Consider the following 72089-nt stretch of genomic DNA (forward strand, 5'->3'; position numbering starts at 1 on the left):
GGTTTGCTAGTCATGTAAGTGTTTCTCACTGCATAACATTCAAGGTTTGGTTTGCTAGTCATGTAAGTGTTTCTTTCTCACTGCTTGACATTAAAGGTTTGGTTTGCTAGTCATGTAAGTGTTTCTTTCTCACTGCATGACATTAAAGGTTTGGTGTGCTAGTCATGTTTGCCTTTGATTTATATGACGTTCATGTTTGCTGCACTTTGGAAGGGTCAGCAATAAGTTCCGAAGTTGTCGAAATGCATTACATTATTTTCCTCTTTTCTTCCGAAGTGTTTCTTTTTTTTACAGTAGATCAATCAGTTTACTTCTGAACACACCATTGAATAGTTTAATCAGATCTCTATATACATATATTTTGGTTTATAATGAAGATGTAATTTTCCGACCACGTGAGTTTTCAGAGTTGTGACTGAACGTTGACCTTGGTGAATCGCACGTGTTAGTTCCCAGGCCCTGTATAGAGCAGATATATATAAACTGTCGATAGTGTAGGTTGTCATTCTGCCGGACTTTAAACTAACGTAAGTATGATACTCCGCCTAGCCACGTATACTGAAACTTATATTTCAAATCATTGGTGTAAAGTGCCAAAAATTCATTACTTTTTGAAATATTTTTTTTCTGAAATGTAAATATACTTCTTGAGTTTCGAAAAATGTATATTAAAGAATCGGAACAGCCCAAACTGAACAAACGACTTTCTATTGTTCACTAGGAGACAAGCTCTCGAATAAGTATGTCACAGTAATGATAGGAAAACACTAGTGATTGACAGTATTTTACCGTTTTAGTCTTTCTTACAATGACTGCGAATTTTGTTTTTTTTGCTTCACAAAAGGACAATATTCCTGAAATTTTACGGGAGGACGCAGTTACTACCTTATAGGGGTAACATTTGCCAAATTGTGACACCGGAAAATAGCTTCGACTTTTTCTGTGCCGATAAAAGGTTGTAATGTGGGTTATTTGGTGGCCAAAGGCCCAAATCAATGTTATCAGAAATATTATATAAGGTTAGTCCAGCAAAATAAAAGATACAGGGCGAGAATAGGGCATGTTTCGCACATTATATTTTCGTTACAGTGCCACACACGTCTCCATGCATGAGACATTCACAATCATAGTCACTTACGGCTACGTATCATCCTAGCTGCTACAATTGTTGTCGTTAACATCACCGAATACACTACCATTTCATTTGCACCATCTTAAGTCGCTGAGTTTCACCAACATTCGTTTTCCAGTATGCAGTGTAAATAGAATGTAAACGGAATCATAAACCATTCCGGTGTCACTCGAAAACTCCTCATAGATCGTCTATTTTACGTTCAATTGATGTTATACAGTGTACGACATCGTGACGTCATACACTTATGACGAAATAATGCCACAGGGAAGACAATAGAGAAGCAATATATATATAGCCTTTGACATGATAGAGATTTTTTGTTTTGAAAAAAAAATCAATAATTACCAGAATTCTTTTTTTGATAACGCAATTAAAAAGAGTCGTTTTCATATTATAGGAGGGTTAATATGAGAAGCTCTTATTCCTAGACTCGTCTCAATAATTTCTTATAGAAATTATGTAAGGTCTTGTAAATAGTTCATGAACTTTGAATCTACTGGAGAGTTAGTGAAATAAACGCGACGGGGAGCATTTTAATCATGCAATTGATTTGATATTATGATAAATAATAGACACTTTTTATGAAAGAATCAAAATTAATAGATCTTCGAATATCAAGAAATTGATATTATGATATAAAATGTGTTTGATGTTTTTAAAATATGCAGACATGAACGAGAAAAATTGAGTCCGTTAATTTGCAATATCACTATTAGCCTGTTTTAATGATATTATCAATTTGAATTGATGACGTCATTAGATTGTATCATATCACCAACTGTTATTGTGAAATCATGATAGTAAGAATTAACCGGATTTTACGATATCAGTGACCGAAATCGTGATATAATAAAGGAATTTAATAACATCACTAAATCAAATCAGTGTTACAGAAATTAAATAATGATATCATAGAAAATATTTGATAGTAATTTATTGTAAATACCAAAACGGCTCCACAAAGGCACTTGTGTAATATAAAGTGTTTGTAATGATTCCGTGTTGAACGCCTCAAGAAAGACAACTCTAAGTACAACATTGTATGTGTTCTTTTGGCGATGGCAACTTCAGCATAAGGCATGCTAAAGAGTTGTCTTTAATTTGCTGGCACGTGATCATATCTGTATAATTACTAATATAGGTGCGTGGCATGCGTTGTTACAACCTCGATACTCCAGGGGCTACGCTCACTTTTGCTAACTACATCCTATATGTCATAACGAAATCGTAAGAGGCGAGAAAACCAGTTTGACCCTTGATGTACATCAAAATAATATGTCGGTCATGTAACGGTGAAATTGACAGGATTTGAAGTCGGGTGTGGCTCCTCTGTAAGACAGATATTAGCCTTAGCGATTGGTCAGACCAGTCGAATAGTTAGTATCATGCCTTCAGTTTGCTATGACATATTTCAGGGATGCAGGGAGGGAAAGTGAGCGTAACCCCTGGAGTATCGAGGCTAGCTTTATAGAGCTTTATATAGCATGGCCGTGGATTATATACGAACACTATCAAGGCTAAATATCTAAACTATTATTTTTTTCAAATTTAACATACAGTGTACCTCAAATGTATATTTGATACATCATATTGTTGATAGCGTACATCTCATACGATTATTTCCCGCCATAGCCGTAAGCTCTTCAAAGCGTCCCCTCGATAATTAGTAGACGTATATAAGAAATCTTCACCTTTTCCGTGAAGGCAAAATGTTACACCTCGGATAAGCTCCGCATTAATGATTAAACGTATTCATTCTAGTAAACCGGAAAAAATATGGGAGTTTTAAAGTATCAGGTATGTTATTATACATTTAGATCTAATGAATGTTTCGGTTTCACTGTGGTTCCCTTTCTTAACCAATAAGCGATTGCACAGATGTTAAACAAAAACGTTTTGATTTCATCTGTGTATATCTGTGAGCGGTGGACATTTTCCCTGTCAAAATGCTTTCTATTTACAGACCATGAAAGTTTTTATTCTTGCTGTCCTATTGGCCGGGGCCAGTGCCGGATTCCTAGACTCTTTAACGGGCGCCCTGAACAGTGTCAAGGATGGGCTCACATCGGCAGCTTCCTCCACCCTCAGTACGCTCACGAGTGGTAACGTGGGCGACATCGTGTCACACATAGTACTTCCAGGTAATAGTTCCCACGTAAGGCTCCGCCATAACTCCTAGAGATCTAAATCCTGCAGGAAAATTACGTACATCTTACAGTTGTTAGTTAAACAATCAAATACGTCTACTATCTATAATGAATATCTCCATCAACTCAACAATAGATATATTCAAATTTTATCAAGTCTGACATCCATTTAGACAATAATTTGAACTTTCAACTGAACGTTCACTCAGAGCAGATATGGAGTTTCTTTGCTGAATATAAAGAGAAACCGTTACTTCATTGATGAAAGCTTTTTTAATGGTAAGCTTACTTCATAATAGGTCATTTTTGCTATGAATTCGAATAAAAATGGTACGGGACTAATGCTAAATATGAACTACGCTTCATTAATCATTGTGGTCGGTAAATAGTCATTGAATCTCGCTTCCTGATCGGTCATTGCTTTTTTCTCGGTGGTTGGTCAACGTAATCCTCAATGTGATTGGTTAATGCATACCTTTTCACGATTTGTCAGCTTCTAACGGCGATAACACCTCACTGTATTGTGGACAACATGGGCAGCCTAATACCGTAGTTCCAAGTGTGCCGATCTATCGACCGCATGCTTTATGTTGCGGTTCTGCTGATTGCAGAATGTAATTTTGTCCTTGCAGACGACACTATGCGTCGATGCTCAAGCCAATCTGCGTAGAATGAATCATAGTATAACTTGTGTTAAACTGCCCTTTCTCTAGTGTAATATCCAAGTGGTATGGCAACATCGGTTGCCGACTTTAATGTGGTATCTCACTTAATACCATGCCAAAGGCACCATAATAATAATAATAATAATAATATACAACATTTGATATAGCGCCCTATCTAGCTAAGATAAGCCACTCCAAAGCGCTTTACAGTACATAGATATACAATTTTATACAGTCAATACAATAAGCATATATATATTAATCTATACAATATTGAGGAATTCGCAGGAGCTGTCTTATCAGGCGCCAACTACTAGTCCTATGTCACCTGGCTAATATCTCCATATGTGTGTATGTCTGTGTGTGTGCTGGAGATGTATTGTGTTACCATGCATAGCATTCAACCCTGTCACATTATACTGACAACGGGTGAGCCAGTTATTACCATTACCCTAAATTAAAGACGACTTTCAGTGATGTTATTAATATTAGACAAGAAGGTATACAAATGTTGTGTACTATGTATTAATCCTTGTGATTAGTAAATGTATTGGTTTTTGGTTTGATAATAAAAACGTCACTTATGTGACTGTCACATATATTGTACAAGGCGTGCCTGTAACTTATCAAGGATGGCCCATGTTATAGGTATGATGACCTCTGCTGGCATGGTCATGGTTAAGCAACAGCGATATATATCTGACAAATCCACGATATTGCGCCATTAGAATTGTTCGAAATAGACCAGACAACTGGCATCAAATGTTAATATAACACCACTGTTGGGTGGTTATAAGGATTCGCAAAGACAAATCATCGCGTTATGTAAGAAATATTCTTATAAAAGATTGTCGACTTCGATCTACATGTGAAATAGGATACGCACATTGGTTAATAACACCAGTATACGAAACTCCATGTTTTCTATGTTTATCATGAGAATAAATAAAAGGAAATTTAAAAAGTAACAAATTTGTAAAGCTAATACAGTAAACTACTTACTTCATAATTTAAAGGTTTATATATTTCAATTACAAGTTTGTTTTTAATAGAGTTTAACGTCCGCGTAACAGCCAGAGTGATATGTCAATTGCTACTCATTTATCAGGCATGATTATTTTGCTATTCTAAAGTAGACATCTTTCCTTTCAATTACACCCTTTGTTTCACAGTTGCTGAACATGCAGCTGTTGCCGCCCTATTGGGAAAACGAGAGCACGCGTGAGTCATAATATGTCTATCGGAATCAGAGTACTTGTTCTTGTGGCAACAATTGTACGCCAATGTATCATACAGATATGAACTGACAGTAATGCTTTGTTCGAATGCTCATATGCTCTTTAATCAATTACACGACAGACAAATTAACCTTGGACGACCTTTCCGGTAGATTGCCTTGAACATCGCTGGCAACAAATGTTTGTTGGTAAATCTTAGATAGGAAAAACGTCACAATTTTAAATGTTGTAATGGACACATCAGATTAGTTGTTACTTTAATGTCCCTGTGTTAAGGGATTTTAAGTGTTTAAAAAAATAACAAACTTACTGATTTCCATTATAAATATATACCAAGGCATGGCCCAACAGTCCAGGAGGTGCTCAGCCACGGCGCCCAAGCAGCAGAATACGTGCTCGACAAATACGCCACCGAATTGCAACACTTCCATGAGCAAATCGCCAGTCTGGATTATCTGAAGGGAGATGTCAACCAATTCTTTGCGGACATGGAGCACTCAAAACGTAAGCGATGTCCGTAACATTACAGGAGTAAACAACAGGTGCAGTTTTCCTAATGCATGTTGGTTTCGTAGACTCTGTGCCGAGGAATAAGTAACTTCCGTAGTATTCTGTCAGTATCTTATGCATGTCCAAAGCGATGCTCATCACATTTAAGTAATATTGCCATGGTATTCTAGCGATACGTGATGCCAATAGAATTCCAGGAATATTTTCCGTCTACAGTAATTGTAGTGTTTAAAGTTACTGTAATATTCCAAGCGTAATCAATATTTCATTTCGAAAGTACATACGGGCAAGTATCCATAAAACTACTTAAGAAATCCATTCGGAGTACTATTTTATCATAGGATGTGAAAAAAAAAGAAATCCATTCGGAACAAATCTTAACTTAAGTTGTTTTATGTATACCAGCCCTGTATAAACTAAATGTAAGCTCGGATATCAATATTCCAAGAATATGTTATGTCCGTATTCACAACATAAACAATGTTCTTGTATTTTCCAAGCATACACCATCCTTTTCTAGAAGAGTAATTTGTCAGTTATTTATTACAGTGGTACACAACCTGGCCCTGGACAACATTGTGAGCAGTGTACAACAGGCACTGGCAAGTCACAAGAGACAGGCTGCGGACAATGGGCTCCTCTCTGGACTGTCCGGCCTGTTTGGCTCCACCATTGACAAGTTGAAGGAGGTAACGTGACCAGCAGAACTTTTGGCTGACGTGCTTTCATTTTAAAAACTTTAAAAAAAAATCGAGTCTTCTGAGATAATAGACTATGACAAAGAATAATGTGTAATCTACATAAAACTTACAACAGGCTAACGATTTTCGAATGATTGTTTACTCCATGAAAAGGGCAGACTGGAATGCTACTGCTCATAAAAGGAGTGTTAACAATCGTGAACTTCGTCACGTTTGCCATAGGTAGCTATTATTATCACACGTAATTGGTCACTGAGTTGCCATTCTAGAGGACAATCGAAGTTTAGTTATTTCGGTTATTCTTTGCATTGGAGGACAGAACATTATTCCCATGTCGTACAAGGGTCTTCCACCGTATTAAGGCTTTGTGTAAATTCAGCTGCACAAAAACAACCATATCTTGCCCCGAAGTGGTACACAATTATTACTGTTCATTGGAACAAAATGTTAGCATTTGTTCTACACATTTCGCCATTAAATTGAGCATTTGTTTTATTTGTATTGCTATCTGTTTAACGTCAACAAAATAGGTGTCATTTTTATAACAAGACATCTTACCCGTGGTTGTGGACATCAACAAATTAAACGTGTATCCCAGGGTAGGTATCTACACGCGCGGAATGTGGTTAAGAATGTCATGAAGTCTATTATTTAACGGAAGATAATTAAGTTTATCTATATCAGTATGGGGGTAATGTTTAACTCTTCACTTGACTGATACGGTAATGTGATAAGCTGCTAAGGAATTTACTAACTAATTAACCTCAGCTCGCTCGATGGTTTATACAACAAAAATTAAGATCATTGTTTTTAAGAACAACTGTATGGACATCATTCTTAAGGACGCATTTCAGTGTGCATAATGCAGATCATTGTATGGGAATACATTTTCTGTTTTTTAGAATTGAACGAGCCCAAAATGGGTCTTCGTTTATCTATCTCTGTAACGTGAACGAGTATGATTTTATCGTAAGAGGCGACCAAATTGCATCACCCATCCCCTTTGCGTATTTTATCGGTGATTTCTGCTTCGGGGATATCAAAGCTCCCACAATTGATCTGCTGTTCCATGTTCCATACCTTTTCTTGTCTCATTGGCTTCTTTTCCTTTCGCTGGTGTCTCCCAAGACACCAGTCTTTGTTTGTCCTACGCAGTTGCGAGGACGTTAAACGTAAAACAGGACACATTACCGACCGAATTGAGGCGTCTACATGGCGTCATTTGGGTTCGTCTTAATCCATACACACCGCAGATATTTGACCTGCTAATTTGACATTTGGTCCTGGAGCAGGGAGTAGGTGTATTCCATATTCCAAGTATTGAAGAAAAATGTTGCATAAAAAAATCTATTTTTCTTAGCTTTTTCATAGAAGAATCGTCCTTCATTCACAGTGATGACAATATATTTTGAAATATTTAATTTTAAATACAAATCAAAGGAGGGGTGCTATTTTGGGCCTTCTGGTGGCTATATGTATACCTCCGGGTTTATGCCACCATGATATGACATGAAATTTAATTCAGCTTGGAGACCACTCGAGATATGAGGGGGGAAAGTGGGGGACCAAAATCACAAATGAACGCTTTTTTTTACAAAGCCACATGTTATGTTTTGAAAGTTTCTTCATCATTTTGGTGTATTGCGTATCACTAAAGCTGCAAATATTAAAAATGGCAAAAAAAGTAGCACATTAGTAATAAGTAGGTCACTTTGACTTGCTATATATTGGCTAATTATGTCAACAATTCTTCCTTTTTGTTGCCTAAATACATATTAGAACCATACAATATCGGGAGGATGGGGGAGGGGGAGGGTGGCTGTCGAAATAAGCGGAGGCGGGGGAGAGATTTTTCTTTTCCACCTTTTTGACACTTTTGTTCATAAGTACAGCGTTTTAGCACAAAGGTTTTATGTATTAAAAAGTAAGCATTTACATACATTTGTTGTCAATCTGGTCTTACTCTGGAAAGTCGGATGTACCAATAAATATTGTTATAACATATGAATAAAAGGGTTAAAAAATAATGAAGAATTTACGGAATTTACCCATCACTCCCTCCTATCCGCCCTTTATTCCGATGCATTTATACAACAAGCGTTTAATACTACATGTTAATGTGGAATACGGGCAGTGTCTGCAAATACACAGCTCTGATCGGGAAGCCTGGTCTGTGAAAACATGTGTCAAAAGATTGTACTTTCGTTTTCGTTTATAGTCCGTTTCGTAATTGTTGTACGTAATAGATATTTATTGGTTGCAAGTGTGTGTCTTAATATGTTGTAGGTTTTTTAACGAATTATTGTCGAACCCCAATTCGTGAGTTTTGGTTTAAATACTTATCAATACAATTTGGTAAGAATATTGTATGGTTCTAATATGTATTTAGGCCAAAAAAAAAGAAAGAAGTGTTGACATTGTTTAGCCAATCTATAACAAGGTCACGGTGACCTACTTATCAACAATAGGCTACTCTTTTCGGCCATTTTTGATGTTTGAAGCTTTAGTGTTACGAAATTCACCAAAATGATGAAGAAACTTTCAAAAATATAACATGTAGTTTGGTAAAAAGGCGTTCATTTGTGATTTTGGTCCCCCTCTTTACCCTTTCATATCTCGGAGTGGTATCCAAGCTGACCTTAATTTCATGTCATATCATCATGGCATAAACCCAAGGTATTATGTGTATACAAAAATAAAACTTATCGGTGAAAGCCACCAGAAGGGCCCAGTAGGCACCCCTCCTTTGATTCTTTAAAAAAAATACAATAAATAACCTAAAGCCGCAAAATAAATGAAACTTTAGTTGAAATTGAATTTCTTTTGATTTATTAGGTGTCAGACTTTGTATAAATGACTTGAGTTTTGTGTAAATGTGAAATGATCACTGATCAGTTGAAGGATGTATGTCCCAATCCAACATCGTTCAAGTGCTTCATCGATTAAAAAACAAGAGGATACAGAAATCGATGAGACGTCGAAATTTGTGAACACCGAAATAGATTTTACATAGATACGATTGTAACAGTACATGGAGAAAAAGACCTTCATGAAACACTGTCTTAGCATTACCGTGTTAATAAATTTAGTTGGCTCATTATCACGTGCATAGCAAAAGCATATCTGTATATAGTTATAGAACGAGGACATCATGAAGAGGTTAAATTCTGACATCAATGACATCATACGCTTTGATGACAACATTGACTGTCATAAATACCGATTTACCGGAGGTTCGTGATTTTCCGTACAAAGTGACATGAAGAGTCGAATGTGTACCACATCATGAATATTTTTTAAATCCAGAAAACAAGGTTCCATAGATCACGATGAACAGTTACAATAGGATCATATTGGAAGTGAACATAATGTAGATCGAACATAGAAGGTTAATTTTGTTCTTCTAAGTTCCCTAAAGGTCCTCTAAGGTATTATTATATTCTACTGGACAGTTTGTTGGAATCCTGGACTTTACAAATTTCGCTACAAAATATCTAAGGCCATAACATCCAAACACCGTACCAATGCCAAAAGGCCTATGTAGTGTTCCGCTAGTTTCTACAGTAACATCTACTAATTCTAGGGTCATTGGGAGAGTAAAGTACAGACACCCATAGAAGGAAAAAGCTGTTCTTGAAGGTTGACATTTTGATATAACATTGATTCTCTACAATTCAATATTAGTTAAGTTCAATCGCTGTCACAATGTCATTTATATTTACAGACGTTTAACGGTGTCCACGACACACTTTCACAAGGATCAACAGGTATCCTTGGGGCTTTGACTGGTCATATTGCATCTCTGACCGATGGCCTCAGTCATCTCAAGGACACTGGAGCAGCTCTGCTAGCTTCTGGTCAGGAGACTTTGGCCTCCCTCCATAACACTGCCGGCGTACTGATCAGTAAGTATACAGCCATTTAACACGGCCAGTTCAAGCTCAATTGTTAAGTGTCTCTGGCTCTGTATGAAGATGTTCCTACACTTCAGATTTTTGGATACTTGTTTCAGTATAACGTGACCGGGAGGAATGCTGTGCTGGGTATATTAGGCATGGTATTTCAGTGAGATTGCACTATAAAGTAGGCATCAGATCCGCGCTATCACAAGGAGGCAAATACACCAACATGCCTTGCCTCCGACACACATTCACACATGTACATTATACATGGAGACACGTCTAAATGAACATTGCTGTTGAAAAGGCTTCAAGTATTTAGAATGTCTTCTTTCCAGGAGTCAAATATGCTGTGTTCGATATCAGGTAATACACATATCAAATATCACTCAGTTATCGCTACATGTTTTGTTACCGGGTCATTTAACAAATCAGTTATTAACACATTTAATAACACTACTTAGTAAAGGCGACAACATAATTTAAAGGTAGAGTTGAAATTGTTCTAATGCTTTTTCGTGGAATATTGATATTATGGCATATTATGTATTCCAATACCTGAATATGGGGATGTAGTATGGGATAACTGTAGTAACCAAAATAAGAATATTCGTGAGTCAATCCAGCAAGAGGCATTAACAATTATTACAGGATTGCGTAGAGGGACCTCTCATTGTAAGCTTTATGCAGAAACTGGGCTTGAATCACTTTGTTGTAGACGACAATATCATAAATTAGTACTTATGTTCAAAATTTTAAATAATGAATCGCCTCAGTACCTAGAAGACATCATTGAACCATAACTTCACAGCAATATAAATGTAAGATAACCAATAAGAAAGCCTTAATTTCAATCCCCCTTTCTGTAGAACTGAGAATTATTTCAATAGTTAGTTTCCCTCAATGTGTAGAGAATTTAACCCTCTATCTGCAGTAACTTTAAATGCTACTTCTTTTCAACAATTTAAAAATCTCATCAAGTCTGATAATATGAACAACACTGAAGAAATTGCTAGCACATTTAAATGTTATGGGCCAAGAAAATTCAATATCATAATTTGTCACCTGAGTAATCATGATAGCAACCTAAATAGTGACCTATTTACGGATCATCTGAATGACACACCAGCATGTAGATGTGGACATGAAAATGAAAATGCTTTTCATTTTATATTTGAATGCCCACTCTATAACAACATGAGAATGCAATTAGTAATAAAAAATATCTCAATTTGGTATAACTGGTTATTGATTATTTTAATTTAAAAACTCTATTAAATGGATGCTTAATATGCAGCGCTGATATTAACATATCCATTTTACAAAGTATATCTGACTACATTTGTCAAACTAATAGGCTTGATATGTAATCTCACTCACAGCAAAACTTTACATTGAAAGTGATGTTATTATTTATAGTGGCATGATCACTCTGCTAATAAGTATTGATACTGGTGTATATCTATTTTCACAACATTTCTGGTATTCGGCTGGACTGGATGGAATTTATGAGTGTTCTATTATGTAACCTCTTCTAACTATTTCATAGTTACATGAATATTCTATAGTGCTTTGTTAAATAAATTTTCATGAGAATCAACTCTAATAATTTATAATAATATCTACAATTTCCTATATGAATCCATATCATATTCTGAAATTTTACAAAATCTTTATTTCTTGGTAACTTATCCTATATATCCAGTGGGTGGATGGCCATTGTGTAACATCTGTTGAATTGAAAAAAAAGGCATATTATGTAATGTTCTACAAATAAACTTCATACAATGTTTTGTTCTCTTCGTAGTAGCAAAATCGTGTACTTATGCTTACCTATGTGGTACATATCATGTACAGAGAATATCTAGTGAATTAGTGGGGTTTATATAGTACTATGTCTCGTGTTTTGTCGATTTATTTAACGTCTCTGTAAGATGGCCGTAAGTCTGACATCCTTAATATTATTTTATCGTGATTAAACGTGATGTCAAATATTGTATATATTTATAACTATTTGACAAAATGTAAGACGAGTCATTGACTCAACTTTGTCATCAAGTATATATTAATAATAACTAACAAAACAAGAAAATCACCTGTTACTACACCTCACGTCATCATGTTTGTTTACCGACTCCTGTGTGTTTGTCTACAGATCAGGCCCAGGCTGGAGTACAAGGACAGGCAGCTCAGGCCCTGGATACCCTGCTACACCCAGACCTCGGTTAAAGACTCGCTGCTATACATCTTCGTGTTTATATGTAATAAACGTGCTAAACATTCGTTACATGTGTATTTATATGTTTGCTTAAAGTCTTTTGGTCGCTATTAAGTGGAGACGTATTGAGAACAATGATAAACGCATGTTTCTCGACTTCTATAATGAATAGAATCTAACGCTCATGTCCATGCAATATTGATTTACTAAAAGGGTTTATACATTTCTTATGAGACTTATCGCTCCTGTTACAATCTCTATATACGTAATCCTTTGTCTACATTGACGCCTAATGCTAATCAATAAGATAACATTTGTCATTTCGTGAATACTCTATACTTAGTAGTTTGCCAATGTTGGTGTATTATATCTCGATTTAGAATAGCGTATAATGTTCAATTCTGTATGGTCTACAAATTGTATAAGAAATCTGTTTTTATACTGCTTTAAGCTGACATCATCACGGTTTTTCCTGATTAACCTATATATAGAATTATATCTACTGTAAATGTATTTTTCGTATCACGTGTGATTTGAGTTTCGTGTCTGAACGTTGACCTAAGCTGAGTTTGATCCAGGTCCCTGTTTAGTGTATGTCAACGGTAGCTCAATATATATACCAAAAACACGAACAAGTTGTGTATTCAATCATCTTTCTTTTACTGTCTCCGAGAAACATTCAATACAGGAGAATACAATTAATACATTCACCCTCACATATACATACTGTAATAGGGCTAGGAGCATTTACAAGAGGGTGTCGCCGCACATTCGCGTTGTGTTCTAATTTCAAAGGTTTCAGAAGTGGCGCCACCCGGTTGTATCAGCACCTACTACGCGGTGTGCCAATATCATAGAGTGAACAAACCGCAAAGAGCTGTATCTAAAGTTTAACAATTTAATATATTAACAAAATGATATTTACAATGAGATGATACAAGCTTTGTTCATTAGCCTTTGTCATAATAGTACTATAATGTAATACTGTACAAACACAAATGGGTTGAGGTAACCCTAACATGTACCAGATACTGGCTAGTGTATAAAGTGGCAAAATGGCTAATTATTACCAACGAATCTCAGCGTAAAGGAGAGATTACAAGTATAAAGTTGACAAATGAATGAGGTAGAGAATAAATATGAAACTGGTGTGCCCTAGGTATAACTACCCCCTGTAAAGATGTTCCGCTACATATACATAAGTGAAGGTCACGTGTATGCGTAATAACCACCCGTCCAACCAAATACAGTATAAGTTCAAATACTAAAACTGCATTATACTGACTACTTCCCAAAACTACACACTACATTATGTCAAATCCCCTACCCGGAAGCTATGGACTACAGAAACATTCTGCTGGCGAAACGAGTGATAAACACGCTACAGATCGAACCCCTATAATACTACACCCCGTTCACGGGACGAATTATAAGAGTAACGAAAGGATTATTAGAAAAGGGAGGCTTACCTCACATGAGAGTAGAGGAAAGAAGTATAGTCGGCAGCCGACCACAAGACAGAGACCCGACCACCTCGAACTATCCGGCTAGATACCCGAGAAAATAGTCTCTAACCACAAGACTCCATTAAACAAAATCCTACGAGACGAACGATTGGCTGAACCCGAGACGAACAGCCAATCACAAAGCGGCTAACAAAATATAACCACTTCCGCCAATATAGCAACGAAATAGGACAACACACAGATCACAAAGTGTTCTGTAACAAAATACCGGAATTAAAAGAATACAAATAACGTACGGTGTTACAAAATGGAACCTAGAGGTGACAAACTGTCTCTTCTAGCCAAATGACACAGTGTCACGATTTACAACTCTAAAAATCATAACGGCAAAAACCGCCTCTGCCACAAAACAATAAATACTAAACATCTTCCGCGCCGACCGAGGAACCGGACCTCTGAATACAGACCGATATAAATATTTTAATTAAATAACATTTTAATACAATCACACGACAGTTATTACATTAATACTGTTATACATACCGGGTATGATGTTCCTTGGGTAATTCGTTAATGAATGCTTGCGGCAATGTGTCCATGCGCCTCTAAACAACCAGCCGATCTAGAGCACATATCCTTCTCTTACGAGTTGGATTGTAAGAATGACCACTTGGCAGAAATCATTTACCCAGTAGCCGACTTTTTTGTTTTTCCTTTTGTAATTCGTTTTTTTTTATTTTCATTTTTATGTACATTATACATCTTCATCAAATTAGCAGATATCATAATCATCATTCATCAAGCATCTTCCATCATAAACAATAGCCTCATTACCAACACATCTCAACGACATGCATCATCCTTATCATCATTCTCATTATCTTTATTTATCATCACTTTTTTGTATAAAACAACATCGCATCATATAACATACAATGCATCATCATCATCAAAGCAATATCTTTCAATATACTTCCTTTCATTTTCGACTCATCATCATGTGATTGTATCGTCATAATCATACAGAGAAAAAATACAAATCAACACTGGTCATTACCATAAATACTCGCATCATGTGCATGTGATCATCTTCATTACTGTTATTATCAAGAAAACCAGAGCAAAAAAATATACAAGGCATGTTTTCATCACATTCTCATCAGCATCATTAATTACCGCGTGTCATCCATACTCTATTTCTCATCATTCCTACACATTCTATTTTGATCACCTTTCACATGTCACATTGACCAGTAGCCAAAATATAGTGGTGGGAATATAGGGTGCTTTATTTGTGTAAGGGGCAGATCCATAAGATGGCCGACAAGATGTGAAAATTTAATTATTTGTGTACAATGTAGAAGTGTACCATGGTACACACAAATATGAAAATTCAAATCATTTCGTACCATGCGTGGTACATAAAGATTATACAAAAAAAACTTTTTACTTTCACATGTATATGTACGAACAGCCGATATCAGCCGGCAAACTGATTTTGAATTTTCATATCTTTCTGTACCGCGGTACATTTTTGCCCGGTACAAAGAGATATGAAAGCTTCTCTCCTTTTTGTACTGCGTTACACTTTTTTCATTTCTTTTTGACCCAATTACGGTACAAATAGATATGGAAAAAGTGTACCATGAAAGCACGCGTTACGCTTTTTTCATTTCTTTTTGTACCTCCTAAGGTACAAATAGATCTGAAAAAGGGTACCACCAGAGCATAGGAATGTTGTTTTCGGACACTATGACCAGAACTGACCCCGAATAGTAAAGCCCTAATTACAACGTCAAAACAAGTCTTTAAGTTCATTAATCACTTCTGATGAAAATCAGAGTTAGTTGCAATTGTGTAAGTATTGGGGCCTTGACAGGGTCTCCAAAAGGGATAAAGGACATCTGTATATTTTTGTCATTTCCCTTGGTTTTTATAGACAACTAGCTCATCGTATTTCCCTTAAAAATAAATAAAAAGGTAGCCTATTTATCCTTCGATGTAATCAAATTGATTGACCCCTTTTGTTTCTTTCATTTAAGAAGTTGAAGCAGATAGAATACATTAGAAATGTAAGTATTAGAAAAAATATCCATAATGCCTCCCTTTTAACGTAAAACTTTTATAAAATTCGGTAAAGGATATTGAATAGTTGATTTCAATTGAAATGAGTAAGTAATAGTTTGGTAGCTCATTTGTTGTAATCAAAATAGCAGACATTCCGTGCGATAACATTTCATTGTATGCGATGACAGCCTTATCAGGGTGTAGTTTGTCATACTTGGTAACATTTTCGTCTGATGGTTCCACATGCTTCTATACAGTGGCTTTTTTGGCCGTTATTTTGGTACAGAAAGATACAAAAGCAACGGGTTGATTTTATTTCTGCTTTCATGTCTTTGTGTACCATGGTACACTTTTACATGGTACACAAAGAATTGAATTTTAATATCTTTGTGTACCATATAAAAGTGTACCATGGTACAAAAAGATATGAAAATTAATATCTTTTTGTCAGACTCTTGTAGGTCATCGTAGGTTCAAGGTCTACGTCGTAACAGAACATAACAACACAAGTACATACATTTCGAACGGATGACGTCACATACACTGTTAACCATACGGGACAGGACACGTGTATAAAGACAGTTGGCAGCACTCGTTGTAAACCCCGGTTACATGTATATATAAACTGTGATTGCCGAAAATTTCCACTTTGTGTTAGTAGGCCGTTACGACTCCAGTAACATAAACTTATTGTCGGACATCTACATTATCGTAAGTACATTTTATTTATGTTGCCTAGTGTTTATCTTCTTTCCACATCAATGATAAATAGTACACAACATCATGATTTATAAGTTTTTTCATATGGTTAAACGTTTTTAAAGGTATGGGATTTTATTTGTAATTGTTCGATTGTCGTAGCTGTAATATGTTTAAAGAAACAACAACACAAACGGGTACCTTGTAAAGGATCCTACAACAAACCCAAATTATAGTTAAACTCGGTGACACCAGCGATAGACCTGTCTGTGTGATTAGTGTGATTACAACTGTTCCTTTATAACGCTTCTGGACAATGTTCTAGACATTTATATCCCGCAAGGACAATATCTCTCGCCTGTTATTGGGTCGAAATTTACAACATTGAAAACGTGCTAGATCATCCTTACTTCTATTGGCGATTCCACTCTTCAATGAAATTAAATCAATAAGTATAAATAATCCAATTTTTTAAGGTCAACAAAATTCCATATATGGCATATGTAAACAAATACATGTACAAGTGTTGACCTCTGACCCGGTAAAAGTAGGTCGAGAGAGCATTTATAATTTAAATATAGATACACCTAGCACATAGTATATTTTAGGTGAACATGACAAATAAATTCTTAGTAAACAATGCATAAACAGAAATATCTCGATACAGATGACAACATCATACATATTCTTTTCATTTATTTATAAATACGACTAAGAAACACAAAGCCGAGATGCCCATGAATACTACGGGTATAGTTGATAAGTCACACAAATATATAGCTACTGGGACATCTTTAGTACATATATTTGCGATGACAATGTACTTACTTTTACCACGACCTACTGTGCTTCTGCTGGAGAGACACTATTCTTGCCACGTGCGTCAGCTGGGGCTGTACTTCCGGCAGTAACACGGTAATTACCTCCCTTTTTTGAGGTAGCGCAACACGAATAAATGGGACAGTCGTGCCAGAGTTAACAAATGAATGAAAGAGTGAGTGAATGAAATTATGTTTTGTATGTTGAAATTAATGTTTTATGTTCACATTTAAATTGCCATAACAGTATATTATGTTATGATACTTATGTTTGTATCCGATCTAAGCCACTTAGTGCTATAATGGACCTTTGGTAGCGAGGAGCTGGAGTGATGGTGAGCGAGGGGAGGATACAAATATAAGCAGGCCTGACATAAAATCAAAAACAAACACTTGTGAATAATATGAAAAAAGTTATAAACCGATAGTTTATGAAAGAGAGTGAGAGGTATAACGCCATGAAAGAGAGTGTGGTGTATGGAAGCCCTCCTACGAGAGGACACTATTTGTTAATTTCTAACATGCTGGGATTTGTTTAAATAAAAATGAAAATAAAACAAACCACCCAGATCGTTAGAATAGATAGCTTTATATGATTTTAATGGGTTATAACTATATAAAGTTTGACAATAAAAAGGAAAGAAAAAAGGAAGTTTAAAAAAATAAATAAAAAAACCGTGCTAGAATATCCACTTCAACAATCAGGTTTGCATGATAATGTAGACTTGGAGACTGTGCCGTTTTCTGCGACTTAAAACGCTAATAGTTACCTACCTAACTTGAGCAACATTATAAAATCGCCCAATACAATGTACCAGTGGTTAAAGCCAATACTTGCTACGGTCATATTAGATGTTGCATGAACAACCGCCTGTGTTACAATATATTGTGTTGATTATTTTCGGAGTCAGCTTCAGAAGGGCTGGACTTTAAGATATGTACACTGATGATGCCATGTGGATATACTAGGATATCACTGAACTGAATTTTAGATATCATCAGTTCCATTTTATGTATAATCCCATTTAGGTTACTTAAAGTAAACATATTTTAATACACCATTTAATTCGAGTCAAAACGAGCATGGATAATAATAATGTTAATTCGGTGTACCAATCTGCGATGTTACAAAATGGAATTCATGAAATGAAATATAGCCTGATTAATTTATATCATAACTTGAATTGTGATATCATAAAATCTCTTTAATGATATCATATTTTTTTATATTATATAGCTAAACGGTTTTCAACTGTGATACAAATATATCATGAATTGGATTTATGATATCACAAAATAATGAATTATATTACAAATCAGGTTTAATGATACATTCGTGTAACACTTTTTTTCAGATTTTTCAGAATAATACCAAAACGGCACCCAATACCTGTATAAAGTTAATTGAATTATTTCCAATAAGCGCCACAGGAAAGAAATGTCCAAGTACATCCGTTATAAGTATCATGATAGAATTATATACTTTAAGATTCTTTATTAGTTTAAAAGGTCGTTATCGATGCCCTTATTGGTCACATATGTCTCCTTTTATAATACAATTAAGCGTCTGGCACCTATGGCTAAGATTCATACTAAAGCGTACTAGTAAATTATCGTCAATTTAGACAACAATGAGCTGCCCTGTTGTCCTTCGAGTCCATGTATCATATTCATTTCAGGCAAGTCAATATTCAGAAAGGGGTAGGTATGCATCAGGTCAGCAAATGTGGACAAGTTATAGCATCAGCTTGTGCATATCAACCAGGACCAGTCTCGTTCAACGGTATTGGCAAATATCGGGAGCTGGTTTGTTACCCGCTTGATTATGGTGGGCTTTTTATTGAACATATCGGCACTAGTTATCTTGAACTGTATGTTTTTATTCATTTTAAATATCTCCTATAATTCAAATACGTGCATCGCTTCAAATCCATACTTTCTAAATATACTTATGAGTCATGTATACTGTAATAAAAACGACCGCTTACAGTCTCGTGTGTCTATAAACGTCACGTTATTAAAATTGGTGGCTACCCAAATTGGTACATGGCCAGAAAAGCTTTGATTTGTACTTAACAATTAAAGAATGAATGTCATTTTTGGCCTTATGATGGCTATCACCGATAAGTTTTATTTGTTGTATATACATACCTTGGGGTCATGCCATCATGATATGACATGAAATGAAAGTAAGCTTGGAGACCATAGCATCATATGAGGGGTAAAAGTGGGAGACTAAAATCACAAAACGGTATCATTTGGACAAAACTTCAGGTTCTATTTGAAACTTTTATCGTAGTTATAATGTATTAAACTAAAGCTGCAAATAATAAAGTGACGGGAAAAGTAGCACTGTGACATTGTTATATATCGACAAAGTTATGTCAACGAAGATACGTCTTCTCTTAATCTTTTCTACAAATCAGATATATAGACATATTCTTTAGTTTGTTACCCATTATTTTCAGATCATGAAAGTGTTCCTGATTTGTCTCCTATTCGCCGGAGCCAATGCCGGCTTCCTGGATTCTTTACAACAAGGTCCGACCAATGTCAAGGAAGAACTCGCTTCGAAAGTTTCCGCCCACCTCAGCCCTCTATTAGGCGCGGAATGGGGCAACTTCTTGGGACACATATTTGTCGAAGGTGTCGAAGGTGAGGTTCACAAACAAGGTCGCATTTGCTTTGTCTGGAACAAATGGCGTCTCAAAGTTATTGGTTAACAAGAGGCCCAGAGGGCTTGTATCGTTCACCTGGAAATGTTAGCAAAATTGAAGTTGAAATAGCCAGATGTTGCTAGAAGTGTACATGTATTACATGGTTAGTCAGGGGTTATATTTATAGGCAGTTGGAAAAATCCTGTCATTCCTAAATTAAAAGGAGGTTTCGAAGAATTTGCTTTGTTTCCCCTATTAGGCTCCACCCCTCTTCCTCCAGGGGGTCAGACCCATCGTTGATACAATATAAGGTCCCATTCATCCAAGGATGCTTTATATAAAATATGGACATACTCCTGTCATTCCTACAGAAGAAGAAGGATTTTAAAGCTATTTTTCTATTTTCCCTACTTGGCCCTGTCTCTCTGCCAAAAGATGGGTTAAACCAACCATGTATACAGAAATGGTTCCCCTTCACTCAAGGATACTTTATCCCAAGTTTACTCAAAATCCTGTCATTCCTACAGAAGAAGAAAGATTTTGAAGAATTTGCTATATTTCCCCTATGGGGCCCCGCCCCTCGCGCCCCAGGTGGTTCAAACCCACCATGTATACAAAATTGATTCCCCTTCAAAATAGGATGCTAGTGTTCAAATTTGGTAAAATACCTTCATCCCAATGGAAGAAGAAGGATATTAAAGCTATTCCTCTTTACTCCGTATTGGGCCCCGTCTCTCTGCCCCCAGGTGGGCTACGCCCACCGTTTTTACAAAATTGAGGTAACTTAGCCCAAGGATGCTCCAGACCAAATTTAGTTCAAATAAAATTAAGCGTTCAGGACTAGTAGCATTTGAAAGGAAAAGTTGACGGACGGACGGCGGACGCTGCGGTTCGGACCAGGTGAACTAAAAACAACCGTAGTTTTTATATCAAGGTTAAGGATTGATATTTGTTCCTTTATTACTACCAAGTGTTGGGGCATCTTCAAATTTGTATTACATATATGTATAAGGAAATTATTTGAGGCAATCTATTTTGCTTCCTATCTAAATACTATCATCTGATAGTGTTATCATGTTTACACGTCAGTATTAAACGTGACGAACAAAGAATAAGTTTCCTCCGTGTTGATTACAGAGATATAGTGTGGAAAAAATAGCTTGTTACAATATTGGGATTTCCTTTCCAATTAATTCGTTAATGTAAAACTTGTGGCGATGTGTTCATGCTTTTGTCACTGACCTACAATGTACCATCTACATTGTATCTCTTTATGAACAACAAACCATCGGCATCATGTCCCAGGCATTATTTGAGGTAAAGACATTAAGCACACATTGTTTAAACTTAACATTTATTCTCAGTGTCGGTGTTTTCATTTCTTTTTTCAATTGAAACCATTCGCAAAATTTAAAAAGATTATAGATCAACATCTTACAATACAATTTGCTTGCTAATCATGTAAATAATTGATATACCAAATCATTTGATTGGTGAGTAACATATAAGATATGCTTATCTCAGTCATAGTGTTTTATTATACAATATATAAAACGTGTATCAAGTACAATAACATATCCTTCTTCCACAGTCGCTGGAGTTGCAGTTATCGGAGCCGCTATTGGAAAGCGAGAAGTTCCGTAAGTTAAATTCTAATTAACTTCACGTAATTGTATTTATCAGGGTTACGTCCTTCTGGAAACCATCCGCGCAATTCGTTTCAAAATTCTATCAATCTTATAGCATACATTTGACAGCCATACTGTTCTTCAGGTTCCTTCAATTCGTTCTTTTCACATTTGTTCGTTCTTTAGAAAATCTACAATAGTTTTGATTGCATTCGCAATGTCATCAACAATTTCTACCAATTTCCCGGTTATGATGCGGGACAATGAGAGTCAACCATTATGTTGAATTTGGTTTCAGAACTCCCCTATCCAAAATGCTTATATTGTTTATCTATAAGTGCTTTATTCGAACCCTCATCTTACAGTTACATGTACATTAAAAGCACACAGCGTTTTGGTAAATCTATATATATCCTAACAAGGTGACTGAATTCAGAAAACAAAAATCAAGATAATGTACCATAAATCCAGCTCGTGAAGTATACTAGGAACACCACACGCACTGAAGTTGTGTAAAAATCATAGAAAGCGAGGCAAATAAAAAGTCAAGCAGTTGTAATCAGCAAGGTAGATGAGATATGGTTGTGTCCCTTTCTCAGCAAACACAGACCCAACTGTCCGCAGGGGTTCTCATTTAACCTTTTCCCCGATCCTCAATAATGCAGATACATATTTTCTACGAGTAAAAAACATTTATGGAAGGAGTACTCACGTTTAGAAAAATTCCAAATTAACAACTTTTTCTAATACATCTTTACCCAGACATAAGGTAACAATCAAAGACGTGCTTCATAACGGCGCCAGGGCTTTGGAGCAAATGTTCGACGACTATGCCACAGAACTACAGCACTTCCACGAGGAGATCGCCAGTCTCGCGTATTTGAAGGGAGATGTCAACCAGTTCTTTGCCAGCATGCAGGACTCAAAACGTAAGTAATGACCAAACGATTACAGGAGTAAACAACACCACCAGCTTTACCCAGAATGATATACAACGGAAAGGGTATGGCTGTCCACAGCTTTAAAGTAATTATTGATGTCCACAGTAGTCACAAAATGGGTTAAGTTGCCAGTAGTCACAAAATGGGTTTGTCCGTAATAGTCAAAAAATAGGTTTAGTCCACAGTAGTCACAAAATGGGTTAAGTCCACAGTAGTCACAAAATGGGTTTAGTCGGCAGTAGTCACAACATGGGGTTTGTCCGTAATAGTCACAAAATGGGTTTAGTCGCCACTAGTCACAAAATGGGTTTAATCGGCAGTAGTCAGAAAATGGGTTTAGTCGGCAGAAGTCACAAAATGGGTTTGTCCGTAATAGTCAAAACATGGGTTTAGTCCACAGTAATCACAAAATGTGTTTTGTTTGCCACAGTCGCAAAATTGGTTTGTGATGTTCGCAGTTATATTACACACATATGTTAAAAAGCGAGATTATGTTTCATTTCTTACAGTGATACACGATAAAGAACTTGACAACATTGTGTCCAGCGTAAACCAGACATTGAGATGTGACAAGAGAAAGAGAAAAGCTATCGACAACATTATCTTCTCCAGGGCGTGCGTACAGTTTAGCTCCGCCGCTAACAAGCTGAAAGAGGTACAACTTTCTTCCACGTAGATTGAATCACCCGCAGTATAGGTTTACTTAGTTATCGTCTCTAGGGTATAGATGTGAATAGGTAGCAGTTCGGTCATTCGCTACAGCGTACATTACACGCGTTATCGTTGTACTAGTGTAACAGAAATCATTATTGGTCCAGTGCCTCCGCAAGGGATCAAACCCGGAACCTCTAGTTTAGTAGTTTTACATTTTTTTCCGAATGAGGCTAAGAAAAATTCTTCCTTGCTAAGTCGGAAGGAAGCGGCTATTATTTCAACCTATGTGATACAAGTATCAGCCAACATATGTAAGATAACCTCACCTCACTGGTCAGTTAGTTTTCTTGAGAGTGACCAGCGAGTATAGGTAAGATTCCATTCATTATCTTATATTCACATTTTCACTGCAAGTTCCTCCATAAGCATAAAGAGAAGAAATTGCGTTCATAGAGATATGAACGCAATTTGATCAGTGTCATATTGAAGTTTCTCTTCCCACCTCGAATAGCATGAGAAAAACGTTAGAAGCAAACATTTTGATGATGGTTGTACTGGCGACACAGAAACTTCTATGTCAAAACGGAATATGCAAGTACCCGATTTGTGTTCATTGCAGCCATGGAATTAATAAAACGTACCGTTCAGTTCTTATACTTGATATCTTTTTGTGGTATTATTGATGGAGAAGATATTCGCAATCCGTTCTACAATATTATACATACATATGTAGTTTTCATTTTGAAAATGATGAGTCATAATCTTGTATGATAAAATTATGCTATAGTTTTTAGTCGTTATCATTTATTTACAGACGTTTAGTGATGTTCACAACCGACTTGTAGGAGGGTCGAAACATATCCTTGAAGCTGTGAATGATCATATATCACTACTGAACGATACCCTCTCTCACTAAGAACACTGAAATAGGTCTCCCAGCGCCATGATTGGTAAGTAGTATACGAGTGTTTGAATGTGAGGATTGGATTACACGTTACAGGGTCGGGTGTTGTAGATTTGTGTTGCTTTCTGTCTGACGGTCATTGATTTGTACCATTTTTTCCTTTTCTCCCCGTAGTTAATATACAACTGTTTGATTTCCTACGCCTTGTGTTATCGCTGTGTTTGTATACTATGTCTTGTTATTTTTCAATAATTTGTGTCTACAGGTCACGACGTAGGACAAGCTCAGACAGCCCAGCCACTGGATACACTGCTTCACCTCGACGTTGGATTGTAGACTCACATCTACATTACCTAAGAATATATTATAAAACCACATGAGTGTAATTTATGCATCACTTTTTATATAAAACATGTCATTAGATTACTGAAATAATGTTTAAATTCAAACACATTTCGAATTTACGATTTGTGCCCTTCAAAACTTCATTGGAAGAAATTTACATTATTTGAATACTCCCAATGCTGATAATGACTGGGTAGCACAACCATGGCCATCAGCCGACCAAGTGAACGGCGTTTATTGTCGAAGGCTTTGCTGTAGAGGTAGTTCCATTTCCCATTACCAGCAGTGTGGTACTATAAATATATTGGTACTATACACCAACATGGATTCCTGTGTGTACATTTGTCAGAATCTCATGATTGCCGTGTTTATAAGTGATGCTTCACGTCGTGTCATATATTGTTGCTTCCACACATCTACTACTCTAAATGTGAATGAGTCCTTAACTCCATGATGCATTGGCTTTTTTGTCATTTATATCAAAGTATATAGATTGGAAGTGACTTGGTTTTTATATTGATGTTCTGCATCTGTGTTCTACAGTCTAGCTTATCATCCACCGTGGCACCTAAATAATGTTCACTGGTAAGGCTTTTTAGTGTCGTTTTCTGGTCGTTCTGGTCCGTGAGATGATAACTTCTGCTATGTAGCTTTGATCCTTTGGTACACCTTTACATTTATGGAATTTTGATAACCAGTTGTCTGACCAGTTATGAAGTTGATGTAAATCTGATTGTAGAATTTTATATCGTCTCTGTTACTAATTATCCGGTATATAGAGAATAAAACATGCATTTTTTTCCATATCGCACCCAGTATCAACCCGAGACTGCAATATCAGCCCAAGGGGCGAAGGCCCGAGGGCTGATTTTGGTCGAGGGTTGATACCGGGTGTGATATGGAAAAAGGCATGCTTTATTTTGTTTATTACATACTTACTGATAAAAGCTACTATCTTAAGAGCAGTTGTGTCGTATCGCATACACACAAAAAACATATGTATTAGTAAGTATGTAATAAAGTTTGGTATCATATGCGAATCGTGGGTAGGGAGATAATATGTTCTCTGGCATATAATTTATATTTTTTATTTATATACAGAGCCAACTTTTTATGTATATTATTCAGGAAGTCTTCTTTTCCTTGTATTGTCTTATGGCCGATTCCATATTTAAGGTACCTTATCTAAGACTTTCATAAAGTCCATACAAATGACATCGAGGTATCCCCCCTGTATGTAACAAGTGGGTCAAGTCATCTAAAACTATTAGCATCTGGAGTGTTGTTCATCTTCAAGTCAAAAATCCAAATTGTGTATTGCTAAATAAATTTGCATATGCTGCACAATGGAATGACGGATAATTCTCCATGGTTTTTACCATGACACCTTGTGAGGCTCACATGGCGGTAATTCCCTGGGTAAGATTTAGGCCCATTTCTGTAGATGGCAGTAATGTCAGTAATGTTTGCATCCCTCTATGTTTGAGGTAGTTTTATTTCCTCCAACGATTTCTGAAATATTATTGACAGAGGTTTACTTTAAACGTTTTCCTTGAATGCGTTTGTGTTGATTTCATAAGGAACTGATGATTTATTTCCATAACATGTTATGAGAAGTTTTCTAATAGTATCTTCGTTATGGGGTGTGTCATTGAATTGTTGGCGGATGGTTCTAGCTTCAAACCTTGATTACTCTCCTATTGGTTCTTTAGAAAAGACGCTGGTGAAAAAGTTAGTCAGTACCTCTACTTTATCTGTATCGCCGTTAGCGAATTTGTTAGGTCCCTATTCATTCCTTTTATATCTGAAATCCCTGTTCTTACTTTCGCATTTGAATATTTCCTAAAGCATTTAGGTTAATGTTAAGCATTCACTGCAATCTCTTTTTCAGTATCCTTCTTAGTTTTCCTTAATTCAAGCATTAACTTGAATGATTTATTTACGTTTATGAGCCATAACATTAAAAGGGGTGTACTCTGAATGAACCGCGGAGCGGTTGATGAAAAGAGTACACGCCGGACCCAAAGTATTTCTTTTATCAGTTTTTTTTATTTGATGAGCTGATAACATAGAAAATTAACCCGATAGAAATGCTTGTTTCAAGCAGAATTAAATTGTTCCAACTTTTGCGCTGGTTCCTGCATCTTGCATACACATTTTATTTTCTTGTGACTTTTTTCCATTTATTGAGTCCAATCCCTTGTTTCTTGCTGGTTTTTCTTGACGACTTCTTGACTTAAAGTTATACCGTCCTTGTTATTGTTGCCGATCGATGGATGTTTGTTGTCGTTGGTAAGTGGCTATCTGCCGGACGGAACTACATGCCCCTACAATGTCCTGTTCTGAGAGTGTGTTCCATTTGATTTCCTGTAGTTCCTTATGTATATCCTGTGCTGGCTGTGATCGCTGTGCTGGCTGTTCCCAAAAGGACATTCGTATTCTATATCACTGATCATCTCTGTTACCTTGCTCGGGATTAAGTCCAAGAGTTTTTACTCGTTTCCATTTCTGAGGCGGGTACACTCATTAACATGTTGATATAAGCAGTTATATCTAACACGTTCTATAAAATCGTCTACCTGTTGATCTCCCTTTGATGACTTTGCATTCCGATATATCTTTGGAAGATTGAAGTCTCCAAATATTAATAAATGTGAGTGTAAAATCTGACTGACGAGACTGTATAAATTAACTTGTACAGATTGTCGTTGTTATTCTTTTTTAGAGTTTTGGCTCCTATATATACATCCGATTAATACATGGCCCATTTCTGGGGGGTTGATTTTAATTTTTCATACTGCAGCTACTTCCAACGGGTTGAGACTTTCCTTGATAAAGACACCCCGATGCCTGTTAGGGTACTTTTTATTTACAAAGAGCTCATACCCAGGAATGTTGAGTTCAGCTTAACTTTGTAAACACCTGTAGTTCTTGAGGTAATTCTCTGTAAAACCTATAACTTCTATACTATTTATTTTTGTCTTTGATCTTTCAGTTTATCTAATTTATTCAAAAGACTATCTGAGTTAATTTAGAAGTGAGTTTTGGTTTTTATTTTCACAATTGTTCTGTTCCGTGTAGGCATTTTACTCGAATTCTGTCTTATTCCATCTCATGTTAGTAGTACAGGGTACCTTTATTGTGTGAAATACGACGTGTGTGATTTTAATTGATGTTCTAAATAAATGGTTTGTGTGTGCTTGAAATCTTGTTTTTATTTCCTTCATAACTACTCAACGCCCATCCTACGTTACAAATAGTTTATTTAATTTGGAACAGCACTGTTATTTGGCTCATTTACTACACACACTGTATTTAACACCTCTTCTGATTGGACAAAAATAATATATTTTGTTGAGAAATATTGCTTGATATTATAATATTACCCCGAGTTTGGACACGCCTAAAAGGTTAACTTATGAACGGAAACTTCTTAAAAATTTGCCATGAACATATTTTTTTGCAGGGGCGTTAGCAATCGTTTTACATGTTCCGATCTGCGTCGCTAGTAAAATTCAATTTGTCAGAACAAAGTATCAAAATACATGTACACCACAGCAGAAATCAAAACACAAAAGGGTTTCAATTAATTAAATACACAAAAGAAAGGAATTAAGTAATACAAAATCAATATACAAAATATGTATAGGGTTTCACAACCTGCTGACATATGAATATCGGTGGCTAGTTTATATGTGTTTATAGAGGACACTATAATTGTCCTACGTTATGATAAAGGCAACAAATCATATCTGTCCTATTACTATACCTGATAATATGAAAAGGCAAAGCCTTAAAAGAGCGAAGCTTTTGTTGGTCTCTAATATTTACTGATTCAGAATGAGATAATACTGCGTTCAGAATGAGGCAAGATAAAATGTATTTAAAGTCTTCTAGTCGAGGGATAACTATAAAACATAAATTCTAATGAGATTAAGACTGACATAACAATAGGGGAGATCGGGGCAAATTCGGCCCATTTTTATTAAAGTCCGTTCTGGGAAGTATGGCAGCACGTCCGTTTTTGAACATTATTTAATGTTCCCTGTCGGATGATCGGCCCTCCGATCTTCCGACATGAAAAGTTAAATAATGTTCAAAAACGGATATGCTGCAATACTTCTCAGAACGGACTTAAATAAACAAAAAAAGATCGAACTTGCCCTGGTCTCCCCTATTGTTATGTCGGTCCTCATCTCTTTAGAGTTTGTATTTTTATTGTTATTCCCCGACTTTAAAGAAAGGTTTATCTTATCTAATGCTGAAAGCAGTATTCTGAATCAGCAAATATCAGGTATCAACAAAATTACGCTCTTTTAAGGCTTTGCCTTTTCATATTAAAACATGGGTATTGTTTTCACTACAGTATATGAAGATGTTCATGTATGAGTTGAAACACAATTGTCTTTGCTTCAAGGATACACTTCCGGTTTCCCCACTGGACGTCTACTTCCGGACAAAATGAATGAAAGGGAAGGTGTAGAAAGGGGAAGCAACTCTGTTTACGCACGCATGTGTTACCATTAAAGAGCTTCGCTCTTATTATACTATTTTATTTTGTAAAATTACATTTGAATGCGTCCGACAAGCATAGGTGTAGTACTGATTTTATGGTATGACCTGGATATCAAGGAGTGTAATAACACCTTGTTGATACATTGTTAGCTTGGTGTAGACACGTATTAGTGAAACAGTCTTTCACCTGTTTATTACATCATAACGAGGCTCGGTAGATACAAACTTCTAAATGCACATGAAAACATGATCTTACAGAATAGGTGATCAGTATACGAATCAAAATTAGCGAAACAACTAACACACCGTCACAAAGGCGTAATATTACCAATTGTGGTACAAGAACTGGTGGTGTAGACAAAATAACTGTGTATTTATCTATTTTTTACTAAAATTAGTACAAAACATGTAATTTGATATGCTTAGGTAAATAGTATAGTATAAATGTATCACAAGTTGATCTCATTCTCCCCAAATTCATTAAATATGATGAAATCAGTTTGATTTCGAAGAGGACTTCAGAAGTGTTTACAAATAACGCAATGCATTTATCTCAACTGCGCGATAAATTGACGTCACAGGTTCAGAAGCAACAGATAAAGCTAAGACTAGATCGGTACTTATAAATAAAAGTACTAGGACTACTCTACCATATCCACTTTATACTAATCCGCTGACCTTGCCAAAAGATGCATCTGCATACAACATGCAAAATTTGATAATGTTTTAACGTGACCGTCGCGCTGGAAAGACAGCTAGAAAATAACCCATGTACCCCGATACACTTACACTTATCGCACGTGCTACATATAGCGCCAATCCAATTTGCTGAGCACATTCGGTAATATCCGTACGAACCGGTAAGAAAATTAATTTTCCGCTATTCTCTAAATCGTGGGAATATATTAATAACAACACAAGTACATACATTCTGAACTGATGACGTCACATACACTGTTTACCAGACGGGACAACACACGTGTATGAAGACAGTTGGCAGCACTCGTTGTAATATATATATATATACACACCACATACATATATAAATCATATATATATACCCGTGTTACATGTATATATAAACTGTGATTGCCGAAATTTCCACTTTGTGTTAGTGGACCGTTACGACTCCAGTAACATAAACTTATTGTCGGACATCTACATTATCGTAAGTACATTTTATTTGTGTTGCCGAGTCTATATCTTTTCCCCCACATCAATGATAAAAAGTACACAACATCATGATTTATATATTTTTCTCATAAGAACAAACGTTTTGAAAGGTATGGGATTTCATTTGTAATTGTTCGATTGTAAAAGAAACAACACAAGCGGGTATCTTTCACAGTATCCTACAAAACACCAAAACGCAAGTTAATCTCGGAGACACCAGCGATAAACCTGTTTGTGTGATTAGCGTGATTACAATTGTTCCTTTTTTACGCTTCTGGACAATGTTCAAGACATTTATATCCCGCAAGGACAATATCTCTCGCCTGTTATTGGGTCGAAATTTACAACATTAAAATAGAATAGAATATCCACTTCAACAACCAGGTTTGCATGATAATGTAGACTTGGAGACTCTGACGTTTCTGCGACTTAAAACTCTAATAATTACCTACCTAACTATCAAAATCATAAAATCGCCCAATACAATGTACCAGTGGTTAAAGCCAATAATTGCTACGGTCATATTAGATGTTGCAGGAACAACCGCCTGTGTTACAATATATTGTGTTGATTATTTTCGGAGTCAGCTTCAGAAGGGCTGGACTTTAAGATATGTACACTGATGATGCCATGTGGATATACTAGGATATCTCTGAACTGAGTTTTAGATATCATCAGTTCCATTTTATGTATAATCTCATTTATGTTTTTTAAGTAGACACATTTCAATACATCATAAACTCGAGTTCATGATAGATATTATACCTGTAATATCACTGATATGACTTCATGATCGAGTCAAAACGATCATGGATAATAATAATGTTAATTCGATTACCAATCTGTGAAATTACAAAAAGGTATTCATGATATCATCATATAGCCTGGTTTATTTATAGCATAATTCGAATTGTGATATAAGAAAATCTCTTTAATCATACCATAATTTTATATATTATATAGCTGTATGATTTTCAACTGTGATATCATGAATTGGATTTATGATATCACAAAATAATGAATTATATTACAAATCACATTTAATGATAATACTTTTTTTCCAGATTGTTCAGAATAATACCAAAACAACATCCAACACCTGTGTAAAATTAATTGATTATTTCCAATAAGCGCCACAGGAAAGAAATTCTAAGTACATCCGTTATAAGTATCATGCTATAATTAATATACTTTAAGATACTATACTAGTTGAAAGGTCGTTATCGATTCCCTTCTTAGTCACATATATCTCATTTTATACTATGGCAAAGCGTCTGGCACCTACAAATGTATGACTGAGATTCATACTAAAGCGTACTAGTAAATTAACGTCAACTTAGACAACAAAGAGCTTTCGTTTTGTCCTTCGAGTTCATGTACCATATTTATTTCAGGCAAGTCAATATTTAGGTAGGTATGCATCAGGACAGCAAATGTGGACTAATTATGTCATCAGCTTGTGCATATTAACCAGGATTAGACTCGTTCAACTGTATTGGCAAATAAAACATCGAATTCGGAGTACCAGTCAGCTTACAGGATCAACTTTCGAGATATACCTCAACATAAATGAACAGTTAGGCATACTTGCCCAACACTCTAGTCGCCAAATTAAAATATCTCAATCAAATGTTAACACGACAAGTAAATCTGTCATACTGTGAAGTTACTACGTGTAACTTTAGGTAAATGTATGCTCTGTGGCGTTTCGTGTTGCCTTGAATTGTACAATAACACACCTTCTAAATATACTTATGAGTCATGGATATTTAATCAAAACCTCGACATCTGACAGCCAGATTAAAAAACAGACTGCCGAGAGTCTAGTTTTTCTTAACTTAGACAGCACGTATAACGTTACGCTATCACAATTAGTGCTTTAAATAAATTGGTACATTGCCAAAAAAAAATCGATTATGCAGACATTTTTCTTTTTCAATAAATAAAATCGATCACTCGTGTTCCGGAAATTTTTGATTTGTGAAATGAGATCAGCTCTTAAATTATTTCAAGCTGACATCATATGGGTTTTCCTGATTTACATATATATAGACATATATAGGTTAGTATTTACTATGAATATATTTTTCTTCACTAATTTGAGTACGTGTATCTCTTCGATTACACACTTTCTAAATATACTTATGAGTCATGTATATGTTGATCAAAACCCCGTCCGCTGACAGTCTAGTTGTCTGTACATGTACACACAGTACGTATAACGTCACGTTATCACAATCAGTGCGCTACACCAATTGGTAAATGGTCAGAAAATGTTTCGGATAGTACTTTACCATTAAAGAATAGCTTCCAATTTTAGGCTTCGGATGGATATCACCGATAAGTTTTATTTTGTGTACATGAAATGAAAGTCAGCTTGTAGACCATTGAAAGATATGAGGGGGTTGAGTGAGGGACCAGAATAGAAAAAGGTATCTTTTTGACAAAACTACATGTATTTTTTTAAAAGCTGTTTTCATTGTTATTGTGTAGCACTAAAACTGCAGATAATAAAAGTAAACCGAAAAAATAGCACATAATCGATAAGTAGGTCACTGTTATCTTGTTATATATCGGCTTAATTATAGTTTATATCAACATGGTACGTCTTCTCTTAATCTTTTCTACAAATCAGATGTATAGACATATTCTTTAGTTTGTTACCCACTATTTTCAGATTATGAAAGTTTTCCTGCTTTGTTTCCTATTCGTCGGTGCCAATGCCGCCGGCTTCTGGGATTCTCTACACCATGGCCTGGCCAATATCGAGGAAGAACTCGCTTCGACAGTTTCCGCCATCCTCAGTCCTCTATTAGGCGACGAATGGGCCAACTACTTGGGACCCTTAGTTGTCAAAGGTGAAGTTCACAATAAAAATCGTAATTATTTACCATAAAGAGCATAATCCTGCAAAAAAATGACGTATCATAGTTATTGGTTAAAAATCACTGTTACTATTATATCAAGGTCAGGGATTGATATATGTATTTATTATTACCAAATGTGCGGGAATCTTCATTTTTTGTATAACATATATGTACAATGCTTAGGTAAAGGACATTTCTGTTTTTATTTCTATCTAAATGCTATTATGTGATAGTTTTATCATGTTTGCATATCAGTAGTTAACGTGATTCCCTGCATAGAGCGTAAGAATTGTACCTACTCATTGCCTAGATCATTGCCTGATCGTAAGAGGCGACTAAATTTGGAATCTTATCGTTTCTCTTCTTTCCAAACAACTTACTTCTTCCTAATGTCTCCCTTTGACAATGCCTCACGTTTGGCCTTTAGTTGAGCGTTCGCCCCTGCGAGGAAGGCTTTGGTTTCTGTTCTCTGACCGCGACATTACAGAGTCTGTAACAATTGTAGTTTCTACTCCTGCTTAACGCTCAGCAATTTAGGAGTGGGACGACTGGTTCGCCCGTTGTCAGTATAATGTGACCGGGTGGGGACTTGCTGGGTGGCAGTATGTTTCAGTGAGGTTGCACTTTAAATTCGGCATCAGTTCCGCGCTATCACAAGGAGACAAACACGAACATATCGCAGCCTCCCAAAATACACACGCGTACACTTAACGCATGCATCTTGCAAACGGGGGAGGCCGTCGTTAAATGACCTACTATCTACATTGTATCTCTTTATAAACAACAAACCATCGACATCATGTCACAGGCATTACTTGAGGTAAACACATAAAGTAAATATTGTTTACGCTTCACATTTAATCACTGTGTCGGTTGCTTTATTTGTTTTCAATTGAAGCCGAGTCGAAACTTAAGAAGATTACAAATATATTTCAACATAGATCAACATCTTACAATATTGAGTTGCTTGTTAATCATGTAAATATATGATATGCAACATCATTTGATTGGTCAGTAACAAATTAGATATGCTATTCATTATATCGATTATGGCGTCAGGTACTCTTAATTGCAAGAGCAATCTCAGTCATAGAGTTTTATTATACAATATATAAACATGTATCCAATACAATAACATGTCCTTGTTCCACAGTCGCTGAAAGAGCAGCTATACGCTTCATAGGGAAGCGAGATGTTCCGTAAGTTAAATTCTAATTACAATGTAATTTCACACAGTTTAATTTATAAGGGTTACGTCCTCATTGAAATCCTCCGCGCAATTAGTTTCAAAATTCTTCCAATCTTATTGCATACATTTGACAGTCATACTGTATTTCCTGTTCCTTCAATTCGGTTTTTTTTCAAATTTGTTCGTTGTTTAGAAAATCTGCGAAAGTTTTGATTGCATTTGTAATGTCATCAGCAATTTTTACCAATTTCCCGGTAATGAAGCGGGACAAAGAGAGTCAACCATTATGTAGAATTTGGGTTAACAACTCCCCTATCCAACATGCTTACATAAGATAGACTATTTTTATCCTGTGTATGTATCAGTGCATTATTCGAACCCTCATCTACTGTAACATGTACATTAAAAGTACACAGCGCTTTTGCTAAATCTATAGATATCCTAACAAGGTGACTGATTTCAGAAAACACAAAAATAGATCATGTACCATAAATCCAGCTCGGGATGTATACTAGGAACACCACACGCACTGAAGTTGTAAAAAAATCATAGAAAGCGAGGCAAATGAAAAGTCCAACAGTTGTAATCAGCACAGTAGATGAGACATGGCTGTGTCCCTTTCTAACCAATCACAGACCCAACTGTCCGCAGGGGTTCTCATTTAAACTTTTCCCCGATCCTCAATCATGCAGATACATATTTTCTCCGAGTAAAAAATTCTATGAAAGGAGTACCCACGTTTAGAGAAATTCCAAATTAACAACTTTTTCTAATACATCTTTACCCAGACAAAAGGTAACAATCAAAGACGTGCTTCACAACGGCGCCAGGGCTTTGGAGCAAATGTTCGACGACTACGCCACAGATCTTCAGCACTACCACGAGGAGATCGCCAGTCTCGCGTATTTGAAGGGAGATGTCAATCAGTTCTTTGCCGAAATGCAAGACTCAAAACGTAAGTAATGACCAAACGATTACAGGAGTAAACAACACCACCAGCTTTACCCAGAATGATATACAACGGAAAGGGTATGGCTGTCCACAGCTTTAAAGTAATGATTGATGTCCACAGTAGTCACAAAATGGGTTTAGTCGGCAGTAGTCACAAAATGGATTTAGTCGTCAGTAGTCACAAAATGGGGTTTGTCCGTAGTAGTCACAAAATGGGTTTAGTCCACAGTAGTCACAAAATGGTTTAGTCGGCAGTAGTCACAAAATGGGTTTATTCGCCAGTAGTCACAAAATGGGGTTTGTCAGTAGTAGTCACAAAATGGGTTTAGTCCACAGTAGTCAAAACATGGGTTTAGTCGGCAGTAGTCACAAAATGGGGTTTGTCCGTACTAGTCACAAAATGGGTTTAGTCGCCACTAGTCACAAAATGGGTTTAATCGGCAGTAGTCACAAAATGTGTTTAGTCCACAGTTGTCAAAACATGGGTTCAGTCCACAGTAGTCAAACATGGGTTTAGTCCACAGTAGTCAAACACGGGTTTTGTTTGCCACAGTCGCAAAATTGGTTTGTGATGTTCGCAGTTATATTACACACATATGTTAAAGCGAGATTATGTTTCATTTCTTACAGTGATACACGATAAAAAAACTTGCCAACATTGTATCCAGCGTAAAACAGACATTGAGATGTGACAAGAGAAAGAGAAAAGACATCGACAACGCGTGCGTACAGTTTAGCTCCGTCGCTAACAAGCTGAACGAGGTAAAACTTTCTTCCAAGTAAATTGAATCACCCACAGTATATGTTTACTTAGTTATCGTATCTAGGGTATAGATATGAAAAGGTAGTAGTTCGGTCATTCGAGACAGCGTACATTGCATGCGTTATCTTTGTACTAGTGTAACAGAAATCATTATCAGTCCAGTGCCTCCGCAAGGGATCAAACCCCGAACCTCTAGTTTAGTAGTTTTACATTCTTCCGAATGAGGCTAAGAAAGATTCTTCCTTGCTAAGTCGGAAAGAAGCGGCTATTATTTTAACCTATGTGATACAAGTATCAGCCAACCTATGTAAGATAACCTCACCTCACTGGTCAGCTAGTTTTCTTGAGAGTGACCGGTGAGTATAGGTAAGATTCCATTATCTTATATTCACATTTTCACTGCAAGTTCCTCCATAAGCATAAAGAGAAGAAATTGCGTTCATAGAGATATGAACGCAATTTGATCAGTGTCATATTAAAGTTTCTCTTCCCACCTCGAATAGCATGAGAAAAACGTTAGAAGCAAACATTTTGATGATGTTTGTACTGGCGACACAGAAACTTCAATGTCAAAACGGAATATGCAATACCCGATTTGTGTTCATTGCAGCCATGAAATTAATGAAACGTACCGTTCAATTCTTATACTTGATATCTTTTTGTGGTATTATTGATGTAGAAGATATTCGCAATTCGTTCTACAATATTATACATACATATATAGTTTTCATTTTGAAAATGATGAGTCATAATCTTGTATGACATAATTATGCTATAGTTTTTAGGAGTTATCATTTATTTACAGACGTTTAGTGATGTTCACAGCCGACTTGTAAAAGGGTCGAAAAATATCCTTGGAGCTGTGAATGATCATTTATCACTTCTGAACGATACCCTCTCTCACTAAGGACACTGAAATAGGTCTCCCAGCGCCATGATTGGTAAGTAGTATACGATTGTTTGAATATAAGGATTGGATTACACGTTACACGGTCGATTGTTGTAGATCTTTGTTGCTTTCTGTCTGACGGTCATTGATTTATACATGTACCATTTCGTCCTTTTCTCACCGTAGTTTATATACAACTGTTTGATTTCCTACGCCTTGTATTATCGCTGTGTTTGTATACTATGCCTTGTTATTTTTCCATAATTTGTGTCTACAGGTAAGGACGTAGGACAAGCTCAGACAGTCGAGGCGCTGGATACCCTGCTTCACCTCGACTCAGACAGCCCAGGCACTGGATACCCTGCTTCACCTCGACTCAGACAGCCCAGGCACTGGATACCCTGCTTTACCTCGACAAGCTCAGAAAGCCAAGGCACTGGATACCCTGCTTCACCTCTACTCAGACAGCCCAGGCACTGGATACCCTGCTTCACCTCTACTCAGACAGCCAAGGCATTGGATACCCTGCTTTACCTCGACTCAGACAGTCCAGGCGCTGGATACCCTGCTTCACCTCTACTCAGACAGCCAAGGTATTGGATACCCTGCTTCACCTCGACTCATACAGCTCAGGCACTGGATACAAGGCTTCACCTCGACTCAGACAGCCCCGGCGCTGGATACCCTGCTTCACCTCGACTCAGTCAGCCCAGGCGCTGGATACCCTGATTCAGCTACATAACATATGTATATATACCACATGAGTGTAATTTATGCATCTCTTTTTATAGAAAACATGTCATTAGATTACTGAAATAATGTTTAAATTCAAACACATTTCCAATTTACGATTTGTGTCCTTCAAAATTTCATTATTTTTTTTTTTACATTATTTGAGTACGCCCATTGCTGATAATGACAGGGTAGCACAACCATGTCCATCAGCCGACACAGTGAACGGCGTTTCTTGTCCGAGACTTTGCTGTAGGGAAAGTTCTATTTCCTATTACCAGCAGTGTGGTAGTATAAATATATTGATACTATACACCAACATGGTGTCCTGTGTGAACATTTGTGATAATCTCCTGATTGCCGTGTTTATTAGTGATGTTTCACGTCGTGTAATATATTGTTGCTTTAACAATTTCAAAATCCCTGATTGTTTGAACATTGATGACATGTACAGGTAGATTGTTCCACACATCTGCCACTCTAAATGTGAATGAGTCTTTAACTCCATGATGGATTTTTTTTTTTTGTCATTTATATCAAAGCATATAGATTGGAAGTGACTATTTTATCTAATAGTTTAGTAGCTCTTCGCTGAACATTCTCTAGTAGTTGTATGTTTTAAATGTGATCTTACCAAATGTCCTGTACACACTTTTGAACATGAAGTTGTCTTCATATCTCAATAAACTTTTTATAATACCCGTACCGACTTGGTTTTTATATTAAAGTTCTGCATCTGTGTTCTACAGTCTAGCGTATCATCCACCGTTGCACCTCAATGTTTTTCACTGGTAATGCTTTTTGATGTAGTTTTCTAGCCGTTCTAGCCCGTGAGATAATAACTTCTGTTATCTAGGATTGTCGATAACCAGTTGTCTGTCCAGTTTTGAAGTTGATGTAAATCTGATTGTAGAATTTTATATCATCTCTGTTACTAATTATCCGGTATAGTTTGGTATCATCTGCGAAACGTGGGTAGGGAGATAATATGTTCTCTGGCATATAATTTATATACAGCGCCAGATGAGCACACACTCTATGAAGAATTCCACTGAGGACGCCATGAGACCTTAATGAGGACCAATTACCAACACCTTTTGATGTCTATTATTCAGGAAGTCTTCTTTTTATTTTATTGTCTTATGGCCGACTCCATATTTATATAGCTTTCTTAAAGGCAGCGGTAAGGTACCTTATGAAAGACTTTCATAAAGTTTGAAATGACATGGAGTTATCCTCCCTGTATCTAACAAGCGGGTCAAGTCATCTAAAACTGTTAGCATCTGGAGTGTTGTTGAACTTCAAGGCAGAAATCCAAAGTGTGTATTGCTAAATACATTTGCACATGCTGCACAATAGAATTACGGATAATTCTCCATGGTGTTTACCATGACACCTTTTGAGGCTCACATGGCGGTAATTCCCTGGGTAAGATTTAGGCCCATTTCCGTAGGTGGCAGTAATGTCAGTAATGTTTGCATCCCTCTATGTTTGAGGTAGTTTTCTTTCCTCCAAAGATTTCTGAAATATTATTGACATGGGTTTACTTAAAACGTTTTTTCTTGAATACGTTTGGGTTGATTTCATAAGGATATGATGATTTATTTCCATAACATTTTATGAGAAGTTTTCTAATAGTATCTTGGTTATGGGGTGCGTCATGGAATCGTTGGCGGATGGTTATAGCTTCAAACCTTGATAGCTCTCCTATTGGTTCTTTAGAAAAGGCACTGTTGAAAAAGTTAGTCAGTACCTCTACTTTATCTGTATCGCTGTTAGCGAATTTGTTAAGTCCCTATTCAGAGCTTTTATATCTGAAATTCCTGTTCTGACTTTCGCATTTACATAATTCCTCAAGCATTTAGGTTGGTGTTTAGCATTCACTTAAATTTCTTTTTCGTTATCTTTTTTTGTTTTCTTTTATTCAAGCATTAACTTGAATGACTTTTTTACGTTAATGAGCCATAACATAAAAAGGGGTGTACTCTGAATGAACCCCGAAACGGTTGATGAAAAGAGTACACGCCGGACCGAAAGTAGCTGATAACATAGAAAATTAAACCAATAGAAATGCTTGTTTTCAACAGACTTAAATTATTACCATATGGCTTGGTTCCTGCATCTTGCATACATCTTTTATTTTCTTGTGACATTTCCCCATTTATTGAGTCCAATTTCTATGTTTCCTGCTGGTTTTTCACACTTGGTGACATCTTGATTTAAAGCTATACTGTCCTTGTTCTTGTTGCCAATCGATGGATGTTTTTTTTTTGGTAAGTGGCTATCTGCCGGACGGAACTATATGCCCCTACAATGTCCTGTTCTGAGAGTGTGTTCCATTTGATTTCCTGTAGTTCCTTATGTATTTCCTGTGCTGGCTGTGCTGGCTGTTCCCAAAAGGACATTCGTATTCTATATCACTGATCATCTCTGTTTCATTGCTCGGGATTAAGTCCAATAGTTTTTATTCGTTTCCATTTCTAAGGCGGGTACACTCATTAAAATGTTGATATAAGTAGATATCTTTAACAAGTTCTGTTGATCTCCCTTTGATGACGATTGAAGTCTTCAAATATTAATAAATGTGAATATAAAATCTGACTGATGAAACTATCAATTAGCTTGCACAGATTGTCGTTGTTATTCTTTTTAGAGTTTTGGCTCCTATATATACATCCGATTAATACATGGCCCATTTCTGGGGTGTTGATTTTTATCCAGATATTATCTTTTAAATCATTTTCCATAGCTACTTAAAACGGGTTAAGACTCTCTTTGATAAAGATACCAACTCCCCGATGCCTGGTGGGGTAATTTTCACATACCCAGGGATGTTGAGTTAGCTTTACTTTGTGAACATCTTTAGTTCTTGGGGTTATTCTCGGTAATTCCTAACACGTCTATACCATTTCTTTTTGTCTTTAATCCTTGCTTTCAGTTCATCTAATTTGTTCAGAAGACTCTCTGAGTTAGTTTAGAAGTGGGTTTTGGTTTTGATTTTCACAATTGTTCTGTTCCGTGTAGGCCTTTTACTCGATGCGGAATTCTGTCTTATTCCATCTCATGTTTGTAGTACAGGGTCTATTTATTGTGTGAAATACGATGTGTGTGAGTTTGGTTGATGTTGTAAATAAACGGTAAGTGTGTGCTTGAAATGTTGTCATTTCCATCATAACTACTCACCGCCCATCCTACGTTACAAATAGTCTGTTTGGAACATAACTGTTATTTGGCTCATTTACTACACACACTGTATGTAACACCTCTTCTGATTGGACAAAAACAATATATTTTGTTTGACAAATATTGCTTTATATCACATACATTGTAATGAACTGTGTTATCCATTGAATATATGTCATATTTTTCTGCGCATTAACCCATGTAATATGACCTATCAGCCCTGTGATTGTAAGTTTCAATTGTTTCGATTGTGATGTCACCCCTAGGACAAGTACATGATGTCACAGACTTATTACTGGAAACAAAATGGCGTATTTTTACATTTTAAGTTTGCAAGAAAATTATCGTTTTACACGAATAAATGCCACAAATCTAAAATTATGTGATAAAAAGGATCTTACATTCGTTTTCATTATATATGAAATTAATGCCAGAACAAACTATCAAGATACATGTACACCACAGGCGATATGAAAAAGTTTTCCATTAGTTAAATACACACGAGAAAAGAATTAACTAATATGAAATCAATATACAAAATATGTAAAATTATATATTTTCATGTATTGAGCTTTACAACCTGCTGACATATGAATATTGGTGGCTGGTTTATATGTGTTTATAGAGGACAATATAATTGACCTACGTTATGATAAAGGCAACACATCATATCTTTCATATTATCATACCTGATATTATACTTTTTTTTTTGTAAAATTACATTTGAACGCGTCAGACAAGTATATATGTAGTACTGATATAATGGTATGATCTGGATATCACGGAGTGTAATAACAACCTGTTGATATATCGTTAGCTTGGTGTAGACACGTATTAGTGAAACAGTCTTTCTCCTGTTTATTACATCATAACGAGGCTCGGTAGATACAAACTTCGGAATGCACTTGAAAACATAATCTTACAGAATAGGTGATCAGTATACGAATCAAAATTAGCGAAACAACTAACACACCGTCACAACTATAATATCAAAGGCGTAATATTACCATTTGTGGTACAAGACCTGGTGGCGTAGACAAAATAACTGTGATTTTTGGTGTTTGTTTTACTACAATTAGTACAAAACATGGTATTTGATATGCTTAGGTAAATAGTATGATATCAATTTATCAAAAGTTTATCTCATTCCTCCCAAAGTTCATTAAATTTGATGAAATTAGTTTGATTTCGAAGAGGACTTCAGAAGTGCTGATAAATAACGCAATGCATTTATCTCAACTGCGCGATAAATTGACGTGACGGGTTCAGAAGCAACAGATAAAGCTAAGACTAGATCGGTATTTATAAATCATAATCCTAGAACAAAAGGTAATAGACAAAAGGGTTTGGCGCTCGATTTCAGATCATACTTTTATTCTTCTAAAATCTTTTGACGGAGTGCATGCACTGCTTGAATACGATTTTCATCGTGAACAGCATTGGACTAAGCGCTACGTCAGTTCGCGCCAATACCTATAATCTGTTTACGGTACTCAGTTCGCGCCAATACCTATAATCTGTTTACGGTACTCAGTTCGCGCCAATACCTATAATCTGTTTACGGTACTCAGTTCGCGCCAATACCTATAATCTGTTTACGGTACTCAGTTCGCGCCAATACCTATAATCTGTTTACGGTACTCAGTTCGCGCCAATACCTATAATCTGTTTACGGTACTCAGTTCGCGCCAATACCTATAATCTGTTTACGGTACTCAGTTCGCGCCAATCCGTATAATCTGTTCACGGTACTCAGTTCGCGCCAATACCTATAACCTGTTTTCGGTATTCTGTTCGCGCCAATATGTATAACCTGTTTTCGGTTCTCAGTTCGTGCCAATCCGTTTATCTTGTGTATGGTACTCAGGCCAGCACTCGGTAAAATAAAATGTCCGCCATGAATTGTCGGTAAAATCAATTTCATATATGTTGATTCCAACAAAATACCGATGACATTTTTAACTGATACAACTTTGTATCATGTAGGTGGTTCCTAAAGTGGTTGAATCTGAACCACTTTGGATTGCAATAATTTTAAGAAGTAGATTCCATTGGTTATATTTTCTTTATTCGCAACATGTACCTGAACCGTTATCGCTATGGTAAGAAAATAGAAGTTAATCTATTTCCGTGAAGGTTGTCCCTTGCAGTAAATATTTTTCTCTGGATCAAAGTAAAAATCAAATTACTTTACGTATACAATTGAATTTCAGAACGTCAGCGGACAAGGTATTGAACACTTTGGACTCACTCGGTTTTAATGCACGTTCTTGTCAGGATTAAGCAACAATTACTTATCTTAGTGGAAATCACAGGGTGAGTCTAAATTGAATAGCGTTGTCTCACTCAAGGGACACATAGATGTTAGAGAAAAATATAGATTGACGCTTGGAGTGACAAGAACGACGGCGGAAGTAAAGCAAGCTGTAGAAATAAACGGTAGTTATAAACACAAAATCAGGTACAGGAGATCATTGAGTGCAAAAGATAGAGGTTAACATAATCTAAGGGTACAGTGTGTCAATATGAGTACAGTATGTACATTGGGTACAGGGGATCATTGAGCGCAAAAGATAGAGGTTAACATAATCTAAGGGTACAGTGTGTCAATATGAGTACAGTAGGTACATAGGGTACAGTAGATCATTGAGCGCAAAAGATAGAGGTTAACATAATCTAAGGGTACAGTGTGTCAATATGAGTACAGTAAGTACATTGGGTACAGGAGATCATTGAGTGCAAAAGATAGAGGTTAACATGATATAATGGTACAGTGTGTCAGTATGAGTACAGTAGGTACATTGGGTACAGGAGATCATTGAGTGCAAAAAGATAGAGGTTAACATTATCTAAGGGTACAGTGTGTCAATATGAGTACAGTATGTACATTGGGTACAGTAGATCATTGAGTGCAAAAAGATAGAGGTTAACATTATCTAAGGGAACAGTGTGTCAATATGAGTACAGTAGGTACATTGGGAACAGGAGATCATTGAGTGCAAAAGATAGAGGTTAACATAATCTAAGGGTACAGTGTGTCAATATGAGTATAGTATGTACATTGGGTACAGGAGATCATTGAGTGCAAAAGATAGAGGTTAACATTATCTAAGGGTACAGTGTGTCAATATGAGTATAGCATGTGCATTGGGTACAGGGGATCATTGAGTGCAAAAGGTAGAGGTTAACATGATCTAATGGTACAGTGTGTCAGTATGAGTACAGTAGGTACATTGGGTACAGGAGATCATTGAGTGCAAAAGATAGAGGTTAACATAATCTAAGGGTACACTGTGTCAGTATGAGTACAGTATGTACATTGGGTACAGTAGATCATTGAGCGCAAAAGATAGAGGTTAACATGATCTAATGGTATAGTGTGTCAATATGAGTACAGTATGTACATTGGGTACAGGGGATCATTGAGTGCAAAAGATAGAGGTTAACATGATCTAATGGTACAGTGTGTCAGTATGAGTACTGTATGTACATTGGGTACAGTAGATCATTGAGTGCAAAAGATAGAGGTTAACATTATCTAATGGTACAGTGTGTCAATATGAGTACAGTAGGTACATTGGGAACAGGAGATCATTGAGTGCAAAAGAAAGAGGTTAACATAATCTAAGGGTACAGTGTGTCGATATGAGTACTGTATGTACATTAGGTACAGGGGATCATTGAGTGCAAAAGATAGAGGTTAACATAATCAGTAGTTCAATGGTACAGTCGATCAATAGAACAGTAGTTTAATGGTACAGTAAATCAATGGTACGATAGTTCAACGGGTACAGTATATAAATGGGTACTGTAGCCAAATGGTACAGTAGAGCAATGGTACAGTTTATCAATGGTACAATAGATCAATGGTACAGTAGACCAATGGGTACAACAGTCTAGTGGTTCAGTAGTTCAAAGGTACAGTCGATCAATAGAACAGTAGTTTAATGGTACAGTAAATCAATGGTACGATAGTTCAATGGATACAGTAGTTCAATGGTTCAGTAATTCAATGGATACAGAAGTTCAATGGGTACAGTATTTCAATGGTTCAGTAGTTAAATGGGTACAGTAGTTCAATGGGTACATTAGTTCAATAGTTCAGTAGTTCAATAGTACAGTGGTTCAATGGTTCAGAAGTGCAATGGGTAGAGTAGTTCAATGGTTAAGTAGTTCAATGGTACAGTAGTTCAACGGGTACAGTAGTTCAATGGTCAGTAGTTCAATGGTACAGTAGTTCAATGGTCAGTAGTTCAATGGTCAGTAGTTCAATGGTCAGTAGTTCAATGGTTCAGTAGTTCAATGGTCAGTAGTTCTATGGTCAGTAGTTCAATGGTTCAGTAGTTCAATGGTACAGTAGTTCAATGGTCAGTAGTTCAATGGTCAGTAGTTCAATGGTACAGTAGTTCAATGGTCAGTAGTTCAATGGTCAGTAGTTCAATGGTACAGTGGTTCAATGGTCAGTAGTTCATTGGTCAGTAGTTCAATGGGTTCAGTAGTTCAATGGGTACAGTAGTTCAATGGTCAGTAGTTCAATGGTCAGTAGTTCAATGGGTACAGTAGTTCAATGGTTCAGTAGTTAAATGGGTACAGTAGTTCAATGGTCAGTAGTTCAATGGTCAGTAGTTAAATGGTCAGTAGTTCAATGGTCAGTAGTTCAATGGTACAGTAATTCAATGGTCAGTAGGTCAATGGTCAGTAGTTCAATGGTCAATAGTTCAATGGTCAGTAGTTCAATGGTCAGTAGTTCAATTGTTCAGTAGTTAAATGGGTTCAGTAGTGCAATGGTACAGTAGTTCAATGGGTACAGTAGTTCAATGGTCAGTAGTTCTATGGTCAGAAGTTCAATGGTCAGTAGTTCAATGGTTCAGTAGTTCATTGGTACAGTATTTCAATGGGTACAGTAGTTCAATGGTCAGTAGTTCAATGGCCAGTAGTTCAATGGTTCAGTAGTTCAATGGTACTGTAGTTCAATGGTCAGTAGTTCAATGGTCATTAGTTCAATGGTACAGTAGTTCAATGGTCAGTAGTTCTATGGTCAGTAGTTCAATGGGCAGTAGTTCAATGGTTCAGTAGTTCAATGGTCAGTAGTTCAATGGGACAGTAGTTCAATGGTACAGTAGTTCAATGGTACAGTAGTGCAATGGTTCAGTAGTTAAATGGGTTCAGTAGTTCAATGGTCAGTAGTTCAATGGTCAGTAGATCAATGGGTCAGTAGTTCAATGGTCAGTAGTTCAATGGTCTGTAGTTCAATGGTTCAGTAGTTCAATGGTCAGTAGTTCAATGGGACAGAAGTTAAATGGTCAGTAGTTCAATGGTCAGTAGTTCAATTGTTCAGTAGTTAAATGGGTTCAGTAGTGCAATGGTGCAGTAGTTCAATGGGTACAGTAGTTCAATGGTCAGTAGTTCAATGGCCAGTAGTTCAATGGTTCAGTAGTTCAATGGTACAGAAGTTCAATGGTCAGTAGTTCAATGGTCAGTAGTTCAGTGGTTCAGTAGTTCAATGGTCAGTAGTTCTATGGTCAGTAGTTCAATGGGCAGTAGTTCAATGGTTCAGTAGTTCAATGGTCAGTAGTTCAATGGTACAGAAGTTAAATGGTCAGTAGTTCAATGGTCAGTAGTTCAATGGTCAGTAGTTCAATTGTACAGTAGTTCAATGGTACAGTAGTTCAATGGTACAGTAGTTCAATGGTACAGTAGTGCAATGGTTCAGTAGTTAAATGGGTACAGTAGTTCAATGGTCAGTACCCCCATGGTTCAGTAGTTCAATGATCAGTAGTTCAATGGTACAGTCGATCAATAGAACAGTAGTTTAATGGTACAGTAAATCAATGGTACGATAGTTCAATGGATACAGTAGTTCAATGGTACATTAGTTCAATGGTCAGTAGTTCAATGGTCAGTAGTTCAATGGTACAGTAGTTCATTGGTCAGTTATGCAATGGTTCAGTAGATCAATGGAGTCAGTTGTTTCACGATACATTTGATCAATGGGTGAAATAGTTCATTGGCACAGGAGATAAATTCTAACAGTACATACTAGGGACAGTAGACAAATGGAGCACAATTTGGTTCTGTAGATAAATTGGCGCACTAGTCCGACTGGCACCGCGGATTGATAGGTAGAGCAGACAAAGTAGTAAAGTATTATGAATGAATGCACTATCTCAACAGGTAAACAAGGGCAATGGCTGTAGGACATTATACCACCCTTTCATAAAATGAGGCAACTGAAGTGCACATCAAAAGTGCTTACTTGAGCCTACAGGAAATGTTTGTGATCTGGTAATCCGGATTTAATAACCGTATTTTATCAAATCGTTTTTGAGATTTTTTTATTCGTAAAGGACTGGATTTACAGCCTACAGTTTCCTAGCCACATTTAGTTTTCTCTTTAAATGAATGCAACTTGACGGACTTCCCAGCGGATTGAAACGGTAGGGCTGAAGAAAACTCTCTGTATTTCGTGTTGGATAAACCTTATTTTGAAACATTTCCCAGTGTGAGACACCGAATTGTATTTTACCAAACTACTGTCAGCTTGTTTTTTACAGCGAAACAAAAACAAGTTCAGCATTAAGAGTAATTGAAACAACTGGTTCACCCGTTGACAGTTGACCGGTACATGTTCATAGAAAATCATAATTATAATATCACAGATTAGAGTACTCACTCAAAGGTCTCACAACATAGATAATACCCAATTTCAGTAAAATGGTCTGGTTGATCTCCAGTAATCTAAGTATAGTATTTTCCGTTTATGTAAAGGAATGCCTTCTTTTATTGAATTTTCAATTTACCCTGCTTAAGACTTTACAAGTTGTCTAAATACTGATGACGTTACATATTCATGATTGTAATATATTACTATTGACTTAAGAGAGGGGATTTAAATACTGAATGCAGAATTTAATTAGGTGAGAACACGTACAAACATAACAAACTAGAAGGGTATTTCAATGTAATATTTTACAGTTTGTGATTAATCTAAGACGTTATCATTACATCATTTGTATCTCCTTAATATATATTTGTTCATTCCATTTGGATTTTTTATTCATTCGTTTAATTTTTTCAGAGCTGTAACTTTGTATAAAACGATATACTCCGGAAAAATATAGTTCTTAGCAATGTTTAACAACACATACATGTGTAGATATATGCAGGTGGCATATATTGAGCATGTTGAAATGTAGGATTTTTTTTAATACGCAAATATTTTTTTACTCATATATATATTTATACATGCTAATGTGGACGTCAAATTGTCGTCATAATTTCCTCCTCTGTTAAGACATCAATTAATGACATTAGGAAACTAACTTGATCTCGTCATAAAATTAATTATAATATGGCACAAGTCTACCCTTTAGGAGCAGTTACAGATATTCACAACTTTCCATTAGCTTAGAAAATTACGAATTTTGCAAACAACGAGATAGTTGCTATTTGACATCAGTCATGGGTGGTCGGATGGCGCAGTATATAGCGCACTTGACTTTCACCAAGGCGGCCGGGGTTCGATTCCCCGATCGGACGTGAAAAGAAATGGGGTCACCTGCCCGAGCACGTGGGTTTCTCCGGATACTCCGGTTTTCTCCCACAGTAAGACCCCAAGCCTTTCTATCACAAGCAATCCTTGCATCATATTTTTAGGTGACCGTGTGTGTTAAGTTCATCTTCAATGAAAGGCGAATGACGGTAATAAATGTATGCTTGTAAACTATGATAAAAACCATTTTGTGAAAAAACCATCAAAAGTAGATTTCCTGAGGATGAAGTCGACAGAATGTCTGAGTTCCAGGTTGATGATAATTATGTTAAGATAAATGGCATCATTTGCAAACATATTGTAGACATTGCAATGATAAAAGACGTGCCGCTCGTATCGCCAATTTGTTCCTGTATTCATATGACGTTGAAATTGTCAATAGCTTAGCAGAACCGGTCACAAAAGTCTAGTCCAATACTTCAATATCGTTGTAAGATATATTGACGATGAGCTGTCTTAAATATATGGAAATGTATTGACCATATCGATATCATATACCTCCTGAATTTAATATCAAAGAACCACATAGATTCAACAACAAACGCCATTTTCCGCTCTTTTCTTACATTATAACAATTTGTGACGTCTTACTGCTTAGGTAAACAAAATGCTTTACAATTTAGAATTTGCTATTGTAAGCTTTCCCTTTCTTGACAATTACACCCCTACTACTCTGACCGTCCACCTTTACATGTTGCAGTTGATAAATATTCAAGGGCTTGTTCTCAATATTTTGATTCCCAAGATTAAAGTCGACAGCTAACGGACCAACTTTACGCACAAAGTTTCGACAGATGCAGTTTATGAAGACTAATGGGTACATGTATTTGTTCCTACAACTCATCTACAGAGTTCCAAGAACACAGAACAACAACAAAGAGAAGCCGGAGACAAGGGCAAGCGATGCATGAGACCAATGTACGGAAATTATCAAACAGAAAGAAAAAGAAAATCATCGGAGATAAACAATAAAAATTAAAACGTCATATTAACGCAAGGAAATGTTTCTCCAGCGACACTATGCAATTAACATCGAAACAAGAAAATGGACGACAATCCTGTCTCTCGTCTGACCTATATATTACTTAATCGCGACATATATAGAAGACCTAGTACTGCTCGTTAGTCGAAGTAAACAATGCATTTAATTGGTTTTCCAAAAATGTATCTGACATACTAATTGTTTCCTCTGGTTTACTGTAGAAGTACACTGCAATACAGTTCAAAAGAGAACTAACGTTGCGTAGTTAGATAGATTGGTTATCAGATTGATGATCAAGTTCGATGACTATAATAAAAATACCTTTGTATCTATGACTTCTCTTTACGGTTGTTGTGGTTGATCTCCTACCCCTCAGCACTACCGGTTACGATTAACTGAAATCCATCCCCCGAATAACCTGGTCCAGCATTAATGACTTGGTCCTAAGGTAGAATATAACGTGACCGTTATTCTCAGCGTTTGAGAAGGAAACAATAGCTCGGCAGATGTAATATTTGTTTCCTGAAACATTCATTAATGAGATTTGAGCTGATCATCTGAGAACATTGAAAATGATTTGTTTTCGTGAACAGAATGATAAATGTAAATGAGACAATATCTGCTTCAAAGGGGCGTGGGATTATTAGTATGATGACATCGGTGACATTTATCAACAGTTAAATTTGACGTATAAGTCACAAATTATAGTTCATAAAGTAAAAAAAACAAATATCAATATGCGAAGTGTGTTTTATGACATTTCATAACATGGTGTGTTGTAAAGACAACATCATGGCTCATAGACTCTCGCACATCTATGGCCAGGTATTAAACAAAGCGTAGCTGAATCGAGTCATTTCGGTACATATATAACAACTATTGTACATACGCTTACCGCGTAGCCGAATCGACACATTTACCTCCTTTGTGCAAACGCTTCACTGGCCATTTGTCTGATGAAGATGGCAGAGTACATACCGTACTAGTCATCGAAACGTCACATAGAAACACTTATTGGTTGTGTAACAATATACATTTCATAATCCATGCTTACCAACATGAAGAAAATGTTTAGGAATGTGAAGTGTTGTTTGACTCCTCTCAACTAAATGAGATTACATTCCGTTGGATGTTGACGCCTCTCTAGAGTAAGTTTACGCCACCGATGTTCTGCATGACACGGTTGTATGACTTAAAACTCGGTAATAGTGTTCTGGCTGTTTTGATCTGTTTTGATTCCTCCCAACAACAGGATGAAAAAACTGGACTTGTTTTACATAAAACTGTTCTCAGCATAAAGTCTGTGTTTTTTTGCACTTTTTGTACCTTGTTTAAATCATGTGTATTTCAGAAAAGTAACCTGTATAGCATTGGAAACGATATTAGGCTTGCAAATTCCCCAAATTCTCCAATATCATAAACAAAATTGAAATTTTATTAATGTTCCACCGGATCAAGGAATTGGGCTTGAACACACAATTCCACCATAAAATAGGCAAGTTTCATTGAACATACATGTAACATTTGTGGAACTGTTAAGGACAGGTAAACAGGCGCCAACAACTTAACAAGAACAGATGTTTCTGCAAACTTATAGCCTATCTGAAACAAGGAACGCCGTATTGTCAATACCCATTTTTATATTTAACAGTTTTCCAATTATTTGAGATCTGGTTGCTACATTTAACTATGAAAATAACCAAGTGCTATGTGTCACATTAAGATATTAGATTTTATCTGTACAGTTATTTTTGTGGTTCATCCTCAACATTGTATAAAGTGTGTTAAGTCCGTTAGATATAGAAATAAAAAACAGTTCCAGAACAGCCTTTAGGTGCTGCAATTAGTTTGGTACAAAATACATTTTCTGACGAGTGTAACATATTCACCTCTTTCACTCCTTACACCAATTTTCACGTTTTTAAACTTCCGCTTCTTATATTTATTCTTCCTTTACCTTGTTAATGAAACTTGTTAATTCCGTTTAAACTTAATGTTCTGCCACTTCTGCGTGACAAAGTAATATGACAGGCAATTTAGAAACCAGATTGCAACTAAGATGCATGCAGGTGAAAACAATACAGGTTCTTTAGACATATGATTGTTAATAGGATTGGTCGATAATACATGATATTTAGGGATTAGATTGTTGAATAAGTTTGGCAATAATATACAGACAATTTAGAGATCATATTGTTAATATGTTTGGTAACGAAGTACAAATAATTAGAGATTGGAAATAAGATTGATAGATAATACAATGAATTTAAGAGATCTTATTATAAATAAGATTGGTAGGTAATACATGTAATTAAGTCCCCCATATTAAGTCCCCCAAACATGGTTTGGGGACTTATTGTTTTTATTCCTCCGTGTTCTTCTTCTTCTTCTTCTTCTTCGAAGCCATGTACTTGTCCAGAGGTTTTCTAAGAAACTATTGAGCGGATCATCATGAAACTTCACACACATAATCATTAGGGGGTCAAGGTGTGCAACAGGTTATTTTTATCTCGACCGGATGTCCAAGATGGCCGCCAGGACCTTACTTCCGGTTTTGGAGTTTTTGGCTGTGATTTCGTTGAAAATTGGTACATAGGGGTTTTCAGGGCTGCCGAAAACAATGGAAACAGTTTCGAACAGCTCAGTTGTCATGGTAACGAAATGGAGGCCTCTGATTGGTCGAAAATGGAGGCCTCTGACTGGTCGAAATTTCGCTATTTTCTGATTCTGTCCAAAATTGGTACATGGGTTTCTTCAGGGTTTCCGAACACAATGGTAACAGTTTTGAAAAGTTCAGTTGCCATCGTAACGAAATGGAGGCCTCTGATTGGTCGAAATTTAGTTGTTTTCTGATTCTGCCCAAAATTGGTACATAGGGTTTTCAGGAATTGCGAACATTAATGGTAATAGTTTCGAAAAGAACAGTTGCAATGGTAACGAAATGGAGGCCTCTGATTGGTCGAAATTTAGTTGTTTTCTGATTCTGCCCAAAATCGGTACAAAGGGGTTTTCAGGGATTCCGAACACAATGGTAGTAGTTTCGAATAGTTCAGTTGCCATGGTCACGAAATGGAGGCCTCTGATTGGTCGAAATTTAGTTATTTTCTGATTCTGCCCAAAATTGGTACATAGGGGTTTTCAGGAATTCCGAACACAATGGTAACAGTTTCGAAAAGTTCAGTTGCAATGGTAACGAAATGGAGGCCTCTGATTGGTCGAAATTTAGATGTTGTCTGATTCTGCCTAGAATCGGTACATAAGGGTTTTAAGGGATGTGAAACACGATTGTAACAGTTACGAAAGATTTAGTTGCCATCGTAACGAAATGGAGGCCTCTGATTGGTCGAAATTTAAATGTTGTCTGATTCTGCCTAGAATTGGTACATAGGGGTTTTAAGGGATGCAAAAAAAAATGGTAACAGTTTCGAACAGCTCAGTTGCCATGGTAACAAAATGGAGTCCTCTGATTGGTCGATATTTAGTTGTTTTCTGATTCTGCCCAAAATTGGTACATAGGGGCTTTCAGGAATTCCGAACACAATGGTAACAGTTTCGAAAAGTTCAGTTGCAATGGTAACGAAATGGAGGCCTCTGATTGGTCGAAATTTAGATGTTGTCTGATTCTGCCTAGAATCGGCACATAAGGGTTTTGAGGGATGCGAAATACGATTGTAACAGTTACGAAAGATTTAGTTGCCATCGTAACGATATCGAGGCCTCTGATTGGTCGAAATTTAAATGTTGTCTGATTCTGACCAGAGTTGGTACATAGGGGTTTTAAGGGATGCCAAACACAATGGTAACAGTTTCGAACAGCTCAGTTGCCATGGTAACAAAATGGAGTCCTCTGATTGGTCGAAATTTAGCTGTTGTCTGAGTTTGCCTATGTTCCTAAGTCCAACAGGGGTCGTTTGGGGGACTAATCTGTAACGGCCATTCGTTACAATTATTACTAGTTAGAAGCTGTAATTGTTACCGAGAGTGGTAAAAAAATACATGTAATAAGGAGATATATGTTTATACTAATTTCTCTCTCTCGAACGACAAACGCCAACACCATGAACAATTGTTGTAGACCTAATTTATTTTTATGATATTTGATTAACTGTACATGTTTAAGTTGCTTTTTTTTAATGTAGACCTGTTTTTTTTCCGCACGATAAAAAAAAATGTAAAGAAAACATAGTTTCGCTGGTTAATTGACAACCATTTAGGATGGCATTTTTAATTATATAAAAGTGAGATCGATTCATAATATTAAACTGTGCATTTGATATATATCAGTTTTAAATACATTGTTTTACGGAACTGGAATGTCAGATATTTATCACAACACCAGAAATAAGAGGGCACCTCTTTATATTATATATTGATACAAAGAACAGCAATCTAAATAAATGAATAAATACCTGACGACTTCGTCTCTAAATACATTTAATATGAATATAAAACCTTTTTATGATTCAATAAGAAAATCCATTAGAGCACCCTAATCTATGTTTGAATGTAAAAGACATTTATTTACACACTTGGGATGTGAGACATAGTTGGCCTACAACATACTTTAGCATACATTAGCATACATCATTAGTATATGCAATTCTTACGCGAGTGTGTGTGTGTGTGGGGGGNGAGGAATCAACATGTATGTCGGGCTGACTGCTTTCTAGGATCCTCTCCAAACGGTCTATGAGTTTGGCTGTATACTAACCAACGTAAAACATGGAACTGGAGTTGTAGGTGTGTACCTTTATGATGTTTAAAAAATGAACGTCAATAAAAGTGCATTAACATGGGAAGTTTGCGTGGGGGGTCTGGACACGAACCTAGCCGACATGATATAAGGGTGATAAGATATATCATTAACAGGATGAAATGTGGTGTGGACAGGTGGCAACACGCTTTGTGGTAAACGATTTTAACACTCCCAATAGCAAAAGACAGAAATAGATGACTTATTCACATGTCATTAAGAAAATCGACATTGGAGCATTCTAGATATAGATATGTTAGCATATTTAAGTTTATCTTATGAGTCGATACTTAATTCCATACAAACATTTTACTCTGAGAGCTGTCCCTGTTCTGTTTTAATCCTCTGTCAGATACAAAAATAAACAAAACGTAATAACTGTAAATAGAGGTACCAAAAACGAACTTATTAATAGTAAATATTCTAACAATATTACTTACATTATAAAAAATCCAGCCTCCACAGTAAATGTAATCAAACACAGTGTGGCTTCAATCAGATTTATCTGTTTGGGGAAAAAAACATAGTTTATATTGATACAATGATACACACACTAAACAATAATCTGCCGAGTAAATACTTCTACAATACTACCGACAATACAACAACATTGGTCACCATATAAGTATTCAAAGTTCACTTGGCACTACAGACAAAATGCTTTCTTACCTCGACATGGCTATTGATACCATGTTACCGACACTGCACCAATGGTAATATATAGATTAATTATAATATAATAAAACCGGCAATACCTAGACACTGGGAATGGTAATTTGATAAGTATCTTTATAGTAACGGTAATTTGTGTCACATCTTCTGTGAAAGGTAATCTGTTATATTTTTTTAAGGAATATGAATGTGTATTTTATCTTTACTGAATGTGTATTGGTAAGATATTTATAAACCAGGGCAAAATAAGAATAAAGTCAGATTTACAAGGAGACAATTTAAAAAATTCAAGAACATAACCAGACCAGGTTTTCCAGAAGGATAAATGTCTTCTTTATCGATGTTATCCGCCCAGTAAATACAGGTCGACTTTAAGTATTGTTACTTTATCAAACAGAGACCTGTTGTTGTTCACACGAAACAATGCACACCTATGAGGTTATGACCATATCGCACAAAGAAAAGAATATTTCCCAGTGAGATCATGCTGGCGACTAAACACCTTGTTGATAGTTTGCATTTGTTCTGTCAGCATTCGACAAATATTCCGAAAAGCGTCATGTGGGGAGCAAGCTTGTGAATATCGAATCAATTGCGACATGTTAACATCCCGTGTAACGAGAAAGGAATGGTAATGTAAAGGGGTGGTAATGTAAAGGGGTGATAATGTAAAGGGGTGGTAATGTCAAGGGATGGTAATGTTAAGGGATGATAATGTAAAGGGATGATAATGTGTAGGGATGGTAATGTGTAGGGATGGTAATGTAAAGGGATGATAATGTAAAGGGATGGTAACGTAAAGGGATGATAATGTGTAGGGATGATAATGTGTAGGGATGGTAATGTAAAGGGATGGTAATGTAAAGGGATGGTAATGCAGAGAGATGATAATGTAAAGGGGTTGTGATGTAAAGGGATGGTAATGCAGAGAGATGATAATGTAAAGGGGTTATAATGTAAAGGGGTGGTAATGTAAAGGAATGGTAATGTAAAGGGGTGGTCATGTAAAGGGGTTGTAATGTAAGGGAAGGGAAAGTTCCCGATCAGACAGTCTACGTCATCCTGCTTATCAAACAGCTTCGACATCATTAGTGTTCAATTTGTCTGAAAATGATATCGAAAGCCTAAGCCATGTTTTCGTTTCCTGTTCTAAAAAGCACTTCATAACAATAGCCTCATATAAACAAAACTTAATAAGGGTAACTTAAAACACATTGTTATAAATGATAAGATGTACTACACGTGTGTCTATAAGGACTCGCGTTCTGTTACCTTCCTGATGATGCACGTAAAACACAGACATTAAATGACTGACTTGTTATTGCTCCGTTAATTACGAAACAACATTGGAAATACAGATATAGGCACTGTTTGGCCCCTTGTGTATGTGTGTGTACTACACGTGTGTCTACTACACGTGTGTCCTGGCCCGAGATAACCGTTGACCCGGACGTAGCCCCTTAAGTATATAAAGTACACGTACTATCAACGTACAGTACATGTGCTGCTGCCCACTGATTGCCATAGACTGTGTGCAGGTAACCTGTCTGTGTTTCTTGTACATCTTTTATTATAACACAAATGCTATCGTTTGTTCCTAGTTTATATATCATGTTTTTTTGTTTTTTTTGGGGGTTTTTTAAATGCATATGATTTAAACTTAAGCTTCTGTTAAATCTTGGGCATGTATCTAAACATTGCGCTTGTGACAAATCAGGAATATAGTCGGGAAACTTAGGACTGACTTGAACACGATCATTACGAAGTAGACTGTGCTGAACATTCTGTCTTTGTGTACGTGGTCTGAGTATTGACATAATTATATTCGGTACCTTATCAGCTGTCATTGTCTCGGCTGATGTAATGTACCGCTTAAAGCGTGAAACATTTCATTTTCTAATACAGGTGCAGGGTTTCATATTAAACACTTGATTTATTTGAAAGCATCGCACTATACAATTAAGCTGACAAATTTCAAATCCGGTTATCGAAAATCAAGAAGAGAATTGTTTATTTATTATTAACGTAAACTTGAAAATATTAGCACTTGACGGCTACTCTGTTCTATTTTAGTTCGTTATCACGATGAAGAAAGAAGGGGTTATCGCCCTTCTCCTATTCATGATTATGGCGCATGACGGTACGAGCTTATTTCTTCACCGAGGGGACATGAAATTACATGACGAATGGGCCATCAGGCCAACAGCGTCAACCTATCAGATTGGAGAGATAGATATAGAGGCCATAATCAACGCTGAACTAACTGGTGAGTCATTTGACGCCAGGTCAGATGTAAATAGTAAGGCAATCTTGGTAAGTGTTGTAATGTCAATTAAATGATCCAAGACATTTCAAGTACCTCTGAACTATAACAATATATACTCATTACATGTATGGTCACTAGACGTCATGTAAGGTAACAAGACGTCACCGGATGCTTTACCGTTGTAAACATATAAGGTTACTAAACGTTACCGGATACTTTACCGTTGTATACATGTAAGGTTACTAGACGTTACCGGATACTTTACCGTTGTATACATGTAAGGTTACTAGACGTCACTTGATACTTTATCGTTGTATACATGTAAGGTTAGTAGAAGTCACTGGATACCTTACCGTTGTATACATGTAAGGTTACTAGGTTACTAGACGTTACCGGATACTTTACCGTTTTATACATGTAAGGTTACTAGACGTTACCGGATACTTTACCGTTGTATACATGTACGGTTACTAGACGGTACCGGATACTTCACCGTTGTATACATGTAAGTTTACTAAAAGTTAGCGGATACTTTACCGTTGTATACATATAAGGTTAATAGACGTCACTGGATACTTTACCGTTGTATACATGTAAGGTTACTAGACGTTACTGGATACTTCACCGTTGTATACATGTAAGGTTACTAAAAGTTAGCGGATACTTTACCGTTGTATACATATAAGGTTACGAGACGTCACTGGATACTTTACCGTTGTATACACGTAAGGTTACTAGACGTTACTGGATACTTTACCGTTGTATACATGTAAGGTTACTAGACGTTACCGAAACTTTACCGTTGTATACATGTAAGGTTACTAGACGTTACCGGAAACTTTACCGTTGTATACATGTAAGGTTGCTAGACGTTACTGGATACTTTACCGTTGTATACATGTAAGGTCACTAGACCTCACTGGATACTTTACCGTTGTATACATGTACGGTTACTAGACGGTACCGGATACTTCACCGTTGTATACATGTAAGGTTACTAAAAGTTAGCGGATACTTTACCGTTGTATACATATAAGGTTACGAGACGTCACTGGATACTTTACCGTTGTATACATATATGGTTACTAGACGTCACTGGATACTTTACCGTTGTATACATATATGGTTACTAGACGTCACTGGATACTTTACCGTTGTATACATGCAAGGTTACAAGACGTCACTGGATACTTTACTGTTGTATACATGTAAGGTTACTAGACGTTACTGGATACTTCACCGTTGTATACATGTAAGGTTACTAAAAGTTAGCGGATACTTTACCGTTGTATACATGTAAGGTTAGTAGACGGTACCGGATACTTTACCGTTGTATACATGCAAGGTTACAAGACGTCACTGGATACTTTACTGTTGTATACATGTAAGGTTACTAGACGTTACTGGCTACTTCACCGTTGTATACATGTAAGGTTACTAAAAGTTAGCGGATACTTTACCGTTGTATACATATAAGGTTACTAGACGTCACTAGATCCTTTACCGTTGTATACATGTAAGGTTACTAGACGTTACCGGAAACTTTACCGTTGTATACATGTAAGGTTACAAGATGTCACCGGATACTTTACCGTTGTATACATGTACCCACAATGGTCACATTAACTGGCAATATTGGTGAGGTTTTATTATTGTCGTTTTGTAACATCTTGTGTTACCTAGGTCACTAGACCTCACTGGATACTTTACCGTTATATACATGTAAGGTTACTAGACGTCACTGGATACTTTACAAGGTTACTAGACGTTACCGAAACTTTACCGTTGTATACATGTAAGGTTACTAGACGTCACTGGATATTTTACCGTTGTATACATGTACGGTTACTAGACGGTACCGGATACTTTCCCGTTGTATACATGTAAGGTTACTAGACGTTACTGGCTACTTCACCGTTGTATACATGTAAGGTTACTAAAAGTTAGCGGATACTTTACCGTTGTATACATGTAAGGTTAGTAGACGGTACCGGATACTTTACCGTTGTATACATGCAAGGTTACAAGACGTCACTGGATACTTTACTGTTGTATACATGTAAGGTTACTAGACGTTACCGGAAACTTTACCGTTGTATACATGTAAGGTTGCTAGACGTTACTGGATACTTTACCGTTGTATACATGTAAGGGTACTAGAAGTTACTGGATACTTTACCGTTGTATACATGTAAGGGTACTAGACGTCACTGGATACTTTACCGTTGTATACATATATGGTTACTAGACGTCACTGGATACTTTACCGTTGTATACATATAAGGTTACTAGACGGCACTGGATACTTTACCGTTGTATACATGGAAGGTTACTAGACGTTACTGGATACTTCACCGTTGTATACATGTAAGGTTACTAGACGTCACTGGCTACTTTACCGTTGTATACATGTAAGGTTACTAGGCGTTACCGGAAACTTTACCGTTGTATACATGTAAGGTTACTAGGCGTTACCGGAAACTTTACCGTTGTATACATGTAAGGTTGCTAGACGTTACTGGATACTTTACCGTTGTATACATGTAAGGTTACAAGACCTCACTGGATACTTTACCGTTGTATACATGTAAGTTTACTAGACGTCACTGGATACTTTACCGTTGTATACATGTAAGGTTACTAGATGTCACCGGATACTTTACCGTTGTATACATGTACCCACAATGGTCACATTAACTGGCAATATTGGTGAGGTTTTATTATTGTCGTTTTGTAACATCTTGTGTTACCTGTTAATCACAAATACGTGACCATAAATGAAATACATTTAACAGTGTTAGTTTTACTATAAGTGTCACTTCATGAGCGAAAGGGCGACGACGTAATGTATAACTAGGTGTATACTAGTTTTTTTTAATTTTTAGCAAAATGCATACTTTCACAATGTTTAACACTAGGGAGCATTCTATCTGTATGATAAAGGAGAAATAGATCTAATTCTATACTTTCTATGAGTTAACTGTGTCCTGTAACATTCACAACCGGTGGAGACGCGTTAAGGATCATAAAAATGTCATTGCCCCTGTTAACATGTTTCCCACTACTCTTTTGATCCTCTTGGCACAACATGCTGCTTACTCACACTCGGATGGTTTGATCGTGTTTAAAATTCCAAGATTTATGGAATATCAGAATATTGAATGAAATTCACCATTGACAGCTAACGACCAATTGTAGCTATATAGGGATCTCAGTCCATAGAGCCTGGCAACAGCTAGCAGTATTTGTGAAATGCACATCTTTCTTTATATCCTTACCGTATGTTTTATTAAAAACTTCCTTGTAGTTCAGGTGGCCCATAACTCAATAACGTAACGCGCATGTTAGAATTACGGTAAGTATCAGCAAATCATTCATTTCATTTTAATACTATTTTTTATTTTTAAATCTGCGTCTTGTGCACTCCAGACGATGTAATATATGTAATTATATAAATCTATGATAATGATAGAAAATAAGTAGTATATGCCGTTTAATTATGTTCTTATTTCAGTTTTTACATTTCAAAACATCTGTATTAGTCGATGAACAAAAAGCGATATTCATTTATTTTAAATCAACATGATTCTTCCTATTCACAAAAACCTTTTTTGTCTCTAGTAATAGCAGTATGCTGTAGTGTAATTCATTTTTGGCATAATATGTATTTTACCAAATTTGAAAACTGCAGTTACATGTGTGTCTTAATTTGTAATTAACAAGTACTCCTCTTAATTTTGAAATTTTCGTAGTTTTGACATTCATATAATCCAGAGATTTTACTCACTTCACAATGTTTTTCTACGGTAGTTAAGACCAGTTTGGATTTCCAATATATTTGGTCCCTAGCCATCACCGAGGAGACATAGAAGGGCGAACCAGCTGTATAATGCAGTGTATTTCATTTCCTTTTGTCATTCTGTACATATATACTCACCATTTCAATAGTGGTTAAGACTATCTTTATTTCCAAAATTTTGATCCGTAGCATCATCGATGATGTAATTTTTGTCATACTGCATTATTTAACACTAATTTTATAGATACAATTATGTGTGTTTCTAACGTTTATCTTACTCGCCATCAATGAAATGACACTGCCTTCGACATCCAGCAAAATGTTGTTGAATTGCTATTTTGTCTTAAGTGAGTAATACGGGGTTATTTGAATTGCTATTTTGTCTTAAGTGAGTAATACGGGGTTATTTGAATTGCTGATTTGTCATTCGGTGATACATGTATACCTAGTACTAATCATCACACAGTGAAAAGTATTTGTATCCATTTGAAGGTCCCATTAACAGCGGGTTCACTGACGTCCTTGGTCACCTTTACGGCAAACGACTAGAGGTAGGTAGTTTTTAGCTCACTGCATGATTGGTTTAATACCATATCTCTATGCATTGCTTTTCAATTCTTTATTTATGAGCATAATTGAAACTCAAATCGTCTTTCTTTTTTTTTTTTTAATTTGAAACACGTTTTATTGCTTTTTATTTTTACAGCAATAGGATCGGGCACGAGTTTTTACAGCATTAGTAAAGCCCTCTCCTCAACAGCTATTACACACACACAAAAAGCGACAATACATCAATATATATATATATAAATAAGTTAAACTATGAATGTATGAAAGGTTTGCAAAAACCAAATAAATTTCTCACAGTAATTTATCTTGAAAGGGTGCTTGGCAGAGAGAGGGAAAAGAAAGAAAGAGAAAGAGATTATATGAGAGATGGAGAGGGAGTGACAAAGCTTATAGAGGGGTGGGAAGGGTGGAGAGAGGGGGGCCTATTCAATTAAGTCAATCGTGTTTGATTTAATTCATTGTTTAAAACGTGTAGTGGTATGTATATATGTGTGCACTATATCAAAAAATGTTTTGGTATTTAACTCGGAAGACTCATTACCAAACCGTAATACTTCCAAATTGATTATAGTATAAGGTCTTAGTTTATTATACATTTCGCTTCTTTCATTTACATATAAAGGACAATAATGTTTTTTTAGTGAAACGCATTTCCACATAGGTTTCCACTCACGCATTCCACACTTTCAACAATATTAACTCTAAATAAATCATTGTGTAATGCACTACAAGTATGTCTTAGCTTTGTATGTGGTATATGTATGTATCTCGTTCCTTGGATAGAATAGGTAGGGTAGAATGCTCGTCCTTTTTATATATTGTTAATGACGAGTCATTTGTTATCTTTAAATTTGGGAACAATGGTGAATCATATTTTAGCGTAAACAACAAGATCGCAATTCGAACTTACAGTCGATAGAAACAGTTTATGATTTAAACAAATAGTTACACGGAAAATATTAAAAATGTTAAGGAGAAGAAGACCGAATGTTTCCGGGTGAAATAATGAGCAAGCTCTTAAATACTTTATCCATTACAACACTAAAACACCACAGTTTGAGGAAACACAGATGTTAAAAGAAAGGGGACGTTAGCAATTGCAAAATCGCAATAGTCACGTGTATCGCACAGCTTAGCAGTAATCCGGCTCTGTTCGTGTTACTGTAGGTTAAGATCGAGGTAGAAGACTGATATTGAGGCCTGGGTGCAGTTTGACGATTTATTACGAGCTTATGACAAAATGTGTTTTGAAAACAACTTCATAATTATATTCATTAAACAGAAAGAAGTGTGGAAATATCTCAATATAATGTTCTTTGTTTGTAAGATACTCCAATGGTTAACCTTTGGTGAACATGACGACCATCCTGATAGTGTTAGTTAGGCTTGTCTAGCTTATTTTCATCTGAATTAATTAATTTTTTCTACTTTTAGGGGCTACAGAGGAAGTAATCCAAAGTTAACAAGTAACCGATTGTCACACCGACTGACTTTTCGCTGGCTACTGTTGTAACTGAAATAAATAAATGTTAATAAAGCCATTCACTGAGAGTTTCAACTATTCTAGTTTATCACTCGTCATTGTTAACTCATGAATACCACTCCAAGACATAAATACCACTCCAAGACATCAATACCACTCCAAGCCATGAATACAATGTACCACCTCAAGACATGAATACAACTCCAAGACATAAATACCACTCCAAGACATGAATACCACTCCAAGACATCAATACCACTCCAAGACATCAATACCACTTCAAGACATGAATACCACTCTAAGACATGAATACCACTCTAAGACATCAATACCACTTCAAGACATGAATACCACACCAAGACATCAATACCACCTCAAGACATCAATACCACACCAAGACATAAATACCACACCAAGACATAAATACCACACCAAGACATAAATACCACACCAAGACATCAATACCACCTCAAGACATGAATACTACCCCAAGACATGAATACCAATCCAAGACATCAATACCCCTCCAAGCCATGAATACAATGTACCACCTCAAGACATGAATACAACTCCAAGACACCAATACAACTCCACGACATGAATACCACCTCAAGACATGAATACCACCTCAAGACATGAATACCACTCCAAGACATGAATACAACTCCAAGACATCAATACCACTTCAAGACATGAATACCACCTCAAGACATCAATACCACCTCAAGACATGAATACAACTCCAAGATATGAATACAACTCCAAGACATGAACTTTGTATTGTTTCACTATCAAAGACGATAAGACTTGTTCATATGTACCGGAGGTGTATAGAGAATTCCTCCCGAGTATTGTTCTCTCATATCAATCATTAAAAACCAAGTACTTCACCTCTCAATGCCCACAGACGGTCGCCATCTTCCAGTTTTAATTACTTTCTCCTTGGTTTAAAAACCAAAATAGCAGTAGAAATGAATTTTGCCATACCCTGAAAACGCAACGTCGCTGCACGCATAAAAACAGCACATTTCCATGATACCTCTATGGTTTAGTTGTTATTCAACTTTCTATTTTCCATACGGTATTTTATTAGCGCCATCTGTGAACCTTATCGCTACTTACTGTACATCTCATTAAGTGTGCGCGCAGAGAAATATAGTTCCTAGTTGAAAACAAATTATGTTTTTGTTGTCAAATATTTAATTCATGACTGATCATGTAATAAATGTATATAAATGCAGAGCCGGGCGAATATTACATGTCCACCGACATTTTTGTATTACTACGCGATGTGATTAGCCCATGTTAGATAGACTTAGCCAGCATGATTATCTTGTATGGCCAGCGTTATCTTGCATGACCGGATATGAGAGAAATTGTTTTGTGTGGTATGTATCATAAATTTTTATACATATAAATCAGTCAAATCATTACAGATTACCAATATAATCCTCATTTAGCGGTCATCATACACTATACCAAATCAGATAAGAGACGGCAGTTATTAATTTACAGAAGTATAAACAAGATATCATTGAAATAACCAAAATTTTTAAGGCCATCATAAATATTTCAAACACAAAACACAAAAACATTTTCCAAAGTGTTCCGATTGTTGTTACTGTGACGAATTCGGTGTTGGTCCATCTGTTCTGGAATTTCGGTTGATCCTACACAGTGTTTTGTTTTATATTGCTCGCCCATGAAAAAAGTTAGCCTTATCTGTCAACGTTGAGAAAATACACTTAAAACCTCGATCAGTAAAAAGTACAAAAAATGTTAAAAAACGGAAATGTATATGGGTCATCAAAATTCAAGTATCACAGAACGACACCAGGGTAAACAAAACATTTTACATAGGCGGGTGCGCCATCCAATAATGCTTAATTCGCGAACAAAAGTTTTAATCATGAAAACAAGGGATGATATTACTTGCTCTTGGAAAAGGAGTTTTCCTGTTGTACAAGTACATGTACCGTTAAAATTTTGTTCATTCTGGCTACTGTTTATTTGATGTTGTTTCTCGCGGATGTCAGCATATAATAATGGAAAATGACAAGGTCTTTAATTTATGTACCTTAGTTCTTTTACAATTGAATTTTTGTAATGGTTTTAACGTAACATAGTACAATGAAAGGCTGTTTCAGTCCAATTGTGAGTGGTCAGACACTACTAGCGTTATCATTATATATCGTTGACGTTATCCTCTTTATACATAAAACATATCTCATTTCATCTCTTCCAGTGGTCTGAACAAATCAATCGACGTATTGGCGACATTAATAAGTTAGTGATTAGTTGTTTTGTAGACATCATTGATTCAGAATGATGAATATTCAAAGACAGGCCCACGCCATTGACTGCGGCCTACCGGACAGATCGAACGACCACGTTATCCTGAAACGGTTATAATGCTTACTCTAGGATAAGCTGAATAGAAAGTTAAACTGAAAAGGGCATATACATTTGGTTTATTGGAACTTTTAGCCTTGATGATTATTTGTTGAGTTGAAACTTGATTACATTCCCTTTTCCAATTTTTTGTCAATTTAATAAATACATTGAAATTCTCTGTCGGTTGCTTTTTATTTGAGCGTCATCAGACATGTTTAAGTTTCAAGAACAATTTAACAGGATTTGTAAACGGGATGTTTACGTTATAACATCAGAAGCTAGCTCAACATGTAAATCACTATTGGACAAATTGTGTACTGTTATTACTATGGTAGGTACAGTAGTTCATCCGACCCAGGTGCTCATACCAAATACAAGTAGGGTCTTATCGTCACACTAACAGAAAACGAAAAAGCCTAATCGGATAAATGACAATTTGCTGTTACTTAGAAATACATTCTGTACTATCGAGATGTAGCAATATCCTCATGTAGGATTTTTTTTTTCATCATTTCATTGATTTTTTTTTCAAACAAAGCATATACATAACTAAGAGTACCCAAACATAACTTTGATGTTGTACGTTAAACGCCGCACCATATGATTCCTTAGGGACTTACACGTGGTAGCTCCTGGTTAAAGAACGAAAACAACGCCAACACAGTTTCACAATATATTTAAAGATACTACAATTGGGAAAAGTATCTAATAAACCTTGTATAACGTGACAAACGTTTTGCTACATCAGATATTTTTAACTGAATCCAGTCTCATTTCAAGCTACATTGTACATGGTGAAGTTGTGATAGTGAATCATCAGATGAGCCTCCTTATTACGCAAAATCATACTAGAAATCAGAACAAATAAAACACCTTTCTAAACATTCAGTTGCCAATGCCGAAAGCTAAAAAAAAAAAAGTAAAATAAATACGTATCTATTAATTTAAGACTATTTTTAAAAAGTTACAAAGTTTCATGAACAACTTTCTTTAAGCGAAGTCCTGCGTACATAAACCGCTCATTCCTAATCTGTAAGTTTTCAAACATCATGCGGGTTCGGTGTGAATCTGTACATGGTACTTAACAGCATTAAATATATGGATACTGATTCTCACGGGTACGAGATGATGAAGTAAACTGTAAATTAGCATATCAACATAACCCCTACATGTATGTATGCCCTATACTGATCTTAATCAAAACACTTACGATATCTTTAAAGATTGATATTTTTGTTAACGTCAGGTACCTGTGAGGGTTACAATGTAATATAAATATCCTCCGGTATCAAGATCGTGTCTGAGGAATGGGTGAAATGTGTCTCTGTCAATCGCGGACTGACAGATGTATGGCGTGACAGACACTTACAGAATACACATAAAGCGGAAAAGTAAAGTCAATATGAAAAAACATATCGATGTAACATTTCATAGTCATACACAAGAGGGGCGAAATGTGGTTCTCATAATTCCTCCCGATAACATGGTTATGGGTTTGTGTACTATTTTAGGTATACTTATCAGTGCCTGCTTCTTTTTTTTTATCGAGCCTTCATTTTGGCCCTGCGTATAAAACTGTGGTATCTTCTGTGTGTCATAATTTTGTCCGTGTCGTAAAGGGTATGGTATCGACAATGCGCTATGATTTTGTGCCTTTGTGCAATAATAACGACTGCGAGTCAGAATTTTGTCATTCTTAAAAACGTTGAAGCATCGTCTATACGTTATACATTTGTCCTGTATAAAGCTGGGATATCGAATATGCATAACGATTTGGTTCATTTCTCTGTTTAACATTGTGATATCAACTGTTAGAGGGATTTTCAATCGTGTATATAACTGTGCGTTAGAACGTATCGCCTTGATTCAATTTTACTTAACAGCCTGTCAGAAAAAGATCAAATTCCAACGGGCATTTATTTGGATTGTATTAGAGAAAGGAAAAGTGAATATACCACTACCTGATACACGACTTATACAGACCGAAATGCTACATGAGAATATATGTAATCTTGTAAGCTCATTTCACCAAAATCGGCGTATCACTTTGTTTATATTATATTATGAGAACACGAATTGGAGCAATCCCTGTGCAGACGCAGAAGTATATGTCCGATGAATGTAGGGCCATCTTCATGATTTGTATTGGATCAATTAAGTCTTATTGGAGATTCTAATTGGATCAATCAGACCAACAATTCAATCAAAAGACACTAAAGCAACAGGAATCAAAGAGAAATCTAAACAACAGGAATCAAAGAAACAATTAAAAAAACAGGGACCCGATGATATGTTAAAACAACAGTAACCAAGGAGACACCAAAACAACAGGAATAATAGAGACATAATAACAACTGGAATCAAAGAGACATTAAAACAACAGGAATCAAAGACACAATTAAAAAAACAGGGACCCGATGATATGTTAAAACAACAGTAACCAAGGAGACACCAAAACAACAGGAATAATAGAGACATAATAACAACAGGAATCAAAGAGACATCAAAACAACAGATAAAAGTGACACCAAAACAACAGGAACCAAGAGATACCAAAACAACAGGATTCAAAGAGACATCAAAACAACAGGAATCAAAGAGACACCAAAACAACAGGAATCAAAGAGACATCAAAACAACAGGAATCAAAGAAGCAATACAAAGAGATATGGAGAAGCACTTAAGCAACAGGAATCAAAGAGACATCAAAACAACAGGAATCAAAGAGACATCAACAGGAATCAAAGAGACATCAAAACAACAAGAATCAAAGAGACATCAAAACAACAGGAATCAAAAAAGCAATACAAAGAGATATGGAGAAGCACTTAAACAACAGGAATCAAAGAGACATTAAAACAACAGGAATCAAAGAGACATAATAACAACAGGAATCAAAGAGACATCATTACAACCGATAAAAGAAACACTAAAGCAACAGGAATCAAGAGACACTAAAACAACAGGAATTTAAGAGACATCAAAACAACAGAAATTAAAGAAACATTAAAAAGAGAAATGGAGAAACACCAAAACAACAGGAATCAAAGAGAAATTAAAACAACCGATAAATGAGACACTAAAGAAAGAGATATCAAAGAGACATCAAAACAACAGGAATCAAAGAGACACTAAAACAACAGGAATCAAAGAGACATCAAACCAACAGATAAAATTGACACCAAAACAACAGGAATCATGAGACACCAAAACAACAGGAACCAAAGAGACATCAAAGCAACAGGAATCAAAGAGACACCAAAACAACAGGAATCAAAGAGACACCAAAACAACAGGAATCAACGAAACAATAAAAAACACGGACCCGGTGATATGTTAAAACAACAGTAACCAAGAAGACACCAAACAGCAGGAATAAAAGAGACATCATCACAACAGGAATCAAAAAGACATCAAAACAACAGGAATCAAAAAGACATCAAAACAACAGGAATAAAAGAGACATCAGAACAACAGATAAAAGTGACACCAAAACAACAGGAATAAAGAGACACCAAAACAACAGGAATCAAAGAAACACCAAAACAACAGGAATCAAAGAAACATCTTAACAACCGATAAAAGAGACACTTAATCATCAGGAATCAAAGAAACATCAACACAACAGGATTCAGAGAGACAAAATTACAACAGGAATCCAAGAGACATCATAACAAACGATAAAAGAGACACTAAAACAACAGGAATCAAGAGACACAAAAACAACAGGAATTTAAGACACATCAAAACAACAGGAATCAAAGAAACAATAAAAAGAGAAATGAAGAGACACCAAAACAACAGGAATCAAAGAGTATCAAAACAACCGATAAAAGAGACACCAAAACAACAGGAATCAAAGAAACAATAAAAAGAGAAATGAAGAGACACCAAAACAACAGGAATCAAAGACACACCAAAACAACAGGAATCAAAGAAACAATAAAAAGAGAAATGAAGAGACACCAAAACAACAGGAATCAAAGACACACCAAAACAACAGGAATCAAAGAGATATCATTACAACCGATAAAAGAGACATCAAAAACAACAGATAAAAGAGACACTAAAGCAACAGGAATTCAAGAGACATCAAAACAACAGAAATCAAAGAGTATCAAAACAACCGATAAAAGCGACACTAAAGCAACAGGAATCAAAGAGACATGAAAACAACAGGAATCAAAGAGACATCAAAACAACAGGTATCAAAAAAACACTAAAAAGAGAAATGGAGAGAAACCAAAACAACAGGAATCAAAGACACACCAAAACAACAGGAATCAAAGAAACATCATAACAACCGATAAAAGAGACATCATTACAACCGGTAAAAGAGACATCAAAAACAACAGATAAAAGAGACACTAAAGCAACAGGAATCAAGAGACACGAAAACAACAGGAATTTAAGAGACATCAAAACAACAGAAATTAAAGAAACATTATAAAGAGAAATGGAGAAACACCAAAACAACAGGAATCAGAGCGAAATTAAAACAACCGATAAAAGAGACACTAAAGCAATAGATATCAAAGAGACATCAAAACAACAGATATCAAAGAGACATCAAAACAACAGGAATCAAAGAGACGTCAAAACAACAGGAATCAAAGAGACAGTAAAACAACAGGAATTAAAGAGACACTAAAACAACAGATAAAAGAGACACCAAAACAACAGATATTAAAGAGACATCAAAACAACAGGAATCAAAGAGAAATCAAAGCAACAGGAATCAAAGAGACACCAAAACAACAAAAAATCAAAGAGACACCAAAACAACAGGAATCTAAGAAACATCAAAACAACAGGAATCAAAGAAACAATGAAAAACAACAGGAATCAAAGAGATACCAAAAGAACAGGAATCAACGAAACAATAAAAAACAGTGACCCGATGATCTGTTAAAACAACAGTTACCAAGGAGACACCAAACAACAGGAATCAAAGAGACATCAGAACAACAGATAAAAGTGACACCAAAACAACAGGAATAAAGAGACACCAAAACAACAGGAATCAAAGAAACAATAAAAAGAGAAATGGAGAGGCACCAAAACAACAGGAATCAAAGAAACATCATAACAACCGATAAAAGAGACAATTAAACAACAGGAATCAAAGAGACATAATAACAACAGGAATCCAAGAGACATCATAACAAACGATAAAAGAGACACTAAAGCAACACGAATCAAGAGACACCAAAACAACAGGAATCAAAGAAACAATAAAAAAAGAGAAATGGAGAGACACCAAAACAACAGGAATCAAAGAAACACCATAACCACAAAAAATCAAAGAGACACCTTAACAACCGATAAAAGAGACACTTAATCATCAGGAATCAAAGAAACATCAACACAACAGGAATCAAAGAGACATAATAACAACAGAAATCCAAGAGACATCAAAACAACAGGAATCAAAGAGACACCAAAACAACAGGAATCAAAGAAACATCATTACAACAAGAATCAAAGAGACATCAAAACAACAGGAATAAAGAGACACCAAAACAACAGGAATCAAAGAAACAATAAGAAGAGAAATGGAGAGGCACCAAAACAACAGGAATCAAAGAATCATCATAACAACAGATAAAAGAGACACTTAAACAACAGGAATCAAAGAGACATAATAACAACAGGAATCCAAGAGACATCATAACAAACGATAAAAGAGACACTAAAGCAACACGAATCAAGAGACACCAAAACAACAGGAATCAAAGAAACAATAAAAAAAAGAGAAATGGAGACACCAAAACAACAGGAATCAAAGAAACACCAAAACAACAGGAATCAAAGAAACATCTTAACAACCGATAAAAGAGACACTTAATCATCAGGAATCAAAGAAACATCAACACAACAGGAATCAAAGATACAAAATTACAACAGGAATCCAAGAGACATCATAACAAACGATAAAAGAGACACTAAAGCAACACGAATCAAGAGACACAAAAACAACAGGAATTCAAGAGACATCAAAACAACAGAAATCAAAGAGTATCAAAACAACCGATAAAAGAGACACTAAAGCAACAGGAATCAAAGAGACATGAAAACAACAGGAATCAAAGAGACATCAAAACAACAGGTATCAAAGAAACACTAAAAAGAAAAATGGAGAGAAACCAAAACAACAGGAATCAAAGACACACCAAAACAACAGGAATCAAAGAAACATCATAACAACCGATAAAAGAGACATCATTACAACCAGTAAAAGAGACATCAAAAACAACAGATAAAAGAGACACCAAAGCAACAGGAATCAAGAGACACGAAAACAACAGGAATTTAAGAGACATCAAAACAACAGAAATTAAAGAAACATTATAAAGAGAAATGGAGAAACACCAAAACAACAGGAATCAGAGAGAAATTAAAACAACCGATAAAAGAGAAACTAAAGCAACAGATATCAAAGAGACATCAAAACAACAGATATCAAAGAGACATCAAAACAACAGGAATCAAAGAGACATCAAAACAACAGGAATCAAAGAGACAGTAAAACAACAGGAATTTAAGAGACACTAAAACAACAGATAAAAGAGACACCAAAACAACAGATATCAAAGAGACATCAAAACAACAGGAATCAAAGAGACATCAAAGCAACAGGAATCAAAGAGACACCAAAACAACA

General features: G+C 36.1%; 3 protein-coding genes across 5 annotated transcripts; all 3 read left to right on the top strand.

The window, feature by feature from the left end:
- Positions 1-449: 449 nt before the first annotated feature.
- On the top strand, positions 450-12578 carry LOC110455898. The gene is made up of 7 exons (XM_021506323.1): positions 450-527; positions 3099-3276; positions 5120-5168; positions 5523-5689; positions 6245-6384; positions 10121-10301; positions 12451-12578. The coding sequence occupies exons 2-7, from the start codon at positions 3102-3104 to the stop codon at positions 12522-12524; spliced, it is 786 nt and encodes a 261-aa protein (XP_021361998.1). The 5' UTR covers positions 450-527; positions 3099-3101; the 3' UTR covers positions 12525-12578.
- A 4029-nt stretch (positions 12579-16607) lies between these two features.
- Positions 16608-40023, top strand: LOC110455897. 3 transcript variants are annotated; one of them, XR_002463519.1, is made up of 8 exons: positions 16613-16757; positions 20032-20218; positions 21812-21860; positions 22611-22777; positions 23299-23444; positions 36956-37091; positions 37317-37333; positions 37374-40023. XR_002463519.1 is itself a non-coding variant. In XM_021506322.1 (7 exons), exons 2-6 carry the CDS (start codon positions 20035-20037, stop codon positions 24357-24359), a joined length of 648 nt encoding a protein of 215 aa, XP_021361997.1. In that variant the 5' UTR covers positions 16608-16757; positions 20032-20034; the 3' UTR covers positions 24360-24393; positions 24613-25514. The 3 variants fall into 3 exon arrangements, 2 of the variants coding, with proteins under 2 accessions (XP_021361997.1, XP_021361996.1); XM_021506322.1 differs by lacking the exons at positions 36956-37091; positions 37317-37333; positions 37374-40023 and adding exons at positions 24258-24393; positions 24613-25514 and having other exon boundaries at positions 16608-16757; XM_021506321.1 differs by having other exon boundaries at positions 16615-16757; positions 37317-40023.
- A 16326-nt stretch (positions 40024-56349) lies between these two features.
- On the top strand, positions 56350-63107 carry LOC110455900. Its single transcript, XM_021506324.1, has 4 exons — positions 56350-56451; positions 56987-57179; positions 61471-61529; positions 62983-63107. The coding sequence occupies exons 1-4, from the start codon at positions 56413-56415 to the stop codon at positions 62998-63000; spliced, it is 309 nt and encodes a 102-aa protein (XP_021361999.1). The 5' UTR covers positions 56350-56412; the 3' UTR covers positions 63001-63107.
- Positions 63108-72089: the final 8982 nt, after the last annotated feature.

This window comes from Mizuhopecten yessoensis, unplaced genomic scaffold (genome assembly GCF_002113885.1).
Source record: "Mizuhopecten yessoensis strain PY_sf001 unplaced genomic scaffold, ASM211388v2 scaffold8399, whole genome shotgun sequence".
Lineage (NCBI taxonomy): Eukaryota > Metazoa > Mollusca > Bivalvia > Pectinida > Pectinidae > Mizuhopecten > Mizuhopecten yessoensis.

Coding starts and splice junctions, on each gene's coding strand:
- LOC110455898 (XM_021506323.1), top strand. CDS start 3,102: ATGAAAGTTTTTATTCTTGCTGTCCTATTGGCCGGGGCCAGTGCCGGA. Junction 5,690..6,244: donor GGACATGGAGCACTCAAAAC/GTAAGCGATGTC, acceptor TATTTATTACAG/TGGTACACAACCTGGCCCTG. Junction 6,385..10,120: donor CCATTGACAAGTTGAAGGAG/GTAACGTGACCA, acceptor TTATATTTACAG/ACGTTTAACGGTGTCCACGA.
- LOC110455900 (XM_021506324.1), top strand. CDS start 56,413: ATGTGCTGCTGCCCACTGATTGCCATAGACTGTGTGCAG. Junction 56,452..56,986: donor TTGCCATAGACTGTGTGCAG/GTAACCTGTCTG, acceptor GTTCTATTTTAG/TTCGTTATCACGATGAAGAA. Junction 57,180..61,470: donor AATCAACGCTGAACTAACTG/GTGAGTCATTTG, acceptor ATCCATTTGAAG/GTCCCATTAACAGCGGGTTC.
- LOC110455897 (XM_021506322.1), top strand. CDS start 20,035: ATGAAAGTGTTCCTGATTTGTCTCCTATTCGCCGGAGCCAATGCCGGC. Junction 21,861..22,610: donor ATTGGAAAGCGAGAAGTTCC/GTAAGTTAAATT, acceptor ATCTTTACCCAG/ACATAAGGTAACAATCAAAG. Junction 22,778..23,298: donor CAGCATGCAGGACTCAAAAC/GTAAGTAATGAC, acceptor CATTTCTTACAG/TGATACACGATAAAGAACTT.